Genomic DNA, 71,341 nt, shown 5'->3' with positions numbered 1-71,341 from the left:
TGTGTTCTGTGCCTTCAGCAGTTTAAGCGCGAATTCCTGATCATTGCTCCTGGGGAGATACATAGTGACGGTATGCGTCGGTGGTATATCATCCCCTTTCCTCGTAATAAGGGCCCTCCCAACCTACCCTGTAGAGTTGGTGTGATATTAGTCAGCCATTCGGCTGTTTGCTCATCCTTGCAGTCTACAAGGAGTAGTCCTGGTCTAAAATATACACCGCAGAAGGCCAGAGATTGCTTTCCCCAACCCTTCGATACCTCAATCATTATGGTATCCTGCAGCCGCGTCAGCTCTTCCTGGCTCAGGACCTCCGCCGGATATTGCCTTGGAAGCACCGCCATTCGTATGCCCTTTAAAGCATCCGAGTAGCCTTGCATTCTTGGCCTCACCTGTGAAGTTGATGCACCAGGTGCTGGCGGCGGCGCATTCGCCCTACGCGAGGTGGAAGGTGTGGGGTAAGCCCTCTGTCCCCTGGACTGTGGTGCGTCCTCCCGTCTTGCCTGACCTCCTCTCAGGTTGTCAGCGGGAGCGCTCTGTTTGTTGTTACGGCTTTGTTGGTGCCTGCGGTTATATGACCCGCGGTGATGCGATGCATGCTCGCCCCTCGCCGTTTCTCGCTCGCCACGCCCTGATTTCCGCGCGGGCGGGTTTTTCTTACTTGGCCTCATGTGCTGCAGTGCTTTCTCGCGTGCACTGTCCGGAGTCCTTCCTTGCTTTAGGTACCGAAGATACCACTTCTTACCTGCTCCACTTAGCCCGATTCTTCTAGGGTCGTCAAAGCCACCTGGCTCTCCCAGTTCGGGCCAGCTTGCACCATGATGCCGCTCTGTGCCAGAGTCCGCGAACGACGATGACCTTGCTCTGGCATTTACGTTCTTATTCGGCGAACGACTTTCATGTCTCGTGTATGACCTCTTCCTTCCTCTGTCTCGCTCGACCTTCTCGTCCCTTGGATTGGATCGTTTTCGTCCCCCTGGGTACTCGCGGTCACATTCTTCACCCAGATGTCTTTTGGCCGCTGATTCTCTGCTGCTGTGTCGATGCCTATCTCTAGAGGGTGAGCGTTTGCGACTCTCCCGCTGCTCTTCCCTATCCCCTCGGGTTCTCCTTTGCCGATTTTCGCAGTGGCTGTAGCTGAGTGTGCTTTTTTCTTGGGTGGATGGGTGCCCCTTTTCCGGGCTCCTATCGCTCTTCTTAGCCTCTGCTCGGCTTGGCCCACTGGTGGTGATTAACCCACCGTGGTGTGGTTTGGCGCTGCTCTCTGGTTTCGTGGTGCTGTGCCCACTGTGCTGTTCACTTTTGTTGGCCATGACATTCTTCACGGTGGTGATTGACCCACCGTGGTGTTGTTTGTCCTCGCTGACCGTCTTGGTGGTGCTCTGCCCACTCTGGCGCTGGAGTCTGGTTGCCGTGTCCTTCTTTACCTTTTTCACCGTCTCGCTCCCGGACGTTTGGTCATCGTCGTCTCTGGCATGCTCCTCGAAAAGGGCAAGTTCTTCCGCCGTCAGGTTTAGATGACTCAGGGAGTAAGTTCTCTCGCCCTGTTTTTCTCTTCGGCGTTTGTTGTTACCGCCGCTTTTAGCATTTGACCTCATCTCTTTTCCTTCAATTTGTTTTTGTTGTTGGTTTTTATTATTTATGTTTGTATTCATCATCTTTTTCGTACGATCACATGCTTGACTTGGCAAGCGTAGTGATCTATTTTAATATATAGGGGAACTCGGTTCGTCCACCGCGGCAGAGCCCCTTGACGCGGTAAGGCCATAGTTACTCCCCAAGGCGGCCCGGTGTCAGGGAGGCGCCGTTATAATACAGCCGGTGTTGTAGACCTCCTGGCTGCAAACCAGTCCAATGGGCACGGTGTCGCATAACACCCTGGATTAGGAGGTGACAGTTCCTGGTTACCGCTCGCATGCGCGACGAATCAGCCGGATGTTAGTAGCCAGGCTACCACTATCCGGCCGGCTCGCAATCACTTACGATCGGCGTAAGCCCCTGCACCACTACAAGGTGCCTGTCCTCGCAGGAGTCGAAAAGCCTAATAATATGGTTCTGTAGGAACGATGCCTGATCATCGACCGATGTCAGCGTACGAATCAAGGTTAGTTCTAAACTCAACAAACAACAACAAACTCAAATCGTAAAACAATTATAAGGCAGTTCAGTTTTGTGCATTTGATACTGCAACGTTGCAATAACAAAGATAAGTTTGTGGTTCCTGAACAGCTTTTCTAATTTTAAATGTTTTCTGTGCACATTTTTTGTATTAATAGTTGCTGAATTGCTATGATATGTTGATTGGATCGTTAATGACAAAATATAACTTTAACAAGTAAGGAAGGCTAAGTTCGGGTGTAACCGAACATTACATACTCAGCTGAGAGCTTTGGAGACAAAATAAGGGAAAATCACCATTTAGCAAAATGAACCTAGGGTAACCCTGGAATGTATTTGTATGACATGTGTATCATATGAAAGGTGTTAATGATTATTTAAAACGCAGTGGGCCTTACTTCTATAGGTGGACGCCTTTTCGAGATATCGCAATAAGGGTGGACCAGGGGTGACTCTAGAATGTGTTTGTACGATATGGGTATCAAATTGAAAGTATTAATGAGGGTTTTAAAAGGGAGTAGCCTTTAGTTGTATATGTGAAGGCGTTTTCGAGATATCGACCAAAATGTGGACCAGGGTGACCCAGAACTTCTTCTGTCGGGTACCTCTAATTTATTTATATATGTCATACCACGAACAATATTCCTGCCAAGATTCCAAGGGCTTTTGATTTCGCCCTGCAGAATTTTTTCATTTTCTTGTACTTAATATGGTAGGTGCCACACCCATTTTACAAAGTTTTTTCTAAATTTATATTTTGCGTCAATAAACCTATCCAATTACCATGTTTCATCTCTTTTTTCATATTTGGTACAGAATTATGGCATTTTTTTCATTTTTCGTAATTTTCGATATCGGAAGAGTGGACGTGGTCATAGTCGGATTTCGGCCATATTTTGTACCAAGATAAAGTGACTTCAGATAAGTACGTGAACTAAGTTTAGTTAAGATATATCGTTTTTTGCTCAAGTTATCGTGTTAACGGCTGAGCAGAAGGACAGACGGTCGATTGTGTATAAAAACGGCGTGGCTTCAACCGATTTCGCCCATTTTCACAGAAAACAGTTATCGTCATAGAATCTATGCACCTACCAAATTTCACAAATTTTTGTTCGACTTATGGCCTTAAAAGTATTCTAGACGAATTAAATGAAAAAGAGCGGAGCCACGCCCATTTTGAAATTTTGTTTTATTTTTGTAATTTACTTATATTTATTTATTTATTCAATCTATGAAGATACAGGTCTTACAGACTGCCAATAATGGTAGATACAAAAAATATTAACACAAAGATTATTATTATTATTATTATTATCATTAGCTTCTTTATTTAGCCGTACCTATTTAAAACTTTCAGGTACAGTTTAGTAATACAAAATCGGTAATCTTAGCAATAGCTAATTGGCTCATTGTGAGCTATAATGTTCTCTAATATGATATATTATCAGTCTTTTAAATACATTAATATTTCTTTCGTTTTTTATATTGCTTGGCAATTCATTAAAAAGTTTTAGGCCTTTATACATTAAAACATTTTGTGCCTTATTGGATTTATAAAATTTAATTCTAAAATCATTCTTGTTCCTTAAGCCGTAAGGTTGCACATCTCCTACATATGCTATTTGGCTCATTAAGTACTTTGGCAGTAGGTGATATTTCATTTTAAACACAAAAATAGAAATACGTTCATAATTGTTCTTTGATTGGTATTTAACCATTTCAGAGTTTCTAACATATATGTGATTGGTGTCAGCCTATTATACTGTAAAGATTTTAAATTTTTTGTTAAAATTTGGCTTTAAAAAATTGTTTTTTTTAAGTGGGCGTGTTCGTCATCCGATTTTGCTAATTTTTATTTAGCATACATATAGTAATAGGAGTAACGTGCCTGCCAAACTTCATCATGATATCTTCAACGACTGCGAAATTACAGCTTACAAAATTTTTAAATTACCTTCTTTTAAAAGTGGGCGGTGCCACGCCCATTGTCCAAAAGTTTACTAATTTTCTATTTTGCGTCATAAGGTCAACGCACCTACCAAGTTTTATCGCTTTATCCGTCTTTGGTAATGAATTATTGCACTTTTTCGGTTTTTCGAAATTTTCGATATCGAAAAAGTGGGCGTGATTGTAGTCCGCTTTCGTTCATTTTAAATAGCGCCCAGGAACCTACATACCAAATTTCATCAAGATACCTCAAAATTTACTCAAGTTATCGAGTTTACAGACGGACGGACATGGGTAAATGAATTTCTTTTTTCACCCAGATCATTTTGATATATAGAAGTCTATATCTATCTCGATTAGTTTATGCCGTTACGGATTACCGTTGTGCGAACAAAGTTAATATACTATGTGAGCTCTGCTCAGCTGAGTATAAATATACCACTTTTACCCAGTTCTGGGTAATTCTATACGAACGTATGACACTCTTAATACACGTCCAAAAATATCAAGATGGGTATCAAAAGACGTGTTGTGACATCAAGGTGGACCAGGTTCAAGGGCCCCGACCTCTCGCCCTGAGCTAGCTGGGGGACATACCACCTTGATTGCGCAAAGGGGCGAATTCACCTTCTAACCGAAACCGGGGATGGAATACATAGTATTTTTTCGCAGAGCACAATTCGGCCGCGCTTATAAAAAATTATGGTAATAGTCTAGTGAAGGGGTCGACTGCTAATACGCTACCAAAAATATCGAGGGAGGTATCAAAAGACGCGTATTAATCTCGAAAACAATAATCCGAAGGCGGAAAAGAAATGTTATCTCTGTCCAGAGATATTTGCAGTTGAAGTTGGCGATTTTCATGTGGTTGTACGGTTATACCACACACCCGCACTTGGCATGGCGTAGCTCAGGGTTATTTTTTATAAGCCGAAGGCCGCCAACGCAGAAAGGTGTTCTGCGAAAAAATACTATGGATCCCACCCCCGGTTTCGGAGGTACCCGCGGGCCTTTTTTCGGTTTTTCGTTAATATCTTTTGAACGAGTTAAAATTTTTATTTTCCTCCTTCGGATTATTAATACTGATGTCAAGAGGCGTCGTTTGACACCTCTCGATATTTTTGGTAGCGTATTAGCAGTCGACCCCTCAACTATCACCCGCTGAAGATAGGCGCCCCATATTGAACACCCTGTCAAAACGCTAAAAAGTAGCCATATTGAACATCCTGTCAGGCATTTGACAGATAAGATATCACACTTAGTTATCATTCACAATGATCGCCAACTTCAACTGCGATCCTGGACTATTGAGAACTATTGAGAATACTTAAGTAGCGTAACACTATTGTGAACGTTTTGTGCGAATTCACAATGAGCTCTTTCAGGAAACAAATGTTGAGTGGTTACTTTATGAACGCACCGTTTAGTACCTACGATTCACTCAACGGTTGGAATTTTACGTGAAATTACTGAGAAGAAATTTTTTTACTATATTTCTTAACATATTTATTAGTCTTTCTGACAGATCATGGTCTGGGTTTTGCATAAAATTATGCCTCTTATGTAGTTAAAGTAGATAAGAGTTTAACAGATAGGCTCAACTCATATCAACGCACGATGCTGCTTCGAAAACCTGAAGGGCCAATAAATGGTCGGTCAACTGGCGGTCGCCGTGGTGTGATGGTAGCATGCTCCGCCATCCACACTAAAGATCCTGGGTTCACGCCCCGGGAAAAGCAACATCAAACTTTTAGAAACAAGTTTTTTCAATTAGAAGAAAATTTTTCTAAGCGGGGTCGCCCCTCGGCAGTGTTTGGCAAGCACTCCGAGTGTATTTCTGCCATGAAAAGCTCTCAGCGAAAACTCATCTGCCTTGCAGATGCCGTTCGGAGTCGGCATAAAACAAGTAGGTCCTGTCCCGCCAATTTGTAGGGTAAATCTAGACCTAAAATCTCTTCGGGGGTTATCGCGTCTTACATTTATTTTATTTTTTTTTATTTATTAATGGTGACTTATAACTGTTGTCGCAATACTATTAATCCATAAATGTAAAAATGAAATACAACCCTGCACAAATTTGAGTATTCTTATTCGAATTTTCTATTTGATCAAATCATAAAATGTATGTTCAAATCCTCTCAGTTTATATGTCAACTTCCAATACTTGCAATTAATCTTTATATACTTACAATACATGTACCAACACATAAATGAAATTCAAATTATACATATGTATCAACTGAAACGAACATTCTATGAAACGAAATGTCCATTCGCGGAAAAATTTCATAGAAGAGAACATCAAATTTCTTTAACACGCACACGGAAATCAAATTGAATAAATTGATCAATAACTTTTTATTTGGTTAGTTTTCTTTGTGGACATTTTTGTCTACATTTGTTTAAAGAAATTTGTTCTCTATATCGCGCATTAAAATTTAAATGTTTACGAGATTACAAAAAAAGAAAATTACAAAAAGCCAGGAGTCATTGAGTGACAAGTCGCAGTACGATTCATCAAGCGAGATGAAGAACAGCAAGCTGACCAGTCAGGAGGTGCGGAGAATTAGCGGGTGCTTCAGTCGTTGCCATTGCCAGTGACCAAATCGCATTATTGGTTTCTAGCATTGCTTCATTGCAAGCATGTGTACAAGCGCTGCGAAGTGATGCAATTGGTAACAGGCAAGAAATCGGAGTCAGCTTTGTCAACGCTGCAACTCCCGAAACCATGCAGTCGCCAACGCAAACGTCAACGTATATGCAAGCGCAGTCAGCGCAAAATCAGTCACAAATGCCAACGTCTATGCAAGCGCAGTCAGCGCAAAATCAATCGCAAATGTCAACGTCAAGTCATGCGCATTTATTATCGCAAAATCAGCCGTCAATACAACAACAAGAAAGAATTCAGCCGACACCATCGTCAACACATATGCCGCTAACGTCAACGCAAACGCCTACCATGAACAGCGCCGCCTTAACTTTCATGGATAATTCTGCCGTCAAGCTATTTCCATTGCCAAATTTCGATGGCAATCCAGAAGATTGGCCTTTGTTTTTGGCCAATTATAATGATACAACAAATGAATTCCACTATAGCAACAGGCAGAACCTAATGCGCCTTCACAAAGCGCTGCAAGGTGCTGCTAAGAGAGCCGTCACGTCGTTGCTTATCTACCCCGAAGATGTTCCACGGGTCATTCAGGAGTTGGAATTCAACTTCGGTCGTCCGGAATTACTAATTAAAGCACAACTGCAAAAAGTACTACGATTTCAGCCTATAAACGAGGATCATTTAGATGAAATATTGGATTTCGCGAATCGCGTCAGAAATATTATTGCCTTTTTTAAATCAGCTAGGTGTTCGCATCATTTAATGAACCCTACGCTACTCGAATGTTTAGTTGGGAAGTTACCGCCATCCAAGCAGTATGAATGGAGCCAAAGAGCAGCAACTATTGTACCTTTTCCAACAGTGGAAAACTTTGGTGAGTGGTTAAGTGAAATAGCTAAAGTCATTTCTTTATTGCAAGGAGTGTCAGATGTCTCACTTCGGACTATTCAAGCCAACGTATCGCAGTCAACGTCGACTGCGCAGTCACGCACAGTAACACGTCACAATGGGTCTGCTACAAATTCTACACGCCGAGTCCTGTATAATAACGAGGTACAGTCTGAAACGAAAGGTACATGCATAAAGTGTGGACAGTCACACAAACTAGAAGATTGTCGTCAGTTTCTATAGGGTGATATACCAACAAAATGGAGTTTTGTCAAAAACAACAGATTATGCTTTGGGTGTCTTCGTAAAGGGCATAGTCTGGGTAATTGTCGCCAACGTAAAGAATGTTCATATAATGGTTGTAAACGGATGCATCATAAGTTGTTGCATTTGGATGCATCTCAATTAGCTCCAACCCCTGAAGAAGTGCAACGTGTATTAAATTGTCATGATGATAAACAATCAACGCTTTTTAAGATATTGCCAATAACATTGTCTGGGCCAAACGGAAGTATATCTGTATATGCAATGTTTGATGAGGGTTCATCTATCACTTTTTAGAAGAGAACGTCGCTAACACATTAGGTCTACGTGGTCAAACCATACCTCTGACCTTGCAATGGTATGGTGAGAGTCAGGTTAAAGAAAATTCTAGAAAGGTTTCAGTCACAATCAAGGGTAGTTATGCCGAATATAATATTAAAAATGTTCACACGGTAAGGTCGCTTAATTTACCAAGCCAGTCGTTTGAAAAAGAAAAGTTTGTTCACCTTCAGTCGTTGCCCGTAACAAGCTATTATAATGCCAAACCTGTAGTTTTACTGGGTCTCGACAATAGTTATTTGGGTATTTCCAATAAAACGGTCGATGCAGGACCAAACAAGCCAATCGCAATAGCAACTCAGTTGGGGTGGGTAGTATATGGACCACTCAAGCAAAGTCAAGAAATGCATCCACGTGTGTTGCATGTCAACAAGAAACAGCCATTACAAGAGTTGCATAAACTGGTGAGTGAGTACTACTCAGTTGATAGTTTTGGTGTACGTAGCACTAACATTACGTTGGAGTCCGATGACAATCGACGTGCCAGAGTGATTTTAGAAGAAACAACGAAAGAGTTGGATCAAAAATACGAAGTTGGATTGTTGTGGCGCAGTGATCACACAACACTTCCATTTAGATTTGACATGGCATATCAGCGCTTGAGAAACCTAGAGTCGCGTATGTCAAAAGATAGTAATTTCAACACAAGATATAGAAGCGAAATTGAGAAGTATGTTCAAAAAGGGTATGCGAGGTTATTGTCGCGAGATGAGGTTGTACAAACAAGTCCAACCACATGGTATTTGCCACATTTTGGGGTGATAAATCCACATAAGCCCAACAAGCTTCGAATTGTGTTTGACGCAGCCGCTGCCACATCCAATGTTTCACTTAATTCGGCTTTGTTCAAAGGGCCTGAACATGCCCAGCCACTTATCGCCGTAATATACAAATTCCGTCAAGGCTCTGTAGCAGTAGCGGCCGATATACAAGAGATGTTATCCCAAGTAGCCATAAGGGATGTCGATCAGAACTCACAGCGATTTTTGTGGCGTGATGGGGATTCGTCAGAGCCCGTTCGAGTATACGTAATGCAATCCATGATTTTCGGAGCCGTGTGCTCGCCATGCTGTGCAGAATATATTAAACATTTAAACGCCAAGAAATATGATTCTGTTATGCCACGAGGAGCCACCGTCGTTGTTAATAATATGTATGTCGACGAATTGGTAGTCAGTTTTGCGAACTTAGTCGAAGCTGAGGAAGTCGTAAGAGAAGTTATATACATCAACTCAGCAGCAGGTTTCAAATTGCGAAACTTCGTTTCAAATGACAAATCTTTACAAATCAAACTGGGGAGAGAAGGTGACACATCCGTAACATATGTTGATATGGAACATAAATCAGTTGCCGATAAAGTTTTGGGCATGTTTTGGAATACCCTTAACGACACCTTCGAATTCCAAGTTTAATTTCACAAAATTTCACATGATGTACTAAATTACAAACGACCGCCTACGAAAAGAGAACTTCTCGGTATTGTTATGGCCATTTACGATCCGTTTGGATTTCTCGCAAATATAACAATATACATCAAACTTTTGCAACAGTCACTCTGGAGATGTCAAATCGAATGAGATGAGCCACCGCCACAACAACTTAACATTAAATGGACGTCATGGTGGGAGTTTTTCCAAAAGGTATCGAGTTTCTCTGTCCCACGCTGCTATTCTGAAAGATTAATGGCAGGCGATGAGATTCAACTGCATGTGTTTGTCGACGCGAGTTTCAGCGCCTACGCAGCTGTAGCATATTGGCGAATCAAAGCAGGTAGCAATGTGGATGTCGTCTTCGTCGCAGCTAAGTCAAGATGCGATCCTGGCAGCAGTTCTTTTAGGCCGTTTGCATAAATCCATAATTGAATGCCATGACGTAAACATTGATCGTGTTGTTTTCTGGAGTGATTCCAAAACGGTTTTACTCTGGATTAAGTCCACCACTAGAGAGTATAAACAGTTCGTCGCCAGCAGAATCGCAGAGATTTTGTCCACCACTATGTCGTCTCAATGGAGGTGCTTGTCAACAGCGCTTAATGTAGCAGATGATGTTACTCGAGGTAAACTAGTACCACAGTTTGATCCAAATCACAGATGGCTAAAGGGTCCAGCGTTTCTACAATTGGAAGAAGAAGAATGGCCACAAGAACTAGCAGATTTCGTACCAAATGATTGTGCCGCAGAGGAGAAGAGGACCTGCCTAGTCCTGACATCGCCAAAGGATGAGTATATAATTAATTTTAAAAACTTTTCTTCTTATTTGAAGGTTCTCGAGAGTCATGAGCTGGGTACAACGCTTCATTTCCAACGACAGACACCGGTGCCGACGTATCGGAGAACTCAAAGCCTCAGAAATAGCAGAAGCAGAAAAAACACTGTGTCGCCGCGTATAGGAGGAATGTTTCGCCAGCGAATTCGCCGAACTACGCACATACAAAACAAAACGTATCTAAGTCCAGTCACATATATGCATTAACGCCTTTCGTCGATGATGATGGTCTTCTAAAGGTTAATGGTAGAATCGACGCAGCATACTGCCTTCCTGTTTCAGCACGTCGCCCCATCATTTTGCCACAACATCACTATTTTACACGTTTAGTCGTCGCATATTGGTATGAGAAACTTCACCATCAAAATGAAAGTCTTACGATAAATGAAGTTCGCCAAAAGTTCTGGGTACCACATATTCGTTCAGTTTTGAGTTCCATCAAGCGATCGTGCCTTATATGCCAAGCCAATGCCGCCAAGCCAAACACGCCAATGATGGGTCAGCTGCCAGCTGATCGTTTGACGCCTTTCGTCCGTCCGTTTAGCTACGCAGGTGTCGACTATTGTGGTCCATTTCAAATAACAATTGGTCGTCGTCGTGAAAAACGTTGGGTCGCACTTTTCACGTATTTAACAGTCAGAGCCGTTCATCTGGAGGTGGCAGAAGACCTATCAACAGATGCGTTTTTAATTTGCCTACGAAATTTTGTCAACCGCCGAGGTATACCAATTCGACTACGTAGCGACAACGGGACAAACTTTATTGGTGCGCAGAAATGTTAAAAGATGAAGAACGTTTATGGGACTTTACCCAGATTGAGAAAGAATGTGCAAAACGTGGCATCGAATGGATTTTTAATTGTCCTGCACATCCGTCCGCTGGAGGGTGCTGGGAAAGATTGGTCCAGTGTGTGAAACGGCTTTTGCAGAGTCTTAAAAGAGGAAGCTCCACGTCTCGAAACCTTTAGAAGCACATTGATTGAGGCCGAAAACATAATTAACAGCGACCACTCACAGACGTCCCAATTTCACCCACGGATGAAGAGCCCATAACACCAAACCACTTTTTATTTGGTTGCCTAAATTCAACCCAAACGCCGACTAATGACGAAGAAAACGTTTGTTTGAGAAAACAATATCGAATAGCGCAAGCACTAAAAGACCGCCTTTGGAAAAGATGGACCTGCGAATATTTGCCAATATTATTGTGTCTTTCCAAATGGAGGGAACCAGTCGAGCCATTGAAGTGTGGCGATTTAGTAATAATATGCGACGCTGGTCTACCTCGTAGTCAATGGATAAAAGGGCGAATCAAAGAAGTAATAACAGCAAAAGATGGACAAGTGCGATCTGCAGTTAGCAAAACTAGTGACGGCGAGTTACGAAGACCAGCCAGCAAGCTAGCCGCTTGTTGTCGCAATACTATTAATCCACAAATGTAAAAATGAAATACAACCCTGCACAAATTTGAGTATTCTTATTCGAATTTTCTCTTTGATCAAATCATAAAATGTATGTTCAAATCCTCTCAATTTATATGTAAACTTCCAATACTTGCAATTAATCTTTATATACTTACAATACATGTACCAACACATAAATGAAATTCAAATTATAAATATGTATCAACTGAAACGAACATTCTATGAAATGAAATATCCATTCGCGGAAAAATTTCATAGAAGAGAACATCAAATTTCTTTAACATGCACACGGAAATCAAATTGAATAAATTGATCAATAACTTTTTATTTGGTTAGTTTTCTTTGTGGGCATTTTTGTCTACAATAACCATAACACCATAACCAGATAAAACAGCTGATCAAACCTACCTTATGGAAATAAATTTAATCGATAACGCTAACGCCATAACCATACCATAGCCAACCAATTGGTTTTTGGTTTCTCGCCATATCCATAACCTAAAAATATTCGAGTTGGTGAATTCATTAAGTTTTTGTAGATTTTATTCATTGTTTTGGATACGCTATGACTAAGAGACTTATTTTTTGTGGAATATGTTTGTAATTTTTTGCGTTTTCATTTTTATGAAATTTTTACGTTTTTTAGGTTAAGGCACCATTAATCGATCACATTGAAAGCCAAATTAAACTTCCTTAACCCTAACGCCATAGTCATAACCATACCCATATCCATAACCATCACAATGTGATCGATTAATTGTGCCTTAACCTAAAAATCGTGAAAAGTTCATAAAAATGATGAAAATGCAAAAAATTACAAACATATTCCACAAAAAATAAGTATCTTAGACATAACGTATCCAAAACAATGACGAAAATCTAAAAAAAGTTATTAAATTCACCAACTCAAAAATTTTTAGGTTATGCATATGGCGAGAAACCAAAAACCAATTGATTGGCTATGCCGTTAGCGTTATGGTATGGCACCATTAATCGATTACATTCCTTTCCATAAGGTAGGTTCGATCAGCTGATTTATCTGGTTATGGCTTTATGGTTATAAGTCACCATTAATTCGCCCTTGAAGATGGTTATGGATATGGGTATGGTTACGACTATGGCGTTAGGGTTAAGGAAGTTTAATTAGCCCTCGATGTGTTCAGGCCTATAATTCAAGGAAACACGTTGCAACGTATCAAGGAAAATGTGGGTATCTGAAAGCGCCCAATGCGCCAAACACATCTGTAATTGTACACTTTACCAAGTACCGCAACTAACAGCTGATCGCTCAAAATTAGCACCCACATACAAACATTACTAATGGCCATATTACGGAAATCTTTAGGGAAGTTCTAGTTAAATTTTTAAACACATAAAATGTTATAATTTTGGTATATATAGCATCTAGAGCACCTTAATTGCAGTAATTGAAAGAAAATATTTGCTTATACTCAAGTATTTAATTATTTTTTCTAAATTTATCTTTAATATTGATATAATGAGTGAAGCTATATTAATCAAACGCAACTCTGCTCTTCCTACTGTTCTTTATTCTACTCCATTCGAGTACCTTCTTTCACTGATTCGTGTTCCTTCCACTCTATTCGCAACATAACCTCAATTTACTCTGCCAAACTATATAGTAAACAATGCACATCTGTTTACACCTGGAGGATAAGCAAAATGGAACTTTAAGTGCATTTGTTTTATTACTATTTAAAATAAATATGTTGCGTACACTAATACATAATTTTAACAAGTTGCCGTGAGTAATTTATAGGAAAATTGTATTTGATGAATTGATCATGCTATAATTTAACCTCAATATCTATTTACATGCGCTGCCAATACAAACAGTCTTAATTCCCCTGTTATTACACAAGTTCGGGAAAAGGGACACTTAAATAGGCCGCGCCTTAGGAATCCGTTTTGGTTTATAAGAAAAGAAAGACTAGTAAGTAAATATTATTTTTCAAAATTGCATATTAAAATATACAACCTCCCTTTAAGGCCCGTGATACAACCGTGACCACTGAGAATAAATCTTTTATTAAAGAAGTGATAAAAGATAAATATGGGCCACCATCACTGATAAAAGGTGTACAATCTTATGATCAATCAGGAACTTTAATAAAAACAGAAGGGTTTGAACGTAAACCATGGCGTCCAAGCTCGCGCCGTTGTGGCTTACTTGCAAAAAAAATTGGTCAGTATCCGCTGTGGCTTAAAAATGGTGTACGCATACGTACAACATTATTACAGATTGTTGATAATCATGTTATACGTTATATACCACCCGCGGAATATCAACCGACTCAAAGACCAAATGTTAAGAATTTACATAAGTACGGTTGTATGTTAATAGGTGCAGAGTCAGTTGATCCCACAACACTAACTAAAGATTATTGTGGACTATTTCGCGATTCTGGTGTCATGCCAAAACGCAATTTAGCACGTTTTCTAGTTACACCAGATGCAGCAATACCAGTTGGTACACCATTAAATGTAGCACATTTCCGTGTGGGAGATTTTGTAGATATACGGGGTAAAACGTAAGTCATAATAATACATTACGTATCGACGCCCTCCTGCCAGAAGCATGAATGTTCATTTTTTCGGGTATGACTTTTAGGTTCAATAGCTTAGATGTTTATATTGTAATAATATGCTAAATACCAAGCATAAGAGAAACGAAAAAATTTGTATAATTAAATTTAAATACAGCGTGGATTTGCTTTCGCGAAGTGTTGATTTTTACACATTAATATTTCTGGTGTGAGGGCAACCTTATATGTATACTGGGGATGTAACAACGGTTTAAATTGCTTAGAATAATCCAGCTTTAGATGTACCTTTCGTATGAGGTAACTGAAATTTCCCGACGTCGAAGGTTCGAGGTAGTTTATGAAATCGTTCCACTGATGGTCGGGCCGGTAAATTTTAATGGTGCTAATTTCCGGAACTTTCAGGACAAATATCCGACAGAATACTATCATCGCGGTAGGTATGCCTGTCGTAAGAGGCGACTAAAATACCAAATGGATTCAAGGGATTGTGTAGCGCAACGCTTTCAGGTTGCCAGCGCAATATATAGCTTCTCCAAACCCAATTGTCAACCTCATCTATCCGTGGAGAATCCTGTTTCAGTTATAACGGTGTTTATTTATGTAATTTGACCTGAAGAATTTAGGTATATAAAAAATTATTCCGAAAAAAAAAATAAAATATGGTAATATGCCCTGCACAATGGCCAAAATCCTCATGCCCTTTGAACTGCAGAAAAATGGCTACATAAAAATTGCTATGCACAAGGACTTAAATCCCCCAATGCCACGACAACAACAATAACAACCTTAATCCCCTGTTGGAATTACTCCAACGTTGCTAGTTTTCGAGACATTTTTTTGAATGAAGTCACTCTTACTTTGGCCAATATCTACAGGTCAACGGCAAGCCGGTTCTGGGAAGTACATGAATAGAGCTTGTACATCGAGTAGGCTCTGAAATCAACCCCGATATAGGTTTTTATATATCCTTTGGGTTCTGACTGCTTGGAATCAGATTTATATGGTTCCCTGCTTGCTAAACTATAATAATTGCCAAAACAAGCTGGCGGTAATGCCGAAAGTAGCTCACTTTTGATTATTAGGAGGTCTGCTTTTAACTATAGTCATTAAGTCTTCAAAGAGAGTTATCAAATAATAAAACACATTAGTGTATTAGGCTGCTAGGCTTCGGTAAACTTCCTTTGCTACATCCTTAATATATACGTTCCAACATATTTCATTATAGACTTTCTAACAATCAACTTTATTCCAATTCTATACGATTCGCAGTGTTTATCGCGGTTTTCAAGGTGTTGTAAAGCGTCATGGTTTTAAAGGTATGCCTGCTTCGCATGGTGTTACAAAAACACATCGCCGGCCCGGTAATATTGGTGGTGGCGGCGAAAAGGGTCGCGTTTGGCCGGGTACAAAAATGCCTGGACATATGGGTAATCGTTGGCGTAAGGCGAAAGGTATGCGTATCTGGCGTATCAATACAAAATACAATGTTATGTGGGTGAGTGGTAGCAGCATACCTGGACCTACTAATGGTTTGGTTTATGTTTACGATACTATATTACCGTTGCGCAAACACAAGACAGCACCACCATTTCCTACAACATTTGAGGATGAAGTGGAAAAGTTAACCGGTACAGCGGATGATATTTGGTACGAGGACGTGCATAATTTTAAAGATGATACCATAACCTTCCAGCCAGAAACTACCAATTAAATGTTAAAAAAAATTAAACATCAATATAGCAGTTTTAAGTTAAAGATGATCAATTGGAAAATCTTAATGAATGTGGAGCATGTTGTTGTTGTTGTTGTAGCAGTGCCTCGCCCCACCTACCAGCTGTTGTTGTTGTGGTAGCGATTAGGTTACTCCCCGAAGGCTTTGGGGAGTGTTATCGATGTGATGGTCCTTTGTCGGATACAGATCCGATACGCTCCGGTAGCAGCACCATTAAGGTGCTGTCCCTCCCTTAGAGGCGTTGGTTCCACATTACAATTAAAGAGATGGTTGGTGTCATGTGGGGAAACATTACAAGCGGGTCATACATTTTGTATGTCGGGGTTGATTCTGGATAGGTAAGAGTTTAACCTGTTACAGTATCCAGAACGAAGTTGAGCAAAAATGACGCGCGTTTCCCTGGGGAGTATGCGTTCCTCTTCCACAAGTTTTGGGTACTTTTCTTTGAGTACTGGATTCACCGGGCAATTCCCGGCAATAAGGTCCGACGCCTGTTTGTGGAGTTCACCAAGGACCTGCTTGTGTTTTTTGCTTCATACGGCTGGGTTCTCAGGTGCCGTATTTCCTTAAAATGCTTACGGAGATGACTCCTTAAGCCCCTAGGCGGTGTTGGCTCATCAATCAGATGTCTGTTTGGATGCCCAGGTTTCTGGGTATTCAACAGGAACTGTTTGGTTAGCATCTCATTTCTCTCCCTGATGGGGAGTATTCTCGCTTCATTATGTAGATGGTGTTCTGGGGACATAAGAAGACAGCCCGTGACGATTCTGAGAGCAGTATTTTGGCAGGCCTGTGGCTTCTTCCAGTGGGTAATTTTTAGGCTTGGCGAACATATGGGTGACGCGTAGCACGTAAACGGCTGGCCAATTGCTTTGTATGTCGTAATGAGCGTTTCTTTATCTTTTCCCCATGTACTGCCAGCAAGGGATTTGAGGATTTTATTACGGCTCTGGATTTTCAGAACAATTGCGGCTGCGTGCTCACCAAAATGTAGATCCTGATCAAACGTCACATCCAAGATTTTGGGGTGTAGGACAGTCGGTAACGTAGTGCCATCGACGTGGATGTTAAAAATTGTTGACATTTGGGTCGTCCATGTTTTAAATATGGTCGCGGAAGATTTAGTCGGTGATAATGCCAGGTTTCGCGAGGCGAAAAAACTGGGTAGATCAGGGAGGTAGCCATTTATTCTGTTGCAGAGCTCATCAATCTGTGGGCCTGGGCCTGTGGCCATTTATGTGCAGTCATCGGCGTATGAAACGATAGTGACTCTTTCTGGTGGTGGAGGTAGCTTAGATATGTAGAAATTAAACAAAAGTGGGGATAGGACACCACCCTGTGGCACCCCTTGTTTAATTCTTCTTGGTTTTGATGTTTCGTTTCTAAATTGCACCGATGCCTGCCGACCACCCAGATAATTTGCGGTCCACCTTTTAAGACATGGGGGAAGGGTCTTGCAGTAACGTGCCATGGTTGACCGTATCAAAAGCGTTTGTTAGGTCTAGCGCTACGAGTACTGTTCTATGGTGGGAGTTTTGATTTAAACCGCAATTTATCTGGGTGCTGATGGCATTTAGCGCGGTGGTTTTGCTATGAAGTTTTCTGAAGCCATGCTGATGACAGGCCAGCTGCAAATTTGCTTGGAAGTAGGGGAGCAAAATGGCTTCAAGCGCCTTTGCTACTGGCGATAGGAGAGATATTGGACGATACGACTCTCCTATGTTAGCTGATTTCACAGGCTTTAGCAGCGGGACCACCTTGGCCATTTTCCATTTTTCGGGTATGACAAAGGTGGACAGAGACAGGTTGAAGACATGCGCTAAGTATTTGAAACCCTCTTTCCCTAGGCTTTTAAGCATCGGCATGGCTATGCCGTCTGGGCCCACTGCTTTGGATGGTTTAGCGTGACCAATGGCATCTTCAATCTCTCTGGCGGTGATGGTAATTGGTGACGCGCTGAATTTATGTTTATGTGCGTGTCTGTTGGCCCTCCATCTATCTTTGTCGACCGTAGAATGCATTATATATTGACGGCAGAAAGCGCTCGCACATTTTTTCGAATCCGACAGCACTTTATCGCCGAAGGCGATGGAAACTTTGTCATTGTGCTCAGACGGATTTGATAGGGGTTTTACGGTGGACCAAAGTTTACCCACACCGGCAGAGAGGTTACAACCTCTTAGGTGCTCCTCCCATTTCGCCCGCTTGTGTTCATCCACAAGCAATCTGATGCGTTGATTTATATCTCTTATTTGGGGGTCACCTGGGTCGAGCTGTCTTATAAGGTCACGTTCTCTCGATAAATTTGCGGCCTCCGCCGGGAAGTGGGGCCGAATTTCGGGAATTCTCCCGGCGGGAATGAAACGTGCCGAGGCGGATTCAATGACCTTGCGGAAAGCACGCTCCCCTTGGCGGGCATCAGTCGGGATAGGGAGGGCAGCAAAGAGGTTGTATGTAAAAGATGTGTATTCGTCCCACTTTCCTTTTTTAAAGTTTATGAAAGTGCGTTTTTCTGTAACGATGAAGTCGGCGGTACGCTCGAACGAAATAAGTATAGGCAGGTGGTCGGATGCCAATGTTACCATCGGCTGCCAGTTGACGCAGTTTACGAATTCTGCGCTCACGATTGAGATATCCAGCGAACTGTGACAGCTTCCTTCCATACGTGTGGGGGCGTCTCCGTTTATTGTGCAGAACGTCGTTTCTTCTATTTGATCCGCCAACATCTCACCCCTACTGTCCGCCCGCAAGTATGAATGCCATAGATCGTGATGGGCATTAAAGTCGCCTAAGATAATACGATTGTTGCCAGTGAGTAAGGCGCTAATATTAGGGCGTTATCCACTAGGTTTGCATCGCCTGACCGGACAGATAGGCCTTGACGTTCAAAGACATTGTCCCTGTGGTCGATGCCAGGATCAAATATATGATATTGCACAGTGGTGTATGAAAAATGCGAGGCCGCCTCCATTTCCGCTCATGCGATCTTTTCTGTGGACATTTGCAGTGCAGATCTTGCTGTGAGTATAGTCTGTTGAATCGCAGCAATGCGTATGTTGTGCCGCTTCATGAAATCGACTATCTCCGTGATCTTCCCAGTTAGTCCATTACAGTTTAAGTGCAGAATTCTGAAGTGCATAGGAGGAGACGTCGCCACTCTGGGAGTAAGTGGCGGGTGACTACGCCTGGGTTGAGGAAAGCCAGAAGGGGGAGGGGGGGGGGGGGGGGAGAAGACGGGGTAGGGGCTGATGCTCAGCATTGCTACCGACTCTACTACGGAGATAGTAGTTATAAGTGGTAGCAGCTGTTTGAGTTGTTGGCGCCGCAGGGCGCGAGCAGCAGCGGGTACTAGTTGTGGCTTGCTGAGCAGCTGTGCTGCTGGAAGGTAGTGGGGGGGGGGGGGGCGCTAAGGCGTAGACTACGGGAAGCCCTTGCACGTGAACAGCAAGGAGCCACAAAAGATTTATAAAAGTTACGTGGGCGTCGGGTTTTGGGATCAAGCCCAGAACACCCTGTCCCATGCAACCATCCCTTACACGAGACACACTGAACAGAGTATGACCGTCCTAAAAAGATTCTTTTCCGGCAGATGCAGCAAAACCATTTCTCAGGACCGGGGTCAGGGGACGGACCCGGATTGGATTCGATACCTTCCCGGAGCAAGAGAATATGGAGCAGTCCCGCTGCAAGGAGCTGCTGGGAGGATGACAATTTGTGGGAGGGACGCAACAAATTAAATGGGGTTACACTGACACTTGACCATATATAATCCCAACTTGATACCCATCGTACATAATCCGGGCGCAAAATCCTGGCCTAATCGACTTCTGAGTGGAATATGTCGGCTACTAGTTCCAAAACGCCATATCTCAGAAATTTTTTTAATAATCCCTTCATAAGGATTTGCTTCAAAGCTCCATATCTCATAATTTCGTTTGTGTGTTTTTTCAAATTTTTCTGTGGCGACGTTTTCGAAACAGCAGCCGAAAGAGAAGCCTGCAATTTATTTTCAGTCAAAATGTTACAACCAAGTTTTTTTTTAGAGAAAGATCACAATTAAATATGGCTAAGGATAGCTTTTAATCGAGTCACAAGCATGTAAAGCTGATAACTGCAGAAATGATTTGGCAGTTTTACAATTAACACAGGGTCTAAAATTTCTGCATCCATCAAAACAATCCAACCTCAGCCAAAGCGGCTCGGAATGATGTTGATTCGGCGTGATTATTGTGTACCTTTTTGAACCTCCTAGGAGCTCGAAAATCTGAAAAAGAATAGGCCGTATAATCGGTAGACCAAGCTATCCACTCCTGATGCGTCGAACTCGGGAACTCCTCTGGCGTGGAATGTTTATATCCAGCAAATGACTATCAACATCGATAACACTTAAAACCTTCGGGAAGTTTGGGTTTGCTGGAAATGTAGTATTAGCTTAACTTAAACCGCCTTAATTTTTGTTTTGCTTCTTTTGCACCTGTTGTCCAATACAATCATATAATTGCATGTATAATACATTCACTATGCCAATAAATTTTAATAAGTACTTTATTGGGGTTAAGTAAAAAAAATATTTACAAACGTTACTGTATTCCCATCTTATTAAAGCGCGTTATTTTGTTGGGAGACGTAATATGTCACATCATTTATTGTTTTAGCATACAATTTTCCCTCGCGCACTAATTTCTCAATATGATGTACCACATTGTAAGCGGCTGCCGACCATAATTGTTCCGGCGTTTCTTTATATACATCCCGTACCACATCCATGGCCTGTAGTGCCTTATTAGCATTACGATTGAAGAAATCTAAGATTTGTGCTTCACGTTGCATTCGATGTTTGATGTAGTGTTGAATTTTGTCTAATGGTTGCTGCAAGAAAACTGAATATAACTTTTTATTATCTTTTTATTTGGCATTTAAGAAACACCTCAATAATATTTCCATGTGCTGGATATATAATTGTTGGTTTAATTTCCAAGATTTTGTGCAAACTTTGCATGTAATCGTATAACTCTTCGAATACTGCAGTGCCCTCGCCTACAAAGTTTATGATATATATATATACTATGTACAGATACGTTGATACATACAGTTCCTATACGGACTATTTAGATTACCTAAAATACAATCGCCACTAAATAATATGCCATCATCTGTAGTTAGGACAATATGGTCTGTTGTATGCCCAGGAGTATGTACAATTTTCACTTTCGCACCATCAATACTAAGCTCTTGTTTGTCTTGCAATGGTTGTACTTTTATCTCCGCTGGGATCTCTGGACACAAATCGATAGTATCGGTACGTGGAAATTTATAAACCTGACAATCTTTGAAATATGGAAAGTTTGAATATACATATGTGCATATATTTAATTTATGTATGTTTTGAGTTGTACTAACCACCTGTAGCACATACTTTCAGCACATCCTTCACCCCACCCACGTGATCTTGATGCCAATGTGTAAGTATTATAGTACTTAATGAGGCTTGTTCCAGCTTTAGGACCCCATCTAAATGTGCGATATATTCCGGAACATCGACATCACCAGTATCTATTAAAATGCGTCTAGTAAAAATGATGAGCTACAGTATTTGATCTTTGACTCCTTTCATACAATTGTATACTTTTTGCCAGTGCCTAATAGATATGTATTGGTGCCTTGCAACGTCATTGGACTAGGATTGCAACCGAGTATACGTATTATGGAAGATGTAAGTCGTGTAACTGGTGGTATTAATGCCATGGTAAAATAAATCAAAAAGCAATTAAAACCAACACTGCGATTTTTAATGAAAACTTGCTGAGATGGTCATATGATTTCGCATATGTACGAAACAGCTGTTCTGTGTGTGAAGTCTTGAATCCCGAAAATCTTTGTAACCCAGGGATTTCGGGACTTGAAAATGACAATCCGGGGATCCCGCTCTTTTTCGGGATAATTTAGAGACTTACCTATTATTATTTTTTTTTTTTAAATAATGATGTAAGGTATACAAACATTTTTATTTTTAGAAAAATGTGTTTCGGATGATTAAAACTTAAAACGTCTAAGGAAGGCTATGCTTTCCCGTGGTCTTATGTTTAAGTTTAAAAAAATGAACAAAGTAAAGGATAAAATTAGGTATTATTAATTTAATTGAAAGGAAGGTTTCTTTTTTCTGCCATATTCACGGAACTTTTTAATTGAAGAGAAGGCACAAAACAATTAAAGTAAATTGTTTTTTTTTTTTTACAAAAAACATACAAATTTGTGCTAAAATACATTCATATGCTAACATAACACTCTTAATTATAAGTCGAAAAGTTTGTAATTAATACTATAGGGCCGTTCCATTGGTTTATCGAGCTCTGGCTCTGGCTCAAATCTCATTGGAACGATCTGGATCAACTTTATGAGAGCTGGCAGCACTAATATAAAACATCTGTTTTGTAGAAAATAAGAAGAAACGTACACAAAATTTTAAGATACTGATAGAATTATTAACATTTAAATAGTTTCACACGTAAGCAAACTATTTACCCAGCCAGCATTTTTTGAAAATTTTGATCAAAAAATATTTAAATATCATACCCCAAGATGATTAAAAACGTTCAAATTTAAAAGCATTTTCTGTTCGAAAAATAACGTATCGTCGGGAGAAAAATGTACCATAAATGTGATTATTCTTGAATAATCATTTATGATTCCTATTTCGAAACGCTTTTTATTCATATTTGATATCATTGTAAAATTGAGCTTAAATAGTTTTAGAGTAATATTTGACTGCTTTTCACAGTCATTTTCTGATCATATTCGTGAATATATTTTAATGTTTTGGTTGAGATTTTTGAATCATTTTTGAATGCCATTATAATGCATTTATTCTTCATATCTCATTCAAAAAAGGATACTACGTAATAATCTTATTTCATCAGAGAAAGAAAGCATGCGAAAGTGAGCTATTCGAACCACAGCTAACTCGCAAACAAACTTGACCGATATACACCTGCGACTACAACATCCAACGTCAGCTTTGATCGTCAATATCTTAAAATACGGATACGATACGGGATGTTGAAGCCGTATCCAGGTATGTCAAGATAGTTTAACTTACCTGGGGTTCAAAAAGCTCACAACCTATGTATTGTCCAATCATTATGTATTTTCTGGGAAGCTGAAGGGGAGAAATGGTTGGGGAAATCTTCGTTCACGAGCAGCATTACATTATTTTTGTCTTGAAGAATATGTTTTGCATAGATTATAAAATTTTTATTTATTTTTTCTTAGCTTCATGATTGAAAAAATATGTGTATGTGAAAAAAATAAAATTTTTAATGAAAAGTAAAATTTCCACAAGTATAAAATTCATTATTCAGTCAACAAATATATTCATAAAAGATTCAGAAAGCTGAATGAAAAACGATTATAAATTTTTGATCACCTAAAGTAAACACATTTGATTCAAATATGATTCCAAAATGTGATTGAAAAACTATATTCAGTTTTTGATCATCAAAGGTAAGCATATTTGATTATTCTTTTTGTTGGTTTTTATGAAATATTAAAATTTAGTCATTAAAGGACTTCAAAAATGATTCCAAAAAGTGATCGAAAAATGCTTTTTAGCTTTTCATCATCAAAAGTATTCATAATAAATTATTTCTTTTGTTCAATTGTAGGATAACTCATTATTTAGTCAGAAAGAGTAATCAAATTGTATTGATATGTAGGGAAAATCAAAATTGAATCACCTAAATGCTGAGTGGGTTATTTTCCTTACATCATCTTCAAGTTGTTTACTCTTTCAGTGTTTTTGCTTTTAAATATGGCGAGATCTTTTATGTATTCACAAATGTACACGTATTTAGTTCAGTGCTACAATGGCTCAACTATATGGTTGGCTCATCTCACCAGCTGATTTTATTTTTTTCATTTCACTGGAGTAGGGATTGTCAGAAAGAGATGGCAAACTTAAAAAGAAACAATCGAATTTACAACATTTTCTTACTAACAAATGCTGCTGTTTATGTTTTCATTCCATTCCATTCGTCCAACACCAACACGCTAATTTTGGCAATGTGAACAAAGGTATGTTATTGCTGTAGAGATGAGCCAACCATATAGTTGAGCCATGAGTGCTACCAACTCAAAAGTGGTTAGCTGTCAAAAAATCGACTACAGAAAACGAAACGAACAGAACTGCTATACGGATCAGAAATTGAACCAGATAAATATTAGGATCACAACGTTGTTGTTGCACTTGCATGTTAAATTTCTATCCGTATCTCGCTCAAGTCTCAATGGAACGTAACTTATGTCTCCACGACATTTCAGCCGAAATTAGCTAATTTCGTTATGTAAAAACTGTCAAACGAAATTAGAAATTCTTGTTAATTTCATCGAAATTAGACCGAAATAAGGTGCAATTTACTGAGCGACTCTGGTCGATTACAATTTACACAAAATAATCGATGCTCTGCCCGCACTAGCTGTCAAATTTCAAAAACGTATTTATCTTGAACGTTTTAATTCGGCTGTGGGAAAAAAGCGAAAAAAATGTCATTTGAAATTATGCAAAAGAAGAAGGATAATCGTGTGGACAGGAATGTAATTTGCGAAATCATACTACCGAAATCGTGTACCGTGGAGACATACAACCCAATTCTAAACGAAAATTCCGTGCCAGTTTTTCCCTTCTCCCAATCCTCGTATTCTAAATAAAAATTCCTTGTGAGTTATTTCACTTCTCCTATTTTGAACAATGTTCGAGAAAAGTATGTTATGGGAGAAAAGTAGGTTTTCAGCCCAATTCTAAACGAAAATTCCGTGCGAGTTTTTTCCCTTCTCCCATTCCTCGTATTCTAAATAAAAATTCCTTGTGAGTTTTTTCACTTCTCCCTTCCCTCCTATTCTGAACAATGTTCGAAAAAGCGGAAACCGGTTACGGGAGAAAAGTAGGTATTATGAATGTGAGAGAGAGGGAGATTTCTCTGCCATTTCATAGGAGTTTTTTCAGTTGTTAAATGTTGTCAAAATAGTTAAAGGAAATTGGTTCTTTTAAGAAAACACTTATTTGTACAAATTTATGCAAAAATATGTATTTACATTCTACCACAATATTCTCCCTGTTAATACAACAACAACAAAAACCACAATATTCTTTATTTTAAGTCGAAAAGTATATCATAAGCAACGGAAGAGCTCTTGGTATACTTGATGCAGCCATCCAGAAATTGCACAAGGATTTTTTAAGAAGGCTCAAATAGATTTTGGCATATGGCGAAAGACGAATTCAACTCGACTTGTCCGCCAGAAAATTGTTTTGTTGAATGGAAGGAGGCAACTCCGGCGCTCAGTGTTATCCCGCCATCTTCTTCTTATGCACCTCTGTTGATGTTGCTGTGGCACCAATTCATTCAAGGCGAATCTATATTAGGTGATGGTAAAGCGAATTCAACCAATTCGCTGTGCGGAAGAATGTCAAGTCAAAACAAAATTTTCATTGATTTCAATTAACTGACATGTTTTAGTACAAGGCGCTGTATGGAAAATTATCAAGAAGAAGTAATCAGCTGATGGGATAACACCAGCTGTAATGAATTCGCCTTGCCCCCCAGCGTGTTAGGGGATCAGAATATACCCGCGGTAGGTATGCCTGTCGTAAGAGGCGACTAAAATACCAGATTCAAGGGGCTGTGTAACGCAACCCTTCAGGTTGCCAGCGCAATATATAGCTTCTCCAAACCCAATTGTCAACCTCACCTATCCGCGGCGAATCCTGTTTCACTAACAGACGAGACTCTGACGACCCAAGCTCCTCATGGAACTTGGGGGTGTGGAGGAAGGGAATGGCCTGAAGGTTTAATGTGGCCACATAAATCGTTCCCGAGATGGTCGGTGCTGTGGTACCGGATCTGTATCCGGCAAAGGACCATCACATCGATAACACTCCCCAAAGCCTTCGGGGAGCAACCTTATCGCTACAACAACAACAACAACAATTTGCCTTGAATTCATTACTCATTTCAGTGAATACCACATGATTTGTAAATTGAGCAAAAGAATTTATCTGGCTCAAGGTGATGGCTATTTGCTAGCTTGACGGCTGTATCGAAATTGCGAATATTCACTAGAGCAATCATGTGAGGAATAAATTTTCGATAATTAAAAATCGATAACTTGTCCCAAGTATCAAGTATGTACACTGTTAAGGCTCCATTACTGATAATTAGTATAGACTTGACTTGACTTGAGAACTGTCACTTACAGTTCTGTTAAATGAACATTGCATGTTACTGATTACTCAAAACTTAGCAACACTTACCTTGACTTAAGGCTCCATTACTGATAATTGTGATACTTTTTTACGGGGACGATTGTTAAAACACGACCAAAACCGTCGGGGGAGGTATTAATAGACGCGTTTTTGCCTCGCTTCCAATAATTCGAATACTTTTTCTCTTCGGACTATTGACAACACGACAAAACGCGTCTATTCATTTTTCTTTCCGCTTTTTTGGACGGGTTATTGCAGTCGACCTCGGTTTCAAACTGTTTTTCGCGGAGAACTTTTGAACGGGTAGAAACACTTAACTCCCGTGTTTGTATTCTTAATACTGAAATAACTACGCGTCCTCAGATACCCCAATTGAAGACTTTTTGATAATTTTCTGAAGGACCCACATGGGTGCACTTAAAATTTCCTACTAAATTCGTTAAAAGAAATTTACCATCACAGCAACCCATATCTGATATTCCGATCCCTTTTTTGCTTTCCTGTGTCGCTTTCGACGAAGCAACCCCGGTAATTTTGACACTTCGTTCAGTGTCAAAACTCATGTTCCACGCAGGTTCCACTGGGTTCCACGCTAGTTTGACACTGACCGAAGTGTCAAACTGCCGTGTGTTAGAAAGGGAAAGAAATTGTTTCCCTCTCATACATATCATACTTGTAAACCTGTACAATGGTTCTGGGTAAATAAGGAGCAGCTGTAGAATTTATATTTTTTAGTTATTGTAAAATTAAATATATTTGCATTTTAGTGTATCAGATAGAGAATAGTGTTGAAAAAGCGTAAATTTATTAGGTAGTATTAAAACAAACATACATAAATTCGGATAGAGACGGTGGAACAGTAGCGTCTAATGGCCGGAATGAACAATTATTCAACGTTAATGTAAGATGAAGTGTATATAAGCGGGCAAAAATTATTTAATGTATATAAACTATCCCTTTTTGCAGGTATGCGACAAATCAAAAATCAAGTCAAAATGATGACAATGATGATCCAGGCGTTGCAGAGCACCAGCAGCAACAAATACGGCTACGTAATATCTATAGCGCTGGGCAGATGCAAGGTTCATTGATGTCCATCCGCAACGCCACATCAGCATCTAGCTCTACAGGTGCTGCTATACCGCCTAATACTCTAAATATACAGCCCACACACATGCAGTAAGCGTTTTTTTGTGTGTAATGTATTTTATTAATTACTTTTTTAAGGTTTCCAATGCATGATGAACGACTTTTGCACACACAAAATTATCTGGAAAGTTTGGCTGGTTCAGGTCATGACATTAGATCCGTAGGGGCATCAACAGCTTTAAAATATGTTAATTCTGAACGCGATCTTTCATTACCACTTGAAAAGCATAAAACTCTCGATAATTACTACGATAGTCAGGACGATGGTAAGCTGGAGAATATTTTGAATATTTCTTGCATCGATATGCATAAAGGTTTTTCTATCGCAGAAATTTCTATACGCAAGTATCTCGGCATAGGCGTTCAATGGGTTAGCTTAGTTACTGAAAATCTGCTCAGTCATCCGTTTATTGTACTACGTCGACAATGTCAAGTTTATAATGCTTCCAAGCGGTAAAAATAATTGTAAAATTACAAATTTAACAAACAGCATGTATAATCATATTTTTCACCAGTTATCATCTGCATCCCTTTGCACTTGTATCTAGTATTATACATCTGCATCGGAGACAAGGTGTTACAACATTATGGAAAGGTTTGGGTAGCTGCTTGCTTGTGCGTGGTATGTCGTTAGCGGTAGATGATGTTATATCGAAGATCACCCAATGGCCCAAGTAAGTGTATACGTTGATAAACATTAATTAGAATCTGACTGTTTTAAAGGCGAAAACAGTCTTAACAGTTTAGAGAAAGCCAGGTGGATATGGTCTTATATCGAGAATACTTGTGTATTTTTTCGAAAGAAAAAATTATTCAACCTGTCGGAAAATCAACAAAGCAAAACTAATTGTTTTATTAGAAAGCTTGATGAAAACAATACCACCAAAGCATTCTCCCCATTTTTTCATTTCGTAACGGCTATTTGGAGAATGCTTCAAACAATATTATGTTTGACAAGTAAGATACATCCCACATATAAAATGTGGCTTTTAATTTGAGAGCATTACCAAGAGTTATTTTAGGTGCATTTGAAAACTAACGTTTGAGGTTTACTAATGAAGTTTGTTCTTACTTGTAATCTTATGGTTGATCTAAATATACTATGTCCACCACTTCTATAAAAGCTTCTGCTTTCTAAACTGATAGCTCCAAACACGATTAGGTTTGATTCGAGAAGCAAAGTGAGTTGACCAAAGTTTCAAACAACTTGTTCCCGTGACAGGGAGGCTAGATACATAAAACTCTTCTTCTCGTAACAATAAGTAGCTCTCCGAAGGAGTCGTCTCATTGAGGAGTTTCATTGATGTTAATGAGATGCTAACCAAACAGTTCCTGTTGAATACCCAGAAACCTGGGCATCCCAACAGGTATATGATTGATGAGCCAACACAGCCCAAGGTCTTAAGGAGTCATCTCCGTAAGCATTATGAGGAAATACGGCACCTGAGAACTCAGCCGTATGAAGCCAAAAAACACAAGCACATCCTCAGTGAACTCCACAAACAGGCATCGGACCTTTATGTCAGGAATTGTCCGGTGAATTCAGTACTCAAAGAACAATACTCAAAACTTGCGGAAGAGGAAAGCACACTCCATATGGAAACACGAGTCACTCTAGCTCAACTTCGATCTGGATACTGTACCAGGTTAAACTCTTACCTATCCAGAATCAACCCCGACATACAAAATGTTTGCCCCGCTTGCAATGTGTCCCCACATGACACCAACCATCTCTTTAATTGTAATGTGGAACCAACGCCTCTAACACCCCTCTCATTATGGTCCACCCCTGTTGAAACAGCAAGTTTCCATGGACTCTCGTTAGTGGATATTGATGACAATTTGTGATCGGTCGCACCTATTGGATGGGGCGAAGCACTGCCACAACAACATTGATGGTATGATGATTGGCCACGATGAAATTGGTTCTAAATTATCCAACCCGCTTCTTCCAACAGGAACTTGGAGTCGCTAAAGTCTCGCCTGCTGAATTACCAGGATTCGCTGGTTTTTAAAGTTACAATTTGAATTTATTTATTTAATTTTCAAATTGAATTATAAATACTTTCAGAGAAGTTGATAGCCGTACATCGCTGAAACGATTCGGACAACATTTAATTTTAAAATGGTATGTAAATAAAAATCACATATGCCATAAATTAACAAAAAAAATTATATTTCTTCATAGTGTTAGCATTGCCATTGTTATGCCATTTTATTCCGCTTCCTTGGTGGAGACAGTGCAAAGCGATATAGCTAGCGAGAAACCCGGACTTTTTGATGTCTTTCGTGAAGGCAGTTTGCGTTTACTCTATTGGAGTTCACCGCAAAAAGGACGTATGCTACCGGTGTGGGCGCTAATAGGACCCTGTATGTCAGTTGGAATTACTAAATATTTATTTGGGTAACAAAATCAATTTGAATTTTGATACCATTTATTTCGTTTTAATTTTTCAATTTAACCACATGATTGTAGACTCGTAATCAAGGGTATATCATCACGCATAATCCGTCGACGCATACAACAAGCACAAGAACGCAAAGGCGCCAAATATAAAGATGATTCATTGGCGAATCAAAATGTTGAAATTTATTCAAATCTAATTGCTATGTTAACATCTGAAGTTATATTTTATCCATTTGAAACGATATTACATCGCATACAATTACAAGGCACACGCACCATTGTTGATAATTTAGATAATGGTTATGCTGTTGTACCAATATTAACAAATTATCAAGGTGCTATAGATTGTTATCGGACCACAGTAGCGACAGAAGGTGTTGGCGGTCTATACAAAGGTTTTGGCGCTATAGTTCTACAATTTGCTGCACATATTGCTGTAATTAAACTTACCAAATGGGTAGTGACACAAATAACGGAAGTGATTTCAAGTCGTCCACCACAGAAAGTTATGCAATATTATAATTTAGATCGTGGTCTCAACTCGAATTCAACCACCATATCACCAAGTCTCAGTTCCAATAGCGAACTGGATGTACAAAGCATGGGAAATGGTTCGGTTGACTAAGTAATTAATATATGTATGTATATAATGCGCTTAACTTGCTAAATATAGATATGCAATGAAAAATATTATGTTATTTATAGAACAAAAACGTAAGAAAAAATTAACGAAAGAAAGATGGTGTTATACGATTTAAAAAAAAAAAAACAAAGATAAAAAGGGCATATGCTTCTAGTTACAATTAAATACTGATACTAAATTTATAAATTTTACTTAACATACTCTATTTAATAGAAGTAGTAGTAACGCGTATAAATAATGTAAATTTTGTTAAATTACAATTAAAATCGATGCGAATATAAAAAAATAGATGTTCATATTACAAGTGATTAGCCTGAAAAATTGTCAATGTTCACAAACAAAGGAAATTAAACATAGAGAAGTTGCAACAACGAATGCCCACGGAAGTAGGCCTAATCGCTGGTAAGTACTTCACCGCTGTACCAACATTAATAATAATAGAAATTAAAATCAAAACTCAATAAGAGACTCACCTGTATTTCTAGATAATTGAAAATGAGTGTCTTAAAAGGATACACTTTTTCATATTGTACTAAAAATATTACAGCAGCTATGAAAACGCAAACATACAGCTAAAAAATCACATTTACAACGAGATTAGCAGTAAAGACAATTATTTGTAATGGTTGTTTGGTACCATTTTTTTACCGGCCCTGCAAAAAACGGTTGCTTCATGGGTACCATTTTTATCATGTGAGTACTCCATTAAGAAGTTTTTTACGATTTTTGAAATGTACTCACCCGTAGGTGTCCCATGGAGTAGTGTGGAGTATTCCTAGTGAAGACAAATGCCATCAATATCTCAAAAATATATAAATTTGAATGTGCGCTCATTGCGTTTTGGTATGGAGCTTCTCAAGTATGTACCAGAGTAAGTTACCCATACTGCGCGACTTCTAAATTGAATCTAGCAGGAGATACGGCTGTGGTTAATGGTTTGGTAAAAAGCGTTTAGTCTTAAAACTTCACTTAAAAAAAAACATTTTGACGCGTTAACCCATTCGCTCCGACTTTTGCAGGGGCTTTGTTCAAACTTTATTTAAATAAATCACACAAAAAGAAGAAAAACTTGTTAGGTAATAACATATGTATTGTAATTTTATTTATTTTATGAATGTGATGAAGCAAAATATTGCATACAGAATGGCAAATTATAGGCACGGCAAATAATTTTTGTTTTCTCGACTTTTCGACTGCCGCATGCGACGTATCGACGTCTTTTAGACTTCTCTATAGGTAAATGATCACCTACATTTCTCATTGATTTGTACCTGTTCGAAGATCTTCCAGGTCGACGGGATCGTTTATATATTGTAGACCCCTTTCCTTTTTCAATTAGCGACTCAGCAATTTCGACAAGCACTGGTAAAAATGGACGTTTTTTCCTATTTAGCTCTGAATGTATAAAGCAAGTGTTAACAGCAGCCATTATCATTCCACGATAAAATACTTTTTTCCACCATTTGCTTGATTTTCTCTTAATATCAGGCAACCCAGACCACCCAAGTCCACACCACCGATTATAGCGCAGTACGTCTTTACGTTGTAGTAGTGTTTTATTGATGGCACATGATGACGAAGGACTATAAATATCATCACTACCGTCACTGAAATCAGTTCTTGATTCACTGACCTCATCGTCGTCTACTTGAAGAAGTGCACTTATTTCTTCGCAATTTAATTCGGTAGTAGTGCAGTTTACGGTACCCACCCTAAAGTTGGGCCAAGATTTTCAAGTGAGGTATCAAAAGACGCGTATTAATCTCGAGAACAATAATCCGAAGGCGGATAAATTTTATCTCTGTCCGGAGATATTTGCAGTTGAAGTTGGCGATTTTAATGTGGTTGTTGTTGTGTTTGTACCCACAAAAAAAATTGTGCATCACCGTGGCGGTAGGCACGGTTATACCACACACCCGGACTTGGCATGGCGTAGACCAGGGTTATTTTTTATAAGCGCGGCCGAAGGCCGCCAACGCAGGAAGGTGTTCTGCGCAAAAATACTATGGATCCCACCCCCGGTTTCGGAGGGACTCGCGGGTCTTTTTTCTCGTCTTTTGATACATCACTCGAAAATTTTGGCCCAAATTTCGGTGGGTACCGTAAACTGCACTATTACCTTTAATTCGTCTCAAAACTCATTTTCACTGAATATTTTTTACAAAACAATTATAAAAGTATTTATTTCCACGTACCAGTATAAGAATAATATTTTTCTATAGAAAAGTCAAAGACACTTAGATATAAACGTATTATTTTATCAAAATTACGCGTAAATTTTACGCAATATTAGCCGATGCTCACAAACCACTGATGAAAACAAAACACGATTGAAACTGTATGAAACTCGAATAACGGTAATCTGCAATTATTGCTCACTGCTACTGATTTGGTATTTTTGTTTGAGTTTGCAATGAAAATTGCAGGTTTCAGAGTCAAATGACTGTGCCGTGGGACACAAGTGTAAAAGCAGTAGCGTAAGGGTTAAGGAAATTTGAAAGAGATACTTTTTTGTCATTTGATATTTTTTTTTTCATTATTTTTTTTAAAATCCATTTGAAAAAACTAAACAGAAAAATCCATAATGGCATTCCCTTTAAAAAAATTAGCAATAGCTGAATATTCTGCAGAATTGATGGTTTATTTCGAAAAGCATAAAATTATGGAAATTATAACGGTAAGGGTCTTTAATGAAAAGTGGCGTTGTCTTAAAACTCTCTTCAAACTTTGTTCAGCGATTAACCGCGGAAATCGGTATCGTACGCCCCACAAATCCACAATATTGGATAGCCGCAAATATACGACGTATAGCCGACGAGTTTTATCAGAAATGCCTTAAAGCTAGCTACAGGGGCAGAAATTTTGGTAAGCAGGATTGAAATGCATGTCAAAGAAATTAGAGTTCTATGCTAGACTTAATTTTGTTTTAATAAAACTAGATTACTATCATTTACCACGTCACTTTCACCATCGCATAATTATTTTTGGACGTAGTGGATCGGGCCGTAAAACTCAAGCGCATGCCATGGCCAAACGTTTTAATTTAATCTACAGTAAGTTTTAGTAACTAAGTAACACGTAATATCACAACTCACGCCAATTGGTAACACCAAGGGAATTTAAATGGTTTTACACCGGGTCCTTCCAGCTGAGTGGGTGCCACCCTCTTCCTCTGATTCCGTAGCGGCGTTCCTGTTGTTGTTGAAGCAGTGATCACAAACTTCTATTTTATTGGCCCATTGAAAATGCTAACTTTTACGTGGATACCTGTTGGCCCAACCTCGTGTTGCTCAAAAACACATCCTATTTAATAACGTTAACATCCCCCTGCGGATTAGGGGCTTAGAATATACCCGCGGCAGGTATACCTGTTGTTGTTGTTGTAGCAGTGCTTCGCCCCACCTAACAGAGGCGACCGATCACAAACTGTCATCAATATCCTCTAACGGGAGTCCAAGGAAACTTGCTGTTTCAACAGGGGTGGACCATAGGGAAAGGGGTGTTAGAGGCGTTGGTTCCACATTACAATTAAAGAGATGGTTGGTGTCATGTGGGGACACATTGCAAGCGGGGCATACATTTTGTATGTCGGGGTTGATTCTGGATAGGTAAGAGTTTAACCTGTTACAGTATCCAGAACGAAGTTGAGCCAGAGTGACACGCGTTTCCCTGGGGAGTATGCGTTCCTCTTCCGCAAGTTTTGGATACTTTACTTTAAGTACTGGGTTCACCGGGCAATTCCCGGAATAAAGGTCCGACGCCTGTTTGTGGAGTTCACCAAGGACCTGCTTGTGTTTTTTCGCTTCATACGGCTGTGTTCTCAGATGCCGTATTTCCTCAAAATGCTTACGGAGATGACTCCTTAAGCCCCTAGGCGGTGCTGGCTCGTCAATCAGATGTCTGTTGGGATGCCCAGGTTTCTGGGTATTCAACAGGAACTGTTTGGTCAGCATCTCGTTTCTTTCCCTGATGGGGAGTATTCTCGCCTCATTATGTAGATGGTGTTCTGGGGACATAAGAAGACAGCCCGTGGCAATTCTGAGATCAGTATTTTGGCAGGCCTGTAGCTTCTTCCAGTGGATAATTTTTAGGCTTGGCGACCATATGGGTGACGCGTAGCACGTAATCGGCTGGCTAATTGCTTTGTATGTAGTCATGAGCGTTTCTTTATCTTTTCCCCAGGTACTGCCAGCAAGGGATTTGAGGATTTTGTTACGGCTCTGAATTCTCGGAACAATTGCGGCTGCGTGCTCACCACAATGTAGATCCTGATCAAACGTCACACCCAAGATTTTGGGGTGTAGGACAGTCGGTAGCGTAGAGCCATCGACGTGGATGTTCAAAATGGTCGACATTTGGGACGTCCATGTTGTAAATAAGGTCGCGGAAGATTTAGTCGGTGATAATGCCAGGTTTCGCGAGGCGAAAAAACTGGAGAGATCAGGGAGATAGCCGTTTATTTTATTGCATAGCTCATCGACCTGTGGGCCTGGGCCTGTGGCCATTACTGTGCAGTCATCGGCGTAGGAAACGATTGTGACTCCTTCCGGTGGTGAAGGTAGCTTAGATATGTAGAAATTAAACAAAAGGGGATAGGACACCACCCTGTGGCACCCCTTGTTTAATTCTCCTTGGCTTTGATGTTTCGTTTCTAAATAGCACCGATGCCTGCCGACCACCCAGATAATTTGCGGTCCACCTTTTAAGACATGGGGGAAGGGTAGACCCTTCCAGGTCTTGCAGTAACGAGCCATGGTTGACCGTATCAAAAGCTTTTGATAGGTCTAGCGCTACGAGTACTGTTCTATGGTGGGGGTTTTGATTTAAACCGCAATTTATCTGGGTGCCAATGGCATTTAGCGCGGAGGTAGTGCTATGGAGTTTTCTGAAGCCATGCTGATGGGAGGCTAGTTGCAAATTTGCTTGGAAATAAGGGAGCAAAATGGCTCCGAACGTCTTTGCTACTGGCGATAGGAGAGATATCGGACGATACGACTCTCCTATGTTAGCTGGTTTACCAGGCTTTAGTAGCGGGACCACCTTGGCCATTTTCCATTTCTCGGGTATGACAAAGGTGGAAAGAGACAGGTTGAAGACCTGCGCTAAATATTTGAAACCCTCTTTCCCTAGGCTTTTAAGCATCGGCATGGCTATGCCGTCTGGGCCCACTGCTTTGGATGATTTAGCGCGACCAATGGCATCCTCAACCTCTTTAGCGGTGATGGTGATTGGTGACGCGCTAATTTGTGTTTATGTGCGTGTCTGTTGGCCCTCCGTCTATCTTTGTCGACCGTAGAATGCATTATATATTGTCGGCAGAAAGCGCTCGCGCATTTTTTCGCATCCGACAGCACTTTGTCGCCAAAGGCGACGGAAACTTTGTCTTTGTGCTTAGTCGGATTCGATAGGGACTTTACGGTGGACCAAAGTTTACCCACACCGGTAGAGAGGTTACAACCTCTTAGGTGCTCCTCCCATTTCGCCCGCTTGTGTTCATCCACAAGCAATCTGATGCGTTGGTTTATATCCCTTATTTGGGGGTTGCCTGGATGTTGTTGTTGTTGTTGTAGCAGTGCTTCGCCCCACCTAATAGACGCGACCGATCACAAACTGTCATCAATATCCTCTAACGGGAGTCCAAGGAAACTTGCTGTTTCAACAGGGGTGGACCATAGGGAAAGGGGTGTTAGAGGCGTTGGTTCCACATTACAATTATAGAGATGGTTGGTGTCATGTGGGGACACATTGCAAGCGGGGCATACATTTTGTATGTCGGGGTTGATTCTGGATAGGTAAGAGTTTAACCTGTTACAGTATCCAGAACGAAGTTGAGCCAGAGTGACACGCGTTTCCCTGGGGAGTATGCGTTCCTCTTCCGCAAGTTTTGGATACTTTACTTTGAGTACTGGGTTCACCGGGCAATTCCCGGCATAAAGGTCCGACGCCTGTTTGTGGAGTTCACCAAGGACCTGCTTGTGTTTTTTCGCTTCATACCGCTGTGTTCTCAGATGCCGTATTTCCTCAAAATGCTTACGGAGATGACTCCTTAAGCCCCTAGGCGGTGCTGGCTCGTCAATCAGATGTCTGTTGGGATGCCCAGGTTTCTGGGTATTCAACAGGAACTGTTTGGTCAGCATCTCGTTTCTTTCCCTGATAGGGAGTATTCTCGCCTCATTATGTAGATGGTGTTCTGGGGACATAAGAAGACAGCCCGTGGCAATTCTGAGAGCAGTATTTTGGCAGGCCTGTAGCTTCTTCCAGTGGGTAATTTTTAGGCTTGGCGACCATATGGGTGACGCGTAGCACGTAATCGGCTGGCTAATTGCTTTGTATGTAGTCATGAGCGTTTCTTTATCTTTTCCCCAGGTACTGCTAGCAAGGGATTTGAGGATTTTGTTACGGCTCTGAATTCTCGGAACAATTGCGGCTGCGTGCTCACCAAAATGTAGATCCTGATCAAACGTCACACCCAAGATTTTGGGGTGTAGGACAGTCGGTAGCGTAGAGCCATCGACGTGGATGTTCAAAATGGTCGACATTTGGGACGTCCATGTTGTAAATAAGGTCGCGGAAGATTTAGTCGGTGATAATGCCAGGTTTCGCGAGGCGAAAAAACTGGAGAGATCAGGGAGGTAGCCGTTTATTTTATTGCATAGCTCATCGATCTGTGGGCCTGGGCCTGTGGCCATTACTGTGCAGTCATCGGCGTAGGAAACGATTGTGACTCCTTCCGGTGGTGAAGGTGGCTTAGATATGTAGAAATTAAACAGAAGTGGGGATAGGACACCACCCTGTGGCACCCCTTGTTTAATTCTCCTTGGCTTTGATGTTTCGTTTCTAAATAGCACCGATGCCTGGCGACCACCCAGATAATTTGCGGTCCACCTTTTAAGACATGGGGGAAGGGTAGACCCTTCCAGGTCTTGCAGTAACGAGCCATGGTTGACCGTATCAAAAGCTTTTGATAGGTCTAGCGCTACGAGTACTGTTCTATGGTGGGGGTTTTGATTTAAACCGCAATTTATCTGGGTGCTAATGGCATTTAGCGCGGAGGTAGTGCTATGGAGTTTTCTGAAGCCATGCTGATGGGAGGCTAGTTGCAAATTTGCTTGGAAATAAGGGAGCAAAATGGCTTCGAGCGTCTTTGCTACTGGCGATAGGAGAGATATCGGACGATACGACTCCTATGTTAGCTGGTTTACCAGGCTTTAGTAGCGGGACCACCTCGGCCATTCTTCATTTCTCGGGTATGACAAAGGTGGAAAGAGACAGGTTGAAGACCTGCGCTAAATATTTGAAACCCTCTTTCCATAGGCTTTTAAGCATCGGCATGGCTATGCCGTCTGGGCCCACTGCTTTGGATAGTTTAGCGCGACCAATGGCGTCCTCAACCTCTTTAGCGGTGATGGTGATTGGTGACGCGCTGAATTTGTGTTTATGTGCGTGTCTGTTGGCCCTCCGTCTAACTTTGTCGACCGTAGAATGCATTATATTGTCGGCAGAAAGCGCTCGCGCATTTTTTCGCATCCGACAGCACTTTGTCGCCAAAGGCGATGGAAACTTGGTCTTTGTGCTTAGTCGGATTCGATAGGGACTTTACCGTGGACCAAAGTTTACCCACACCGGTAGAGAGGTTACAACCTCTTAGGTGCTCCTCCCATTTCGCCCGCTTGTGTTCATCCACAAGCAATCTGATGCGTTGGTTTATATCCCTTATTTGGGGGTCGCCTGGATCAAGCTGCCTTATAAGGTCACGTTCTCTCGCTAAGTTTACGGCCTCCGCCGGGAAGTGGGGCCGGATTTCGGGAATTCTCCCGGCGGGAATGAAACGTGTCGAGGCGGATTCAATGACCTTGCGGAAGGCACGCTCCCCTTGGTGGGCATCAGTCGGGATAGGGAGGGCAGCAAAGAGGTTGTCTGTAAAGGATTTATATTCTTCCCACTTTCCTTTTTTAAAGTTTATGAAAGTGCGTTTTTCGGTGACGATGAAGTCGGCGGTACGCTCGAGCGAAACAAGTATAGGCAGGTGGTCGGATGCCAATGATACCATCGGCTGCCAGTTGACGCAGTTTACGAGTTCTGCGCTCACGATTGAGATATCTGGCGAACTGTGACAGCTTCCTACCATACGTGTGGGGGCGTCTCCGTTTATTGTGCAGAACGTCGTTTCTTCTATTTGATCCGCCAACATCTCGCCCCTACTGTCCGCCCGCAAATTTGAATGCCATAGATCATGATGGGCATTGAAGTCGCCTAAAATAATGCGATTGTGGCCCTGGGACTGGGCGTCCTTGGGCAAGCATTGGGGTACCCGGATGATTTGGGTTTGCGACCTGGCAACATGCGCGATGAAACCCGTCGAGGGGTTACCGTCGCGGAGACCAGAACATCTAGGAAAGTGGCACCACCCAAGGCAGGAGCTGCATTGGGCGGATGTCGCAAACATATATATTCTGTGCTGGCAAACGGTGCAAACGGAGGTAGGGACTAAGAGTCTGTTTCCCTGACCTACACGATTGCTGTCGGAAAAGAGGGGGGGGAGAAGACGGGGGCAGGGGCTGTTGCTCAGCATTGCTTCCGACTCTACTACGAAGATTGTAGTTATGAGTGGTAGCAGCTGTTTGAGTTGTTGGCGCCGTAAGGCGCGAGCAGCAGCGGGTACTTGTTGTGGCTTGCTGAGCAGCGGGGCTGCTGGAAGGTAATGAAGGGGCGCTTAGACGTAGACTACGGGGCGCCCTTGGGCGTGAACAGCAAGGAGCCACAAAAGATTTATAAAAGTTACGTGGACGTCGGGTTTTGGGATCAAGCCCAGAACAACCTGTCCGATGCAACCATCCCTTACACGAGACACACTGAACAGAGTATGACCGTCCTAAAAAGATTCTTTTCCGGCAGATGCAGCAAAACCATTTCTCAGGACCGGGGTCAGGAGACGGACCCGGATTGGATTCGATACCTTCCCGGAGCAAGAGAATATGGAGCAGTCCTGCTGCAAGGAGCTGCTGGGAGGATGACAATTTGTGGGAGGGACGAAACAAATTAAATGGGGTTACACTGAAATGACAGTCCTTGGTCGGGAAAAATCCCGAGTCGCTCCGGTACATAGAACCGACTGCCTTGGTCGCCTGGATCAAGCTGCTTTATAAGGTCACGTTCTCTCGCTAAGTTTGCGGCCTCCGCCGGGAAGTGGGCCGGATTTCGGGAATTCTCCCGGCGGGAATGAAACGTGCCGAGGCGGATTCAATGACCTTGCGGAAGGCACGCTCCCCTTGGCGGGCATCAGTCGGGATAGGGAGGGCAGCAAAGAGGTTGTCTGTAAAGGATTTATATTCTTCCCACTTTCCTTTTTTAAAGTTTATGAAAGTGCGTTTTTCGGTGACGATGAAGTCGGCGGTACGCTCGAGCGAAACAAGTATAGGCAGGTGGTCGGATGCCAGTGATACCATCGGCTGCCAGTTGACGCAGTTTACGAGTTCTGCGCTCACGGTTGAGATATCTGGCGAACTGTGACAGCTTCCTACCATACGTGTGGGGGCGTCTCCGTTTATTGTGCAGAACGTCGTTTCTTCTATTTGATCCGCCAACATCTCGCCCCTACTGTCCGCCCGCAAATTTGAATGCCATAGATCATGATGGGCATTGAAGTCGCCTAAAATAATGCGATTGTTTCCAGTGAGTAAGGCTCTGATATTAGGGCGGTATCCACCGGGGCAACAGGTGGCAGGGGGGATGTAGATGTTGATGATTTCTAGGTTTGCATCGCCTGACCGGACAGATAGGCCTTGACGTTCTAAGACGTTGTCCCTGCGGTCGATGCCAGGATCAAATATGTGATATTGCACAGAGTGGTGTATTATAAACGCGAGGCCGCCTCCATTTCCGCTCTCGCGATCTTTTCTGTGGACATTATACCCAGAACAGGTCTGCAATGCAGATCGTGCTGTGAGTTTAGTCTCTTGAATCGCAGCAATGCGGATGTTGTGCCGCTTCATGAAATTGACTATCTCCGTAATCTTCCCAGTTAGTCCATTACAGTTTAACTGCAGAGTTCTGGAGTGCATGAGGGGAGACGTCGCCACTCTGGGGGTAAGTGACGGGTGACTACGCCTGGGTTGAGGAAGGCCAGGACGCAATTGCTGATGTGGCCCTGGGACTGGGCGTCCTTGGGCAAGCATTGGGGTACCCGAATGATTTGGGTTTGCGACCTGGCAACATGGCGCGATGAAACCCGACGAGGGGTTGCCGTCGCGGAGACCAGAACATCTAGGAAAGTGGCACCACCCAAGGCAGGAGCTGCATTGGGCGGATGTCGCAAACATATATATTCTGTGCTGGCAAACGGTGCAAACGGTGGTAGGGACTAAGAGTCTGTTTCCCTGACCTACACGATTGCTGCCGGAAAAGAATGGGGGAGAAGACGGGGGCAGGGGCTGTTGCTCAGCATTACTTCCGACTCTACTACGAAGATTGTAGTTATGAGTGGTAGCAGCTGCTTGAGTTGTTGGCGCCGTAAGGCGCGAGCAGCAGCGGGTACTTGTTGTGGCTTGCTGAGCAGCGGGGCTGCTGGAAGGTAATGGGGGGGCGCTTAGACGTAGACTACGGGGCGCCCTTGGGCGTGAACAGCAAGGAGCCACAAAAGATTTATAAAAGTTACGTGGACGTCGGGTTTTGGGATCAAGCCCAGAACAACCTGTCCGATGCAACCATCCCTTACACGAGACACACTGAACAGAGTATGACCGTCCTAAAAAGATTCTTTTCCGGCAGATGCAGCAAACCCATTTCTCAGGACCGGGGTCAGGAGACGGACCCGGATTGGATTCGATACCTTCCCGGAGCAAGAGAATATGGAGCAGTCCTGCTGCAAGGAGCTGCTGGGAGGATGACAATTTGTGGGAGGGACGAAACAAATTAAATGGGGTTACACTGAAATGACAGTCCTTGGTCGGGAAAAATCCCGAGTCGCTCCGGTACATAGAACCGACTGCCTTGGTCGCCTGGATCAAGCTGCTTTATAAGGTCACGTTCTCTCGCTAAGTTTGCGGCCTCCGCCGGGAAGTGGGCCGGATTTCGGGAATTCTCCCGGCGGGAATGAAACGTGCCGAGGTGGATTCAATGACCTTGCGGAAGGCACGCTCCCCTTGGCGGGCATCAGTCGGGATAGGGAGGGCAGCAAAGAGGTTGTCTGTAAAGGATTTATATTCTTCCCACTTTCCTTTTTTAAAGTTTATGAAAGTGCGTTTTTCGGTGACGATGAAGTCGGCGGTACGCTCGAGCGAAACAAGTATAGGCAGGTGGTCGGATGCCAATGATACCATCGGCTGCCAGTTGACGCAGTTTACGAGTTCTGCGCTCACGGTTGAGATATCTGGCGAACTGTGACAGCTTCCTACCATACGTGTGGGGGCGTCTCCGTTTATTGTGCAGAACGTCGTTTCTTCTATTTGATCCGCCAACATCTCGCCCCTACTGTCCGCCCGCAAATTTGAATGCCATAGATCATGATGGGCATTGAAGTCGCCTAAAATAATGCGATTGTTTCCAGTGAGTAAGGCTCTGATATTAGGGCGGTATCCACCGGGGCAACAGGTGGCAGGGGAATGTAGATGTTGATGATTTCTAGGTTTGCATCGCCTGACCGGACAGATAGGCCTTGACGTTCTAAGACGTTGTCCCTGCGGTCGATGCCAGGATCAAATATGTGATATTGCACAGAGTGGTGTATTATAAACGCGAGGCCGCCTCCATTTCCGCTCTCGCGATCTTTTCTGTGGACATTATACCCAGAACAGGTCTGCAATGCAGATCGTGCTGTGAGTTTAGTCTCTTGAATCGCAGCAATGCGGATGTTGTGCCGCTTCATGAAATTGACTATCTCCGTAATCTTCCCAGTTAGTCAATTACAGTTTAACTGCAGAGTTCTGGAGTGCATGAGGGGAGACGTCGCCACTCTGGGGGTAAGTGACGGGTGACTACGCCTGGGTTGAGGAAGGCCAGGACGCAATTGCTGATGTGGCCCTGGGACTGGGCGTCCTTGGGCAAGCATTGGGGTACCCGAATGATTTGGGTTTGCGACCTGGCAACATGGCGCGATGAAACCCGACGAGGGGTTGCCGTCGCGGAGACCAGAACATCTAGGAAAGTGGCACCACCCAAGGCAGGAGCTGCATTGGGCGGATGTCGCAAACATATATATTCTGTGCTGGCAAACGGTGCAAACGGTGGTAGGGACTAAGAGTCTGTTTCCCTGACCTACACGATTGCTGCCGGAAAAGAATGGGGGAGAAGACGGGGGCAGGGGCTGTTGCTCAGCATTACTTCCGACTCTACTACGAAGATTGTTGTTATGAGTGGTAGCAGCTGTTTGAGTTGTTGGCGCCGTAAGGCGCGAGCAGCAGCGGGTACTTGTTGTGGCTTGCTGAGCAGCGGGGCTGCTGGAAGGTAAGGGGGGGGGCGCTTAGACGTAGACTACGGGGCGCCCTTGGGCGTGAACAGCAAGGAGCCACAAAATATTTATAAAAGTTACGTGGACGTCGGGTTTTGGGATCAAGCCCAGAACAACCTGTCCGATGCAACCATCCCTTACACGAGACACACTGAACAGAGTATGACCGTCCTAAAAAGATTCTTTTCCGGAAGATGCAGCAAAACCATTTCTCAGGACCGGGGTCAGGAGACGGACCCGGATTGGATTCGATACCTTCCCGGAGCAAGAGAATATGGAGTAGTCCTGCTGCAAGGAGCTGCTGGGAGGATGACAATTTGTGGGAGGGACGAAACAAATTAAATGGGGTTACACTGAAATGACAGTCCTTGGTCGGGAAAAATCCCGAGTCGCTCCGGTACATAGAACCGACTGCCTTGGCGACTGTCGTAAGAGGCGACTAAAATACCAAATTGATTCAAGGGGCTGTGTAGCGCAACCCTTTCCAAGGGTTTCCATATAGCTTCTCCAACCTAATTGTCGACCTCACCTACCCGTGGCGAATCCTGTTTCTTTAACAGCCGTGGCTCTGGCGACCTCAAGTTCCTCATACATCTAGGGGGTGGGAGGGCGGTGTGGCCTAGAAGGTTGTTCTACATACATCCGGTAAAGCACCATTAACATCGATACAACTCCCCAAGACCTCAACGTACGATGTTCAATGTGGTCGTATCAAATCGTTCCCGATTTGTTCGGGTTAGTACCTTCATGGTGCTATGGACCATCAAATAGATAACACTCCTCAAAACTTTTGGGGTTGTATGAAGGAGATCTCATAAGTAGTTTCGAACATCTCATCTCTCTAATCCCACTCTTACAATTATCGATTGCTATCAACTAACATTAGGTGCCCGCCACCCATTTTAACAACCATTCTTTCTCTAGTTGAACAGAATTTAGGGATGTGAACAACTTTTCGCCGACCTTCAAAGAAGACTGAGTTGAACACTTAAAACTTAGAACAGGAATCAAAACTAGTTTCCTGTGGGTGCGACAACCCGAAGCGGCTATATTGTCAACGTAAAAATCAAAATTCCAAAGAACATGCGAGTGAAACCTGTATTCAGATCTCCCTGGAGCTTTCTGCCACATCAGTTTTTAGCCACCATGGTGGGTCGCCCAGGAGGTACACGCGTCACAGCTTGCTGCCTTTGAGTAATGCAATGGGTGAGAATTTGATTGATGCAATATGTTCCAGACAACTCTCAGTAAATGCAATGTGGCCTCTAAACAGTACGGGGGGTTCATACCGCAGCCTAGCAGATTTCGCTGCTACTTGATATATTACTGCCTATTAAATTTACGCCCCTCGAAAGGCATTCGGCGGTAACCGTAGAGCGCATTGAAATAAGCTATTAATCTCTAAATATCCCAGCTAACTTTCCTTAAGTAAAGCGGAAGAAAACTATTTTGGCCCAAACTCCTAACCCTGTTTGTAATCCTAAGTTCGAAAGATAAATGGATTCGAATGAAAGTTGCGTAGCTTGGTCTATGAAGATTGAGAATTATTTTGTAGTTTGGTCGGGACATGAAGAATTGAAACCAAACAAAGCAACCCAAATTAACCCACAATTAATATGCCTCTGGTGCCAATTTAAAAGTGTGCCGAATCTCTGATATCTTTCAATGCTTATTTTTACTTTGTTGATGATTCTTATAAACCAAATCTTTTCTCAACAGTCGATGCTGAGCGCCTCATCTATCAAACTTTCTTTCGTAGTGACATTATAGCGAAAAAGCTTCACAAAGCGTTTCTCCATGATGTGGCCAAAGAAAAATCTGCCGCGGTGTCTGAAGTTATACAAGAGCGCTTAAAACAAATGGATGCTCTACGACAGGGCTGGGTACTAATAAACTATCCACGAAATGTTGAGGAATTTACTAATATGTTTGAAAATTTCAAAATTCCGCCTAACAAACTAATTTACCTTCAATGTACTGAATTGCTAGCAATGCGGCGTTTGGTTACGAAACCTGACTTAGGATGCCCACAAGATACATGCAGATACATGGAATACGAGGTGAGAGATGTAATAGCTATTGAAGACTGCTCAGTTACGTAAGCCGACAATTGCCCGGTTTTACAGTTAAAGTGTGGCTCAAACTAAGCTTATTACTTTGGTCGTTTACATAAAATTTGAGGGGTCAAAACGACAGGGTGTTGAATTCTCCTTCACTTATGTTATGTATGAAACGAAGTGGTAACACCACACACTGAATTAATTTACTATCATTTTGGCAACTCTGTTTTGCTTATTCTTTCTCGTTCTTTTTTATTCTTTAGTATTAACTCAACACATTTTATATTGAAATGTTCATATCCACTCATATTAAATAAACTGAGTAAATATACATATACAAAAGTGGTGTCAAAAGTGGGATTAAAAAGATGAGCCTCACACCGGAAGATTTGAAGAGGGTGATGGATGCATTGGCAGGGGCAATTCGCTAGGCTGTAGAGGGGGCGTCCCACAGTGCTGGGGCAAATGCAAATCAGCGGGCAGCAACCAAACCGCCACCGTTTAGTATTGCAGAATACAAGTCAGAAGACAAGTCGGGCCTTACAGCTGAGCAAAGTTCCAGAAGAGGAACAACACAAATTCGTACTCGTGCATATGGGGGCGAATCGATTGCCGAGTACGCACTTCGTTTAAAAAAGGGCGTTGCATATTGTGAATATGGCGACTTTTTGGATAGGATGTTAACAGAGCAGTTACTGTATGGCGTGGAGTCACGCTATATTTGCAATGAGGTTATAAGTAAAAAACCAAACAATTTTACTGAGGCATACGAAATTGCGCACACAATCGAACTAACACAAAGCGCAACAACATATCTGAGGTGTACAGAGTGGGAACAACCAAGTGAACCAACGTTTAAACTGGGATACGAACCAGTCAAAACAAAAAGAAATGTAAATGCTGAAAAGTTGACCAAGAAGCCAAAAGAAAAATCCGCAAATTGTTACGGATGTGGGGGCCAACACAGCAGAAAAGACTGCAAATTCAGTAGCTCCGAATGTTTTTCGTGAGGAAAATTGGGCCACATTGCAAAAGTGTGCAAGGCAAAACTAGATCAGATTTCAGAGGATGAGCTCGAACCAGTTCAGCAGCTGAACAGCATTAATGTATGTAAAGCAGTAGACAGAAAAATGCTTCACGTAAATATCGATGGAAAGCAAATACAGATGGAGCTTGATACGGGTGCCCCATGCGCCATTATTAATTATAAAACTCTTCGCACTATAAAACCGAATTTTAGATTATTAAAAACAGATAGACGATTTACAAGCTACACGGGGCATAGAGTGAACTTCATGGGTAGGGTTGTAGTAACCGCATCAATGGGGAGGACTAAGCGGCGCCTGAATCTGTATGTTGTCCAAGAAGATTTTGATACACTTTGCGGCAGAGAATGGATCTCACAATTCGCACGTGAAATTAACTTTTCGGAGCTATTTTCGTCAGCCAGGCAAATTAACTCTATAAGTTCAACCGCGCCAAAACTTTCAGAAAACCAACGAGAACGGCTGCAACATCTCCTTGCAAGTTACGAAGAAGTCTTTGACACGACAGCGGGTAAGTTGAGAGGGCCGCTTGCAAAAGTGAAGCTGAAGGCGGGAGCCACACCAGTGTTCGCACGAGCACGCGAAATATCCATGGCATTGAGAGAGGCGTATGCCAAGGAAATAGATCGCAAAATCCAGTCTGGCTTTTACGTGAGAGTAGAGCATTCGGAATGGGCTTCAGCAACACATGTAGTCGCGAAAAAAAATGGAGATATTCGCATCACTGGCAATTACAAGCCAACGGTTAATCCAAGAATGATTATTGACGAACATCCGATTCCTAAAGCGGAAGACTTGTACAATAAAATGAAAAAAGCGGCGATATTTTGTCACTTGGATATAACCGACGCATATACACACCTTACGATCGACGATGATTTCGCACATGTTTTGACATTAAACACAGCTACACACGGACTAGTTCGACCGACTCGTGCGGTATATGGGGCAGCAAATATTCCAGCTATTTGGCAAAGAAAAATGGAGACGCTCCTGCAAGGAGTGCCAAACGTTTTAAATTTCTTTGATGACATCTTTGTGTTCGCGGAAAGTTTTGAAGAGCTGCTGAGGGTTTTGGCGACAACGCTAAATCGCATCAAATGCAATGGTCTACGCTTAAATAAGTCAAAGTGTGTTTTTGCTACTCCATCGGTGGAGTTTTTAGGCCATCGCATCGACGCACAGGGGGTGCATAAATCTGACAAACACATTGAAGCTGTACTGAATAGCCCCAAACCAACGAATGTGGAGGAGCTACATCTGTTTTTAGGAAAAGCTACTTACTATAGTGCATTTATCCCAGACCTGGCGACGAGAGCGCGACCATTGCGCGATATGCTGAAAAGCGAAAAATTTCACTGGTCCAAAGAGGCAAATTCAGCCTTTGAATATCTAAAACAGGCGCTGGTTTCTCCACAAGTCTTGATACCCTTCAACCCGGCACTACCGATTCTACTAGCGACGGCTGCGAGTCAAACAGGGTTGGGAGCGGTGCTATCACATCGCTTAGAGAACGGAACTGAACGACCCATTGCATACGCAAGTCGAACACTGAATACTGCAGAACAGCGATACCCACAGATGGACAAAGAGGCACTGGCAATAGTATGCGCAGTTCAGAAATTTTTCACATATTTATACGCGCGTCATTTCACGCTAATCACAGATCATAAACCGTTGTTACAAATTTTACAACCAGACAAGTCTCTACCAGTACTTTGCATTAGCAGAATGGCTAATTACGCAGACTTTCTGAGTAGATTTGATTTCGAAGTGGTGTATAAAAATTCAAAGGCAAACGCTAACGCCGACTATCATTCACGGGCCCACCCTCTACGACAGCAACCATTACAGGTGGGACAGGTGCGGCAGGCATATACGGATAATCCAGACGAATACGACGAGTTCGACAACTTTGTGATTCGCCAAATCAACCAATTACCATTAAGATCCGACAAAATTGCAAACGAATCCAGAAAAGACGAGCGACTGGGTAAAATAATTAAACTGCTGGAAACAGGTCAATGCTTGAAGAGGACAGGATACAAGTCCCCAGAAGTGAGTTACAAGCTATCGTCAGGATGTTTGATGTTCGAGCATCGCGTCGCCATTCCACCAAAGTACAGAGCCAAACCACTTGACAATTTACACACATCACACCTAGGGATTGTCAAGATGAAAGGAATCGCCCGCTCATTCATATACTGGCCGGGCATTGACAATGATATCGAGAACATTGCGAACAAATGCGAATCATGTGCAAAACAGGCAAACAAACCCGGGAAAAGTGGCGATCATCATTGGGAGTATCCCAAGGGACCGTGGGAACGCATTCATATTGACTATGCGGGACTTCCTGACTACAGTCGGTGTTAAATATCACAAATACTCAGCACCGTATCACCCGGAAACTAACGGACAAGCAGAGCGAAGCGTACAGACGGTCAAGAACGCATTGAAAGCAATGGGTACCACGAATAGTTCTTTGCAGGAAAACATAAACGAATTCTTGAGACAGTACAAAAATGCACCACATTCGACAACAGGCACCTCGCCAGCACTATTGTTTATGGGGCGGCAGCTACGAACACGATTGGACTTGATTCGACCAGAGGAAATCTCGAGGAAAGTAGAGGAAAAACAATACATGCATCTCAAGAAAAAGGGAAGAGAGTTCAAGGTAAATCAAAACGTATACTTCCTGTCGGGTAACCCGCGAATTTCTAAGTGGCTCAAAGGAACAATACACGCCCGTCTAGGGGATTTTCACTATCAAATACAATTCAATGGGAAAATGATAAAAAGACATGTAGACCAAATACGGAAGTCACACGCGGGGCCCGATAAAGCAACACCGGAAGTGAATCATCATGAAACGAGAGTTGCAGCTAAAGAGAACGGCACAGCTGCATCGGGTATAGTAGAAAACCACGAAGAAGTCGAAGCACCCATAGAATCACCACAAAATATATCATTGGGATCAGAAGAAGATTTGGAAGGGTTCTCTACTCCCAACACTACAATAATACAGGACGATACTTCAACACTAGCACGGCAGACGACACCGGAAAGAGATCCGGAACTAAGCTAGACGCCGGCAGCCCCTCGGCGGTCGACCAGACAAAGGAAACCGAGAGTTCCATTCTCACCTTAACTCCTGCAGAGGAAGGAAAAATGTTATGTATGAAACGAAGTGGTAACGCCACACACTGAATTAATTTACTATCATTTTGGCAACTCTGTTTTGCTTATTCTTTTTCGTTCTTTTTTATCCTTTAGTATTAACTCAACACATTTTATATTGAAATGTTCATATCCACTCATATTAAATAAACTGAGTAAATATACATATACAAAAACTTAAACTAGCACTGAAAGGTCGGACGTACATATTTGTCTGATTGCTCCGCCGAATTGGGCAGCGCGTTTTTTCTAATGGTTTAAACAAACTCCTATTTAAATAGATGGCTTATTTTGCACAAAACGAAGAGGCAGTAAATGAATATCTCGCCCGACGTCACGAAACAATATATATAGATTCCGGACCGTGTTTCGAAGCAGTACGCCAAAACTTATGGACACAAATGGAACGCTTGCCTTATGTTATGGGATACAAAAATTAAACTTTTTTCGTCTATTATGCCTAAATTGGTTTCTAGTTCTTCAAGTTTGTTTCTCCTGTAATATTTTATAAAATATAAAATATATATTTTTTATAGCACGCAAAGGCTGCGCAGCAGCAAACAACTTTTTATCATCATAATTTCATCATCATTTATTGCAAAAATAGTATTAGTACAATAAGATCTAGGATCTTTTATAGTACAACAAAAAGATAAATCGCAATGTAAAAAAGAACAAAAGTCATAACAGAGGGTTATGTAGGTTAAATTATCACATCAAACAGAGAAGTATCGTAATTTACTAGTATCTAAAATAAACAAATAATTAAATTCAATAACAAAACATTGTATACACTCATACATATTGATGGCGAAAACTCAAGAAGTATAATGGTTTCAACTAAAATGAGCATAAAGAACATTTTTAAAGTTGCTTTTATTTAGACTGCTACGTACGGATACTGGAATAGAGTTCCATAGGCGAATGGCATTGACAAAGAATAGCCGTCCAGATGTTAGATAGTTATAAGTTGGTACTATTAGGTCGTTGATTCGAGCAGACCTGGGGAATATTAGCTTATCATATAGGTAACTAGGCTCCTTATACATGATAAGTTGACAAAGGAAAATGCTGGTTCTAGCTTTCAGATATTCGAAGATTTCACAACCCAGTAGACGCGCTCTCCAGCTGGATATATGATAAAATCTAGCTAAGCCGAATACATAACGTGTAACATGATTAAATGCTACATCAATTTTATGAGCAGACTGGGAGCTCAGTGTACTGTACACTAGCTCAGAGTAGCAAATGATCGGCATAATCAATTGAATTGCAAGTTTTCTTCTAACATTGACCGGAGTATAAATAGCAGACATTCGTAAGTTTCTTAAGATATAGTATACTTTCTTAACCACCGAATTTACATGATCATCACAGGACAGCGTCGTGTTAATAACAAAACCAAGATTAGTCACTTTTGAAACGAGTTTGAGACATTTACTGGCAACGCACAAGGGCGGAATACTTGAGAAACTTATTCGTTTTTTAGATATAGGCAACACGTATGATATCTCACTGTTCATGCATAAGCCATTTTTCCTAGCCCATTCAAATATGGATGTTAAGTCATTATTCAATCTTGAGCATAAATCGTTTGTCCCCTCATGATTTCCCGACAAATATAGTTGGACATCATCAGCATATGCATGCATATGAGCATGCTGGCATGCATTAAATATGTCATTAATAAAAATACTAAAAAGTAGTGGACCCAAGATAGAGCCTTGGGGTACCCCTGCCAATAGTGGTCTTAGACCTGAAGTTTCAGAGCCGACTTTGACAAGCTGGGATCTACCCGTCAGATAACTTCGCATGAGCCGCACTGCGGAGTCATCAAAACCAAAATAATTTTTTAATTTTAAGCACAGCATGTCATGGTTCACAGAGTCGAAGGCTTTTGAGAAGTCAAGCAGGCATAATAAAGTCAACTGGTTTTTGTCAAAGGGTGTCCTGATGTCGTCTAAAATTTTTATGATAGCCGTGGATCAACTGTGCTTTGATCGGAAGCCTGACTGGAATGCTGAAAGCAGACTATGTTTGCAAACATGGTCTTGAATTTGTTCCGACAACAATATCTCAAAGACTTTCGAGAGTGCTGGCAAAATGCTGATAGGCCGAATGTCACTAGGACAATCTGCAAACTTAGTTTTTGCAATGGGTATAACCGTGGCAATTTTCCACATATCAGGGAAGCAGGAGGTAGTAATACTGTGGTTGATAATATGCGTAATTGTAGGAAGAATGTACGGGGCAATTATTTTAACAAATTTGAGTGGTATATTGTCCTGACCGATTGCGTTGGACCTTATCTTAATTATGCATCTCGCCACATTAACTTCCGAAACAGCTGTAAACTCAAATACTTGACAAACAGGAAACACATATAAGGGAGGGGTTGAGAAACTGGTATTAAGACAAGACGGGTTAGCTTGGCTCACAAAAGCTGCATTAAGATCTTCAGGATTAAGGGAACAGTCAGAACTCTCACTCACATGTACACGAAGTTTTTTCAGATTACGCCACAAAACATGATTAGGCAACGATATATTCAACATTTTACTGTAGTATTTGCATTTTTCTTTCCTAATATAGGCTGTGGTCTCATTTCGTGTAAGTTTGTATGCACGCCAATTTGCGTCGCTTCGGTTTTTCTTCCAAAGGGAATAAAGCTTATTGCGCTTGATAATCATAGCACGGACGGATCTATTAAACCAAGGGCAAGAGGAAGATCTGTTGCATATACCCGAGATGGGACGTGAGTTGTATAGAGGTATAAAATAATTTCATTTAAAAATCTCAGCTTTTCATGCACCGAACTCAAGCTCCAACAAGCAACCAATTTATGTTGGAGATGTCTCCAAGAAGGTTATTTACGTCCAGCCGTCGATAATCTGGTGAAATGGATGGTCTAACTACTGCACTGTGGTTATCGAGCACTACATCAAATAACAGAAAATTAGATCATGGTCTGAGATAAAGGATAATTGATCAAACTTTAAGACCTTAGACATATCGGACACAATGAAATAGTCAAGAAGGCTGGGGCAGCAGTTCTGTCCATACCTTGTTGGTACGCACATATTAACCACTTCAAGACCAACACTTGAAACATCGTCTAACAAACGGCAGGTATACGGGTCACTACATAAGAGATTAACATTAAAATCTCCGCAGATAATTATATCAGTGTAATCAACTGCGACCGAGGACAACATTGTAAAATATTCCTTCAGGTTGCACAATTTATTAGGGTTATAGACGTACGAAAAAAGGACTTTGGACATTGAACTAGACACTTCAACTAGCAAGTTCTCAGGGACGCCAACAGCTATACTTGATATGATTCTCGACTTGAGATGTTTTTTACAATACATAGCAACACCACCACCTTTCTTTACCTTTCTATCCATCCTATAGAGTACGTATCCCTTTATGTCAAAATGGTCATCAAGTATTTCAGGTTTAGACCAAGTCTCGGAAACACAAATGATATCAACACTAGATTGTTCAAATATCGCTCTGACTACATCCATCTTTTCACCATTTAAACTACGAGCATTAAAGTTCACCACGTTGAAACCTTTATGGTGCATGCATAGGACATTAAGCAAAGCTAGGCTATTATTCGCAATGCCATTCGAATTTCTACTATCTCTAAACACTGAGTACAATCGAATTAAAAGCAACTTTAAAGTAAGGTATATATTCTTAAAAGTATGTTAACATCAAATGACCTCGGGAAAGGATATCTAGCGAGAAAAGCGTGGAACGAAGCTCGTAGCTGCAAAGTGCCGAACATCATGTGCAGATCTTATAACCTTAGACTGGCCAAGTTACTCTTATCAGAAAAAAAACTGACTATAGGCTCATGATGGGTATGCCTTCTATATGACAGTTGTAGGAAGAACGAGTTTTAAGAGGTATATAAAACAATAATCAATATCGAATTTTAGGGTAAGTTTTTCTTATACAATAGTTGTATTTTTATGTTCTTGGTAAAGTTTTTTTTTTTTTTTTGTTTTTACAAAATTTAAATTATCTATTTTGTTCTTGATCAGCTTTTAAAAGCATAAAATACAAACTTAATTAGCTTTGTGCAATTGTATCCCCGCCTGTTGAGGCCGTCCCCGCACCATTACCAGCAGCAGCATTATTAAAATATTGCTGCCTGCAAAGTTCTTCCATTACTTCATGATTGTAAGTGGAATGTAGCATAAGGCCTAACACACCAGCGCGAGAAGCCATTAAATGACGAATATGACGTTCTTGTTCTAACAATTCATCCATTTTCAACCATTGACGTACACGTTCCAAATCAATTTCAGCTCGTCTTATTTTCTCCCACACATAATGCTTGAAACAACTCTTTTTACGTGCACGACAAAATTCTCCAGTTGGTTTGAAAACATTCGACACTAAGGGGCAGCCACATACATCGTTATCGCTGATTTTCGGATCCTTACAATGTTCCGGACAAAGAACTCGCAAACGTTTACAATATGTCTTACTAGCTGGATTATAAAAATCACAAAACATAGAGTTGCCTTCAATGCGTGTCTTAAATATGCTACCAAATGATGCTTGCGATTCATATTTATTAAAACATTTCTCCATATGTTTGATTGCCGTTCGTGAGTGTATCTCATGACCACATGTAATACAATACATCGATTGTTCGTCCTCAATATCATTATTATCTTGTGCATTTAGATCTAAGGTACTGTGCTTTGCACGCTCAACAATCAAATCCAATTCCATATGACGCTTGTCTAATTCGGCTAAAGCAAAACGAACAACAGCTTGTTTGGAACGTATTTGATCTAACTGCTTTTTATTTTCTTCTTCAGCACGGCAATTGGATAGGTTCCATTCTTGTACACGTTGTGGCAGCACCTGATGGAGTGGTAAGAAAAATCATAAAGTTTAAATAATACTGGCCTAAGCTCGTAGGTTCTCTACCCCTTCTATTGCCTTATTTTCGAGCTGTTCAACTAGAGCAAAAAAACTTCTTGCGATAAAAACAAATGTCGTATGTGAATTTTTAAGTAAATTCTTGTGGTTCAATTTAACTAAAATGAATAAATAAAAAATATGTCTGCGATATTCCCGCGAATTTGGAAAGCTTTAGTTCTTCTGAAATGAAAAATAAGTGGCGTATAGTTTTAACTCCGGCCATTGTACTCCGGTTTTAAATTATATGCATCAACTACAGTGGCAGGAAACCGGTGGACACGAAGTATGATTTCGCCAATATGGTTCTGAGAACATGCTCCGGTGTATATTAAGCAAACAAATACAAATACATGCAGTGCAATAATTTGTTTTTATTTTACTTACCTGAAAGATACGATTAGTCGCCAAATTTATACCGCAAATATCACTACAGTATTTTGATTGTGGTCTCGCATTATGTCTACAGCCTGGACCATAGCATTGTCGTAAGCCCTCCAAGTCCGGATTGATGAATATATCAGGACTTAGTGAACGTTTTCTTTTACGTGAACGTTCTTTCGGTTGTTTCTCTTTACGTTTGTGGCGTCCAGTTGTGGGTGCTGATGCTGCTATAGTTGCGGCATTAGTTGGCGTTACGTTTTGTGTCTGTTGTTGCGTTTGTTGTTGTGACACTTGCTGTTCCGTTGTAGGCATAGCTGTTATTGACGTTAGGCATGCGCGCATCTCACAGCGGGGCTTATACCCACTACCTCGGATGCGACATGATTCGCATATACCACAATTCGGTGTACGGCAACCATCACAAGTTCCACAGCTATTAGTTTCAACACCGACGGCTGCAATCTTACTTCCACCAGTTTCACGCACACCTAATACTTCTTTGGACTTTTTACGTTTGTCAACTGCATCATTTATATTGCCAGCTGCTGTACTAGGAGCAGCAGTCTTCTCAACAGGTACAATACGAAATACTGTTTGAAGACTTGGATCCTCTTCTTTGCAACTTTGACAATAGTAGTGCCTAATATGCTTGGCTTCCTTTTCGGTGATATTGATGCAGTCACCATGATACCATTCTTCACATCCATCGCAACCGCTGCATATCAAAGATTCAAAATAACTACATTTTAGCCAAGCTATAAATGGGATACTTACATCATGAAACGTGAACAATCAGAGGTGCGACATATACAGTACGCCTGTCCGTCCTGTTTCATTATAGTAGCAATTTTCGATTTCCTTTCAGGTAAATCGAATTCTCGTGCAATTTCCTCTTTCTACATAACAACACGATTTTTATAATGATGGAAAAAGTAATAAAGTTCGCTTACCGATTTTTTGGTTTTTCGTTTATCTGCCATTTTCGCTATTAATGAACGTGCAAGAGAAAACAACAAGTCTGAGCTGTCACAAATCCATGGTGTAGAAGTCATATTATATTTTACCAAGTAGCGCAACTAACAGCTGATCGGTGAAATTCGCACATTCACACGCACAGTTCTCGACTCAGTTTCAAAAGAGAACTTTAGATTATTTAGCTTAAATTATAAGTGAGATATTCCTTACCAATTTATATATATATAGAATATATGAGGCGTTTTTGTTGTTATTAAAAGAATCTTTTTATTTATATTAAAGTGTTTATCATTTATTATTTTTGAACTTTATTTTATCAATTTCATGCGATTTTAAAGCATTTTCGTCCATATAAATACAACCATGTGCATATACGTTTTGACATTACATTTCATACCCGTTCGTATTTGCCATTCTCATTGTTTCTAAATTCGTAAACAATGACTGCGGTATTCTGTGTGATTTTTCGAAATTTATTATTTTTGTAAAATTTTATACTTAATCTGTGGTATTGTGGTGGTCATAAAGCTTTTATGCAGAAATACTTAGCCTCCCAACGCGACAATGTATTTCGTAACGTTGAAGTACTTATATGTATATATATTTGATGTGGAAGCTTGCATTTGAGAACCTATATGGTCAATTGGTCCCTTTTCTCAATTTTGGTTCTTTTCCGGCACGGTTTTGGTACTTTTAATTCTTTTTCACTGAAACAAAATTGCTAAAAAAAAGTGCCGCAAATCTATTACGCGCATATAATTTTCAATTTACTCCAATGGAATTCTTACCAATAAAATTGCTCTATCAATAAAATGTAGCAGAACAATGACATTTCACTTGGGAGATAATTTAGGCGAAGCATTAAAAATGAAGTGTAGAATGTTCGGACAAACTGACATTGTCATTAATTTTTGATGAAACAACGCACTTATCAGAAAAAAAATTGTTTTAGTGTTTAGATATTCCCATCGGTGTTCAATTATTATACAGTTGAAACTTTTAAAACGCTTCATTTTTAGCCTAAGTTCAAAACTCACACTTACTGAATCTAGGCTCTGGTATGAAGTTTAAACTGTAAGTGAAAATGAAAGCATCTATAAAAATAGCATCAATACAATTGCTTAGTTTCATTTACGATTTATTGAGTTTGCCACAACGCAAATTTTTTAACCGTTCCTTACTAAAACCTAACTGCGCTATACATTTTATTTCATTGCAATCAAGCAAAACTAGGTTCACAACGTTAGATTGGTGAAAGACATAGTCTTATCCTAAAAATTTGAAATTGTGATACCTAAAGGTACACTTTATTTTTGTTTGTGCAGTTTGAACTAAAGCCAATTCTCTCTTTTATTAAAATTTGATATAGGACACCCCTGAAACATCCTACAATTTTCGCTTTTTACAAAAAATACGATGCTCTAGTAACTTGCCGAATTGTTTGTAAACCAATAAAATAAAACTAAAATTTGGTCCTTTTTTGAGGTCTGGTCCTTTTTTCGTTAAGTTTTGGTCCCAAATGACAATATGGTCTGGCAACCGTGTTTGAGAATACCCTGCAAAAATTGTTGGATTACGTGTTCATTTTCTTCATGTTGGAGTATTCTAACAACCCTTCAAAAAACGCGAGTACTCTATAAATAATGTAAGGAATACTCCTTTGGGAGTATAGGAGTGTTCCAAAACTAATCTGTATTCATACAAAAAATGTGCTCCAATTAACATTGCGATGTCCTAGGAGAGGAGTAGGTGACCCCACTCTCGCTTTGTTTGTGAGTATTCCATAGAGTACATACGTAAGAATACTTTCCAAAGTACTTTCACTGTAGTACTCCATGGAGCACCCACAGAGGATCATATGCCAAAGTACTAACGAGGAATTGTGTCGGAAAGAATTATCGAAGTGAATTTAATTTAAAATGAAAGTAAATGAAGAGGGACAATACAACTTTTATATTTTATACTACGAATATCCTTATGTTATTTAGCATTTGCGTGAATAAAGAAACTAATATAATAGGGGGACTCATGATAACATATAAACTTATAAGGTGTAAAATTATATCCATTTACACACGCGGTTATATGAACGCACCTAGTAATACTCTTGATAAACTAGATTGTTTTTCAGCTGTATTATTTCCAAAAAAAATTTTTTGATTGTTATACAAATTAAAAAATACCAAGATTAAGTGAAAAATCAAAACTGAAACGCCTTTACTTGCTGATGTTGGAGATTTTTGATGAAAATTCCGTCTGTAATGTCTGCAAGGTTGCATTCCTTTGAGTTTACCGTGTTTACACAATGAAATGTGCGCGTAAATTTATACAAATTGTGTAAATGATTTTTCATACAAAATTTGACAGCTCGTGCGTAAACTAGATAAATTTATACGTTTACACACTTTATAAGGCATTTATACGGTTACATGAGTCCCCCTAATATGTATACATAAAACCAGTGCGCTGTTGCATTTTATCAGAGTTCCCAAAGTAAAATTTTATTATTAGTTATTTGCATGCAATATTTAGCAGTCCCATACTCCCAAAGGAGTATTCCTTACATTATTTATAGAGTACTCGTGTTTTTTGAAGGGATTAGTGTTTTTTATAACTGTTAAGGGCCAATTAATGGTGACTTATCCATAACCAGATAAAACAGCTGATCGCACCTACCTTGTGGAATCAATGTAATCGATTTATGCCGCCATACCATAACGCTAAAAGCGGAGTCATTGGTGCCGTTTGTCGTATCGCTGTAGTCGTATTTTTAACGTAATCAGCTGTTTATCGTTACGATGGTAAACCAAAAACCAATTGGTTGGCTACGATACGGTTACGACCTTATTAATTAATTAATGTAAGGCGCGATAACCTCCGAAGAGATCTAAGGCCGAGCTTCTCTTCCAATTTGCGTCGTGCTCCTCTTGATTTTTCCCTACAAATTGGCCGGACGGGACCTACATGTTTTATGCCGACTCCGAACGGTATCTGCAAGGCAGATGAGTTTTCACTGAGAGCTTTTCATGGCAGAAATACAATCGGAGCGCTTGCCAGACACTGCCGAGGGGCGACCCCGCTTAGAAAAATTTTCTTCTAATTGAAAAATCTTATTTCTAAAATTTTGATGTTGCTTTTCCCGGGAGTTGAACCCAGGGCATACGGTGTGATAGGCGGAGCACGCTACCATCACACCACGGTGGCCGCCACGGTTACGACCTTAGCGGCACCAATAATCGATTGCATTGATTCCCATAAGGTTGGTCGAATCAGGTGTTATAAGGTTACCGATAGGGTTGCCGATAAAGCACCAATGTCTGCAGCTTAAAGTCATAACCATATCATAGCCAACCAATTGGTTTTTGGTTTTTCGCCATATCCATAACCTAAAATATTAGAGTTGGAGAATTTATTAACTTTTCGTAGATTTTATTTATTGTTTTGCATACGTTTTGACTAAGAGACTTATTTTTTGTGGTATATGTTTGTAATTTCTTGCGTTTTCTTAATTTTTATGAAATTTTCACGATTTTTAGGTTAAGTCGCCAATTACTGATGTAAATTTGATATGGATAAGTAACAAATATGGTTATAACTATGCCGCCAGGGTTAAGGATGCTTTATTGGCCCTTCAAGGTGGAGCCAAATAAAAAGCTTTGGGTAATTCCCATGGCTCAATAATATGTTTGGTTCATATTATCAGCTGTTTGATATTTTTCATTGCACTGGCGTACGAATCGTAAAAATAAATCGTTGTTGTTGTTGTTGAAGCGATATTGGCACTCCGCGAAGATTTTGGAAAGTACTATCAAGGTTTGTGGTCATTTTCCGGAAATAGATCCGGTACGTTTTATATGACCACATTGAACCTTCTAGGCCATAACGCCCCACCCTCTAATTCAATGAGGAACAAGGGGTCGCCAGAGCCACGTCTGCCAAATATGTGTATGCTACATCCATATTTGTAATAGGATTTGCCTCGCGCTGGTGAGGTCGACAATTGGGTTACGGAAGCTGTGAATTGTGCTTGAAGTAGGGCAGGTGCAATATTTTCGATTTGATGAATATTGTTACGAATATTTGCAACACTAAGGGGTACTGCCATCTCTAAGCCGAAGCAGTGACTGTACGCACATCAATAATTCAATCATTATGTCTACACATATGTACGTACACGCAGCGGAGATGAGATGCCCAAACACATGCAGACATCTTACTGAGATGCTCCTAAATGTAGGCAATTATAATTGTGGAAGTGTCGCTCACACATACAAGCGCATGGGGTGTGAGAAAAGCTATACAAATTATACATCTGTAGTCGTAGCTGAGAAACCACCCTGCAAAAAATGCGAATAGTCTAGGATGAGTCCGGGTTGAGTCGCAAGGGAGTATGCGACCAATGCCAGTTTTGATCTCTTTGTAAGAGTTCAACTGTTCCCTTTTGTTTGAGCATGTCCTATGAAGAGACTAATTGTACCCATTTATACCCGAAAGTGATCAATGGGACCAATCCCCTTTGAACCCATATGGGAACATAAGAGAGTCGTCACTTTTCGGCCAATAAGGACTCAAATACCGACCAGTCGCATTTTTACCCCAAGGGTAGTAAAATGATACTCACCGATGTAATCCGTTTAAAAATAAAACAAGAATTAAAATTTGTTTTATTTTCATTTCCGGTTTATATTGAAATAAGCAAGTTTAAAAATTCAGTCTTTTATAATTTTTGTGCAGGTACTACCTTAATGCTACTCATTAAAACAGTTCAGTAAAACACAAGCATTTTGTTAATTAGAAATAACTTAAGTTTTAAACTTTTTTCAGGCATCAGTTGATCAGACTTAACAATAGATGGCTTTATTTATTTTGAAATTATATTAATATATTATTAGATATCATTTTTTTCTAGTTTATTTCATTCATTCATTTGTTTAATTAAAAATAAACTCTTATCAACTTTGAAACTTTGCCAGGACTCTTTTTGTGTGGCTTGACAAAACTTTTTGATATCATTTAGTGAACATTTTAGCGCGTTTTTTTTTTTGTGCTTATAACTTTATGGGAAAGAACAAAAAATATTTTTGTAAATATTGCAATAAATTATTAGATAATTCACAAGGTCTTAAATTCCTCATATGTGCTATGATTTTAAACCTCTCATATGTGCTTTGTTGTTGTTTATTATATAAAATTTGGATAAAAAACTACAATTCAGCAGCCTATGTATATCAGATGTACTAGTTATTGCCAAATAAATTGTTTTGTTTTTTATTTTTTAAAATGTCAAAGAATTTTCATTAATAAAAGGATAAGCGGTGGCATACATTTAGATTTTTACAGGCTTTTTATAGATGACCCTCCTTATACGCCAATTACACGGCTCAAGTATCCTTGTGCCAATTACCAATTTGCGGTAGGATTTTCCCGGTGTGTGCACTGGTTGCGCTATTTGCGCAGAGAACTGTGTTAAAATCAAAACGATTTTGATATTTACGCATGTCTGCAAATATTCCACATGCTTTTTTCTTCGTGTGTGGTGAATGTGACACAGTTTACCTGTGGTTTCTGATAATATAACATCAGTAATTGTTGCTTAAAAATGTTAATATCGAAGGCGTAAGGACCATCTCTAGCTTGTAACAGGAATTCACACAAATTCAATAATACATAATAATTTTTTATACAATTATAACAATGTTTCATTTGTTGCGCTAGTTGAAAAATGAATATTGCGCAGTGCTGCAATGAGTTGAGCTGGTCTTGCAACTAAAATATATATATTATAAATACAATGGAAAATAAACGCTTCTGGTGCGAGTTTTTCGACTTATACTGTGTATTACCAGCACTGTGGAAAATAAATAGTTTTTTTTTATACAGTTAGTGCCTTTTTTATACAATTAAAACACATGTTTCATTTGTTGCGCTACATTAAAAATGAATATTGCGCAGTGTTTTTGAGCCGTGTATGTCAAAATTTTTATTTGCACAAATTCCGTCGTTTTATATTTGCGCATGGCTTTTGTGTCATGTATGGGCCGTCTTACGGATATACTTAAATACGATCTACAACAGGATGTGGTGTTCACGAGAGTCGTATTTAAAAAGATAGTACATAGGACAATAGGAGACCTAGTGAATTGATCATATATAATTAATTGCGATTAACATTTTTCTGCCAATGTAGTAAATGTCAAGTAACGCGGAAAGTTTTATCAGCCCAAACTTAATCGACTACCATATATGTAGGTAATACCTACTTATATATTGCTACTTCAGACTAGGTACACTCATAAAATCAGAGTGCGGATATAATGCTGTTTAAATATTTTAGTTTTTGTATTCAATAATCGAATGTACCTTAATTAAAATTTTTTCTTGTCACACTTATGATGCTACAGTCACAAAAATTTTGTAGGCTGTATTGTTTTGATTTAGAATTCAAAACTCATTGCGAGCATTTTGTATTAGCAACACAGGAGTACTATATATATGACTACGAAACTGTTTCTTAGGGTTTCTCTTTAAAATTTAGTTTTTTGTTCTTGTTTACTATCTTTAAAATATATGCATTTATATGGACAAGTATAGAAACTTTTTAAATTTAAAATTAACTTAAAAGTTATAGCCACAAAGTTATATAAAATGATATATGTTTATTATATCGACTTCACGCAGAAACTTAATCGAATCACAATTTGGTATAATGAAATTTGATTGTCATTTGTTACATTGACAATAAAATCCGCCCAATAAAGCAAAACGTACCAAACTTTTGACTACATTAGGCATTCAATAAAGCACTAATGAGATGATTCAGAATTTGCATTTTGTACGGATTGATACGGAGATTGAGTTCAATAAAGGCTTTGTGATAAAGATTAATCTCCTGTGTAAAATTGGTATTAAGTACTTGTATATAATTTTTTTTTAATATTTAAGTGTGGCCAAAGTTTTTGTATTGAACAAAAATTTAAATAATTCACACAGTAATAAAGCATATATGTACATTCGGTACATAATAAAATCATAGAAAAAAAAACGAAAAATAATAGTTCATAACAAGATTCTTTGTTGCCTTAAATGAGCGTTGTTTTGCACAACTTTTGGACAAACGAAAGGTCCTAATATTATTATACTTTTTATAAAATTATTATATATCATAAAACTAACTTAAGAGTTTTGGTCTCGAACCGTAAATCTATTTCTCTAAAAAATTCTGGCAGCGGCTTCTAAAGTTATTATTTTAAACGTATAGTAAAATTTACTCCGATCGTAGTATAATTCAAATGTAGTTATGTATGATAGACAACCCTCTAAAATATGTATGACGAATTTGTCAGAATAAGGTGATGGCAAATCGAATTCAACCCAATTTGCCATGCAGAAGAGTGTCAAGTCAAAAGAATGTATGCATTGATTTCGATCAACTGACATATTGTTGTACTAAGGCATTGTTATGATTGTGAACCCTGTTTTTTTGTCGGTGAAGCTTCTTAAAATGTTTTGACTTGGAAAATTGCAATCCTTTTCGGAGCATATCCTCGGGGGTTAATCCCTTAAAAGGAAGTGTAGACACAGCTCCTAAAAATTTAAAAGTTTAAATTCAAAAAACAATGTATTTATATATGGGGTTATATGTAAATACCTGCCAATGCGCTACACAAGTTTGGGAACTATTTCAGCCCAATTTTGCCGTGAGTCCCGTCCAAATTCAAAGCAATTATCACGTCTGTTTTGATAATCAGTGGTAAATCATTGCATATACATACAATATACATAGGGGGCGCCGCGGGTGTTGTTGCGACGCCCGGTGCTTGACCCACCCTCAAATCCATGTCCACCGACGCACCTAAATTTCCGGTGGCCCCTTACCTGTAAACCCTATGCCTTCTAAATGAAACAGAACATCAGCATTCCCGTTTTGCTTTACAAGTTGTTACGGTCTGCTGTATGGTATACGGTTACGGTCCACCTGGGAGCGTTTTCGTTGGAACGGTCTAGTGGCTGGGGATGGGACCTAAAAGTTGCGATGGAAAAGTATCGAAAGAAACAAGAAAAAATCAGCGATCGCAAGAAGAAAAAACCAAGAGTTTCCGGAAAAAAGGAAGGTGAGTAAATTTTATTAGCGAGAAAACTCATAAACTGGATTTTCAACAGATTAGTAAATTTTGCGTTAATATTTCGCAAAAACAAAAAAAAAAATTTACTTGCGAACTACCTCTTTGTCAATTGATTATATTTTTGACAAATCAGGACATATTTTCGAACGCAAAGTTATTAAGCGTCAGCAGCAGCAGATCAGGGCGCATATGTTGGTTGAATTTTGGAGTTGTTATGGTTTACGCATTTACTATGGGAGCAGTAAGGAAGGCGGTCGGCATGATGTGTTGGTGCACATTGGCTAGTCATTGTCGGCTGGGGCGGGTCCTTGCCAGCCTTACTGTTCCTGCGCCATAAACAGAAAAAAGTTCCTATCATGCCTATCAAAACGAGCAGCTGTCAAATTCAAAACAAACTGACAGAAGCGCAGAGACCGACTCAAAACGCTTATAATTCAAATCAAAACGACATCCGGTCGAACCGGATGCCACGGACAACCCGTTAACATTCCAAAATTTAAAAATTCAAAAATTCAAAAAAAAATTACCGCAAAAAAATTTACCGAACCGGACATGGCCGGTTACCAACGCTGAAAATCGAAAATAAAAAAAAGCTGAAAATTAAAATACAACAAAAGGGGGAAAAACAAAAAGGGCCGAATATATCTTGGAGGCGCCGCGGGTGTTGTTGCGACGCCCGGTGCTAGAACCACCCTCAAAATCCATGGCCACCGACGCACCTATTTTTCGGTGGCCCCTTACCTGATAACCCTAGGTGCCTTCTAAATGAATGGTGACGCCAGCATTCCCATATTGTTAATAAATTTATTCAATATTCATTATTACTAACATAGCTTTTCTTTTTCTTTTCTTACTGCAAGGTTTTTTTGAATATATTTATGCTTATAAATAATTTTATAAAAAAAAAATAGCAATCGAAAATGCGTGCCTAATTGAAGAGGAACTCTATTCCTTTTTGTAAGTTTTTAGAAAAATTTATTGTGAGCTGCGTTTTGCGACGGTTCATTGAAAGTAATAATAATTGGTTTGTTTTATAATCTAATATACTATATATATAATAAAAAAATCTTTTTTTTTTTTTGTAGAAATTTGGTTAAATGTCCTTTTCTTTCTTTTTTTTTTTACAAATCTATCTTAGGGCTGTACAGTTTGGATACAACTTCTGATAATTGGGGCCCCCTTACAAAATTAATAGGTTGTTGTATTAGACTTACTTTGAGTTTAACAGAACATCAATTTGGTATTACACATAGTATAATGACACTAATATGTACTATGCACTAAGAAATTTGTTATAAACGCAACTAGGACTAAACTTGGGGTAAATCCTACTCCTCAAAAAAAAATATTGTTTCACAAGTTTAAAACATAAGCTTTTAAGTTCATGGAAAAATTACCGGAGTCATTCACCTGTTCAGGTAGAACGTGAACTTTTAAATTTATTGTAAACTCAACGAAATTGTTTTACAGGTTCAGGTAAAACATGAACCTTTTAAACTTATAGTACAATTAATGAAATCGTTTTACTTGTTCAAGTGAAACGTAAACTGTTTTACGTGTATCAGTCAGGGTTGGTATTGTTTCGGGTTTAGTTCAACTCAGTCAAAAAAAAATGTATACAAAAAAAGTTTTGTTTTGATAATGTAAGCTAATCCGCATTACTTGTTATTTGCGTCTCTTAATATAGATTTAATGCATTTTAACTGATAATGCAATTGAACTTGAATTACCAATAAAACTTTATTCCTTACCGAAACAATATCAATACTTTTTGCTCATTCCAAAATCATATCCGCAACGATTGCATCAATTAAAAACGTAATAGTAAAATTCTACCGTAACGCGAAGCAAATTTTAATACCTGAAACACCTTTTTTTGTTTCACAGGTAGTATAAATTGCACACCTATGACCATTAAGATATGCTTTGTTTTTTTGTTTGTTAATTTTTTTCAGTATGCAACAATTTCGAACGTACAACAAGAATTGCCTTTTCTTTTAACTTTTCATTTCCTTCGGTCATTATGCATATTGCATTCGCATTCACATTCGTTTTAATTCTACACTAGGGTGCTAGCCTTAAATTTGAGTATGTTGGTATATTAACATTATATAATGTTGCAGAGTCAAAAATATAATTTTAAAAGACAAGGTTAAGGCTACAAATACATATTTTTAGTTCAGTATTGGAACGAACTCACAGCTTTAACCGCTGATGTTCGTTGTCGCAATTGGAATGGCCGCAGGCCTATATTCGCTGCCCTGTGGTTGTCATTGTAGCTGGTTTATTGTAGCCCATATGGTCGTAGCTGATAAGGGTTGCGCTAGTATTGTTATAGCCGGTATGGACGCAGTTAATAAAGATGCGCTAGTAGTATTATCGTCGGTATGAACGCAGTTAATAAAGATGCGCTAGTAATATTATCGCCGGTATGGACGCAGTCGATAAAGATGCGGCTAGTATTGGGGTCGGTGGTACCGCCGGTTATAGGTGTTAAGATTAGTGGCCTCGGACCTATGTTTGCAGCCCCGTTGCGTGCGTTGCAACCGGTGGTGGCGGTACGTCTGGTGGTTGTTGCGCTCGCGGTTGGCGCTAATAAAAGGTTGGGGAAGGTACTACCGATGGTGATGCTCGTAATAATAGTGGGCGCCGTTGTGGTGGTTGGCGCTTTATCATATGCTACTGCGTATGGAGGTTGTGGTAGTTTTGGGGTACCATGCAGTCAGCGCAGACCACGTCACAATAGTAGGTGGCCGTTGTATGTTGCCATGATGAAAAAGTGAAATTGCGGCCAATAGTAAAACAGTCGGAATGGCCAATGTCGGTAAATTAAACAATTTGAAAAGGAGACTGCGGAGCTGATTGTTGCTACATCTCCTTCAGTCGCGTTACGATTGCGATTTAAATGGTGTTAGCTGTGGCATCTATTTCTTCAGGTGGCATAGTAAGTTGAAGGCGATGCTCCCTACATCCACTGCTATGCGTATTTTTCCAGGTGATCGCTAGTCAATGTATCGGTCGTGTAATTTAAAGTACGCTTGGCCACAGCTAACCACAAAACCCAGCTCAAAAAGGAGTATTGGGTTGTTTCCATAGGCACCTTGCTTATTGACTTAAAACAATTCACTTTTAAGTACCTTTGCCCTTAGGTAGAAAATTTTAGCGCACAAAATCACCACGTCTTACCCACTCCGCTCGAAACAAGGAAAAAAAAATTTTTTTCTTCCTCCGGAACTCGTGGTTTTTTTCTTTTTTTCCCTTCTTTTTCGTTGGCGATCGCCCGTCTGTCTTTTCTTGTTTTTCGATACTTTTTATCGCAACTTTCGCCACATCACTAGGTGTGTTCGCGTGAATACGCTCCCAAGTGGATCGTAGCCGTAGACCGTAGCAGCAGACCGTAACAAACCTGCTTCGCTTTGAAGACCTGACGATGAAGCGAACAGGAAACCGGATCATCTGTGGGAAGCTACTGCAAGGGATCTCCGACGACAAGCAACGTGGGGCACGACTCACCCCTGAGATAAGAGGCTCAAAGTCCTGCTACGAAGCTAGCCGGGCAACATATGTCTATCAAAAAAAAATTAAGTCAAGTTGGGAATAATTTCTGTTTCCTAGTTAAAAGGGCTTTGCGGCAATTAGACATTTGTTATGGAGAACTCGTCAAAACTCCGAAAGATGATTTCTAGTGGGTATCGCTCCCACAGGAATGCAAAACCAAAAAAAAGGTGTAGACATTTTGATCTGGAGAACTCGTCAAAACTCCGAAAGGCTAGTCCGACCTAAGTGTGGACTGCCAGGGTGTTCACGGTCCTCGGTGAGTACGCGCGTGAACATCCTATGAGGTCAGTGCTCGGGGAGAATACTGGGCGAGATGTCCCCGACCGCCAAAACGCCCAGACAAAAAAAGTCCAATTGGTAGGTATATAAAAAAAGTCAAATTGTAATTTGGCAAGGAAATGTTTTCTGGTTCATTGCGGACGAATGTCCGAAGCGTGAAAGCGACCTATCAATTTCCCGTTTAGGTCCTCGAGATCATACAATGCATTGCCTATTTTTCGGAGCACACGACACTTAACGTATTTCGGCAGGAATTTGGCGTTAATACCCTGTTTAAAGTTACTTAAGGCAAAGTTTCTTCGGAAAACTTCCTGACCTTCCTTGTAGTTGACTTGCCTATAGCGCTTGTTATAGGTGGTTACTCCCCTATCCTTAGCCAGATCTAAATTTTTACGGATTTGCTCACGAATATTAGTCAACTTGTCAGTTCTGCTTACTATCGTAACTTGGTCTTCCCGAAGGCTGCCGAGTTTCGCTAAAATTTTGTACGTTGCGGCATGTTGGACCATATTTTGGCCATATAATGCAAAGTATGGAGAACACTGAATCGCCTTATGAAAATCACTTCTCAAAACTGATAAAATTTCGGGTATATGCTTATCCCAATCGGTGTGGTCAGGCTTATCCTTCAGGAAAATCCTAATCTTAGAAACAATTTCTCTATTGACGCGTTCGGATGCGTTCGCTTGGGGAGAATATAGCCCCGTCCTCACGTGCGTCACCCCGTAATTTACTAAAAATTGGTTCATTTCCTTCGAGATAAACTGTTTACCATTGTCACTATGAATAAATTCAGGAACCCCTACAGTCGGAAAAATTTCGGAGGCGAAGTAATTTATAACGTTAACAGTGGTGGCTCTTTGCATGGGCTTTAGCCAAACGTATTTCGAAAGATGGTCTAATACTATACAAAGAAATTGATTACGCCGCTTAGATCTTGGATACGGCCCTAGAAAGTCGCAATATAACCGCTGAAATGGCATTTCGGATTCAAAGGTACTCCCTATAGGTGGTCTCGACTGCTGATTGGTGGGTTTTACCATTTGCAGGTGTCACAACGCTGGACGTAGTCCCTGACGTCCTTAGCCTGCTGCGGCCAGAAGTACTTCTGCGTAACACGTTCTAAGGTTTTCTGCCATCCGCCATGGTAACTCCGGTTAGCGTCATGTGCTAATTTCACTGCTTCCTCAGTCAACCCTTTTGGCAACCACAAACGCCACAGCGAGTCTTATTCCCCTTCTATTCCCTTACGAAATTTAACTCGCTTGAAAATTACCCCGTCCACAACTCGTAAATCCGGCAGTGATTCCTCGTTTTCGGCGACGGTCCGAATTAAGTCTAAATACTCGTTGCTGCTAAATTCGGGAGAGACTAAATCTATTTCTCCGGGTGTGGTAGTGAAAGTTAACTCGTCAGCATCAAAACGCGACGGCGCGTCTGGTACTACATTCAGGGTGCCCTTACGATGTTCCATTCTAAAGTCGTATCTTTGCAGTAAGAGTGACCATCTCGCCAATCTCCCGCTCAAGTCTTTTTGTGTCATCAACCACTTGAGACTGGAGTGGTCCGTAATAATCCGAAAAGGTAATCCTTCGACATAGGGTCGGAAACGCTTCACGCTGATTATGGCTGCAAGACATTCCAGCTCGGTTACTGTATAATTGTGTTGAGCATTATTCAGCTTTTTCGACACGAACGCGATTGGATGCTCAGCGCCCTCATCATCGACCTGGAACAACACTTCGCCAACACCTATTTTGGAAGCGTCGCATTGTATTACGAATTCTTTGGAAAAGTCTGGTTGGGCCAAGACAGGCGCCGAACTCAAGGCTACTTTTAGTTTTTCGAATGCCTCTATAGCTTCAGGGGTAAGCTTAAACGGGCCTGCTGACTTGCGGAGACAGTCGGTCAAGGCACCTGCCAAGTCAGCAAAATTGGTAATAAACGCTTGGTACCAATTCGCCATGCCCACAAACCTACGCACTTGCCGAGGGGATTTAGGGATCGGGAAGTTTTGCATTGCTTCTATTTTTCCCGGATCCACCTTCAAACACCCGCTGCCTATCAGGTGCCCTAAATAGCGTATTTCTTTCTGGCAAAATTTACTTTTCTCGACGTTTATTGTCAGACCTGCGTCTCTCAAACAGTTAGCCACTTCCGCCAGCAATTCCAGGTGGTCTTCAAAATTTGTACTACACACCATTAGATCATCTAGGTAGACGAAGACATTCTCTCGCAGACGCGAAGGGATTGCCTTGTCCATCAGCCTACTCATAGTCTGCGGTCCATTGCACAGACCAAATGGCATCACCTTGAAGTGGTACAGAGGCCTCCCCGGAACTGCGAATGCTGTTTTTTCCTTAGAGGACTCTGGCAATTTGATCTGGAAGAACGCGTCCTTCAGATCAATGCCACTAATAAAATGCGTATCCTTTAGTCTGCTCAATAAGCCGTTGATATGAGGAAGGGGGTATGGGGCCTTCTTAGTCACCGCGTTGACCTTCCTCGAATCTATGCACAGCCTAACTTTACCTGGTTTCCGGACCAGTACTATAGGACTACACAACGGGGAGTTTGATTCTTCTATAACTCCTAACTCGAGTAACCTGTCTAGTTCGCTAAAAGCTTCGGCTTGCCTCGGTGGCGAAAGAGGGAAATGTTTACTTTTTATAGGTACAGCATCACCGGTGTCGATGTGATGCTCCACTAATTTCGTTTGCCCTAGGCCCAATTTCTCGTATGAAGGAAACGTCTCGATGACCTTTTGTAATTCTAATTTGCGGTCTGGTGACAATTCATGGAGGTTAAGTTCCTCTTCCTTTTCAAGCCTAATCTCTAAACACTCTACGCTTGGGAATATTTCGGGAGCTAACGCAAATGCTCTCCAAAAATCTACCCCGAAGTATGCTTGGAGCAATGAGGGAACAAGGTAAAAACGAATAACCTTTGTGGTATTTTTGAAGGTGACTGGTAGGGATACTGAGCCTAAAACTTTTTGCTTGTTGCCGCCCGCGAACGCATGTAAGGGCTGATATTCGAAGCCGTTATCCTCTAGGAATTCTACTCCATGTTTCCCTAAGATGGAGACGTTTGCTCCCGAGTCCAACAACCCTACAAGAAAACTATCTTTAATTTTAGCCTTTACTAAAGGCCTTTCGTCCTCTGTAAGCGTTAACGTGGTGGCTTGCAGCAGTATACGCTCCTGTACTCTCCTGTGGTATCTCTTCCTACACTTCTAAATATTGTCCGATACCGGGTAGTGTTCAAAAATGGTATGTCTTATTTGTTCATACCTATTTTCCCTTTCTTCTAGGTTTTGTGAAAGTTGCGTTTGGCAAGCGACATCCCTATGCCGTCGTCGCAGAATTTTAATCGGCTCGCCTATCGCGGATGAAGACGTTTGACTCTCGGCTTCAGAACTATTCGAATTGTCCGTACTGTCAGGGTAAGTTATTAATACATTCGCGGGTTTTTTCGCCAGGGTACTACTGCCCCTCGAAAGCTCACCATCTCCGTGCAGAGACTCGCCCTCTGTTTCGGTGCACGGGACGACGCCTCGAGCACTGGCTGGTGTGGGAGCTATGAAGCCGAACGAGGTTCCCCCACCTTCTCGCTCGGGTACTGGTTTCCCTGTCTGCGATGGTCCCTAGGGCATTTCGGGGTAAATACACCCTTATACCCGCATCTAAAGCAAAATGGATTCCTAATGGGTTCCTCGCAGTATATGTAT

The 71,341-nt window shown here is 40.7% G+C and overlaps 5 protein-coding genes across 6 annotated transcripts; 3 read left to right on the top strand and 2 right to left on the bottom strand.

The window, feature by feature from the left end:
• Positions 1-13,478: 13,478 nt before the first annotated feature.
• Positions 13,479-16,179, top strand: mRpL3 (mitochondrial ribosomal protein L3). The gene is made up of 4 exons (XM_067781237.1): positions 13,479-13,617; positions 13,710-13,806; positions 13,863-14,404; positions 15,689-16,179. The coding sequence occupies exons 1-4, from the start codon at positions 13,502-13,504 to the stop codon at positions 16,128-16,130; spliced, it is 1,197 nt and encodes a 398-aa protein (XP_067637338.1). The 5' UTR covers positions 13,479-13,501; the 3' UTR covers positions 16,131-16,179.
• Positions 16,180-20,678: 4,499 nt separating this feature from the next.
• On the bottom strand, positions 20,679-22,322 carry LOC137249599 (beta-lactamase-like protein 2 homolog). The gene is made up of 5 exons (XM_067781236.1): positions 21,778-22,322; positions 21,552-21,718; positions 21,269-21,478; positions 21,079-21,188; positions 20,679-21,020 (listed from the first exon to the last, which is right to left on the bottom strand). Exons 1-5 carry the CDS (start codon positions 21,894-21,896, stop codon positions 20,751-20,753), a joined length of 876 nt encoding a protein of 291 aa, XP_067637337.1. The 5' UTR covers positions 21,897-22,322; the 3' UTR covers positions 20,679-20,750.
• A 4,766-nt stretch (positions 22,323-27,088) lies between these two features.
• Positions 27,089-30,773, top strand: Slc25A46a (Solute carrier family 25 member 46a). Its single transcript, XM_067778761.1, has 8 exons — positions 27,089-27,310; positions 27,376-27,588; positions 27,637-27,824; positions 27,888-28,011; positions 28,074-28,232; positions 29,630-29,686; positions 29,747-29,962; positions 30,035-30,773. Exons 1-8 carry the CDS (start codon positions 27,279-27,281, stop codon positions 30,588-30,590), a joined length of 1,545 nt encoding a protein of 514 aa, XP_067634862.1. The 5' UTR covers positions 27,089-27,278; the 3' UTR covers positions 30,591-30,773.
• Positions 30,774-33,145: 2,372 nt separating this feature from the next.
• LOC137249598 (adenylate kinase 8) lies at positions 33,146-49,906 on the top strand. Of its 2 annotated transcripts, none has more exons than XM_067781234.1 (5): positions 33,146-33,285; positions 33,344-33,473; positions 33,548-33,661; positions 44,773-45,113; positions 49,624-49,906. In XM_067781234.1, the coding sequence occupies exons 1-5, from the start codon at positions 33,193-33,195 to the stop codon at positions 49,780-49,782; spliced, it is 837 nt and encodes a 278-aa protein (XP_067637335.1). In that variant the 5' UTR covers positions 33,146-33,192; the 3' UTR covers positions 49,783-49,906. The 2 variants fall into 2 exon arrangements, with proteins under 2 accessions (XP_067637335.1, XP_067637334.1); XM_067781233.1 differs by lacking the exon at positions 49,624-49,906 and adding an exon at positions 45,377-45,428.
• Positions 49,907-53,289: 3,383 nt separating this feature from the next.
• On the bottom strand, positions 53,290-56,302 carry LOC137249597 (CXXC-type zinc finger protein 1-like). Its single transcript, XM_067781232.1, has 4 exons — positions 55,627-56,302; positions 55,451-55,572; positions 54,680-55,391; positions 53,290-54,235 (listed from the first exon to the last, which is right to left on the bottom strand). Exons 1-4 carry the CDS (start codon positions 55,726-55,728, stop codon positions 53,429-53,431), a joined length of 1,743 nt encoding a protein of 580 aa, XP_067637333.1. The 5' UTR covers positions 55,729-56,302; the 3' UTR covers positions 53,290-53,428.
• Between the last annotated feature and the right edge of the window lie 15,039 nt (positions 56,303-71,341).

This window comes from Eurosta solidaginis, chromosome 4, assembly GCF_040869045.1.
Source record: "Eurosta solidaginis isolate ZX-2024a chromosome 4, ASM4086904v1, whole genome shotgun sequence".
Lineage (NCBI taxonomy): Eukaryota > Metazoa > Arthropoda > Insecta > Diptera > Tephritidae > Eurosta > Eurosta solidaginis.
Note: the sequence above shows the minus strand (reverse complement) of the source record. Positions and strands in the feature narration are given on the sequence as shown.

Excerpts from the sequence above, each read along its gene's own strand:
- LOC137249599 (XM_067781236.1), bottom strand. The coding sequence starts at position 21,896 with ATGGCATTAATACCACCAGTTACACGACTTACATCTTCCATAATACGT. Across the intron at positions 21,479-21,551 it reads GAAAGTATGTGCTACAGGTG|ATTGTCAGGTTTATAAATTT; the intron begins GTTAGTACAACT and ends CATATTTCAAAG. Across the intron at positions 21,189-21,268 it reads TAGTGGCGATTGTATTTTAG|GCGAGGGCACTGCAGTATTC; the intron begins GTAATCTAAATA and ends TAAACTTTGTAG.
- LOC137249597 (XM_067781232.1), bottom strand. The coding sequence starts at position 55,728 with ATGACTTCTACACCATGGATTTGTGACAGCTCAGACTTGTTGTTTTCT. Across the intron at positions 55,392-55,450 it reads GATTGTTCACGTTTCATGAT|CGGTTGCGATGGATGTGAAG; the intron begins GTAAGTATCCCA and ends TTTGATATGCAG. Across the intron at positions 54,236-54,679 it reads CGACTAATCGTATCTTTCAG|GTGCTGCCACAACGTGTACA; the intron begins GTAAGTAAAATA and ends CCACTCCATCAG.
- LOC137249598 (XM_067781234.1), top strand. The coding sequence starts at position 33,193 with ATGGCATTCCCTTTAAAAAAATTAGCAATAGCTGAATATTCTGCAGAA. Across the intron at positions 33,286-33,343 it reads AAATTATGGAAATTATAACG|CGATTAACCGCGGAAATCGG; the intron begins GTAAGGGTCTTT and ends AACTTTGTTCAG. Across the intron at positions 33,474-33,547 it reads CTACAGGGGCAGAAATTTTG|ATTACTATCATTTACCACGT; the intron begins GTAAGCAGGATT and ends TAATAAAACTAG.
- Slc25A46a (XM_067778761.1), top strand. The coding sequence starts at position 27,279 with ATGGCCGGAATGAACAATTATTCAACGTTAAT. Across the intron at positions 28,012-28,073 it reads GTTTATAATGCTTCCAAGCG|TTATCATCTGCATCCCTTTG; the intron begins GTAAAAATAATT and ends ATTTTTCACCAG. Across the intron at positions 28,233-29,629 it reads AAGATCACCCAATGGCCCAA|AGAAGTTGATAGCCGTACAT; the intron begins GTAAGTGTATAC and ends AAATACTTTCAG.
- mRpL3 (XM_067781237.1), top strand. The coding sequence starts at position 13,502 with ATGCACATCTGTTTACACCTGGAGGATAAGCAAAATGGAACTTTAAGT. Across the intron at positions 13,618-13,709 it reads CATAATTTTAACAAGTTGCC|TCTTAATTCCCCTGTTATTA; the intron begins GTGAGTAATTTA and ends CAATACAAACAG. Across the intron at positions 14,405-15,688 it reads GTAGATATACGGGGTAAAAC|TGTTTATCGCGGTTTTCAAG; the intron begins GTAAGTCATAAT and ends TACGATTCGCAG.